The sequence below is a fragment of the Falco peregrinus genome, chromosome 2 (genome assembly GCF_023634155.1).
Source record: "Falco peregrinus isolate bFalPer1 chromosome 2, bFalPer1.pri, whole genome shotgun sequence".
Classification (NCBI taxonomy): Eukaryota; Metazoa; Chordata; class Aves; order Falconiformes; family Falconidae; genus Falco; species Falco peregrinus.
Genome location: NC_073722.1, coordinates 79,752,401 through 79,813,348, shown reverse-complemented (window position 1 = coordinate 79,813,348; position 60,948 = coordinate 79,752,401). Strand labels below are relative to the sequence as shown.

At 38.8% G+C, this 60,948-nt stretch overlaps 1 protein-coding gene across 1 annotated transcript; it reads right to left on the bottom strand.

Annotated features, from left to right (window-relative positions):
- Nucleotides 1-888: 888 nt before the first annotated feature.
- Nucleotides 889-51,497, bottom strand: RXFP1 (relaxin family peptide receptor 1). Its single transcript, XM_055796245.1, has 18 exons — nucleotides 51,345-51,497; nucleotides 32,822-32,977; nucleotides 20,121-20,222; nucleotides 19,090-19,195; nucleotides 17,163-17,234; nucleotides 15,560-15,631; nucleotides 14,457-14,528; nucleotides 13,544-13,615; nucleotides 12,667-12,741; nucleotides 12,302-12,373; nucleotides 11,261-11,332; nucleotides 10,407-10,478; nucleotides 9,130-9,201; nucleotides 6,678-6,749; nucleotides 6,212-6,441; nucleotides 4,595-5,005; nucleotides 3,869-4,087; nucleotides 889-1,782 (listed from the first exon to the last, which is right to left on the bottom strand). The coding sequence occupies exons 1-18, from the start codon at nucleotides 51,391-51,393 to the stop codon at nucleotides 1,481-1,483; spliced, it is 2,298 nt and encodes a 765-aa protein (XP_055652220.1). The 5' UTR covers nucleotides 51,394-51,497; the 3' UTR covers nucleotides 889-1,480.
- Between the last annotated feature and the right edge of the window lie 9,451 nt (nucleotides 51,498-60,948).

Here is a 60,948-nt window from a genome sequence, read left to right as displayed (position 1 = left end):
AGTTCTAATTATCCCAGTTAAAGGCAATCCACATGGCAGGATTTCACTTAGCTGTTTTTAATCCCGCAACCCAAAATGTTGCAAAGGCAACTTGGAAAAGTCATTTTGTTCAGCAGGTAATCTTTTATTTCAATAAAACATAACAGTAGTGGAAACAAGATGCTTAACAATTTTTGATTTCAAGATAATCCAAAGTTCTGTAAACAGTTGAAGCGTGAATCACACTTTTCTTAATTCTACTTCTTATGCTGTTAAGAAGTTAAGTGCAAACATTGGAAGTATCTTTTAACTTCATTTTAAAAAGCTTCAAGTCATCAGTGCAAAAGAAGCATGTCTTTTACCTTTGTGGGCTTCTAGACCGTCAGACTGTGAGCACGGTACTGAAAGAAGAAGCAGGGAAGTTGTGGTAATTCATAATGGAAAAGACTCTCCTCAGTAAGTGTATGTGAAGGAACTGCATCTAGGGGATTGTTTCAGATGGGATAAGTAAAATAATACTCCAACAAGTGCTGAATGGCCATGGTCCTTAAATTATTTTAACTATAATGCATCCAATCAAATGCACAAGGGAACTGAAACGTAGATGTCATGACACCTGTTAAGACTGATAGCCTTCTATTTGGCCATCTGTTGTTATTCCACATACAGAGACAGACAACTTAGACTGAAATGAAGCTGTTGAAGTCTGCAGGCTACTTTTATGGTAGCTCTTTATGAAACAGCAAGAAAAGGAGCAGCATCAAGGTGCTGGGATACTCAGTCCAGCCTTTCCAGGGAGGGATGCACCTTTTTTTTTTTTTTTTTTTTTTTTTTCTCTTCCCCACAATTCAGGTTCTGCCTGAATTGCAATGATCATTACAATTTAAGGATTGTCTTTATGTGAGTGAATTGGTTGGTAAATTCTTACTAGGAATAAAATTTTCACTTGTTTGGCTTTGACAAACTGATCTGATTATGAAATATAAATATTTTTCTTAGGGCTACTAAGAAAGCTTTTAAGAGCTGATGCAGCTTAAATAAAGCTAGTCAGAAACTTTGAGGAGGAAAGAAAAAATCTAATGAGGAAACTAATTAACTCTTAAAAAAAATCAGCTGTTGATATGCGGACTTTAAAAGAAAAAAGTTTAATGAAAATAACCTTGCCCCGCCCCCAAAAGGTAGATGAATTTGGAACATTTCTGTTTTAAATGACGATTCATCTTTTTTCCACACTTGCGGCTTCTGTGAGGAAAAAAGCAAACAACTGACTTCTCATTCTTATCTGGGATGTGTTGTGGAGATGTCAGGTACCATTGTGAGATTGCAAAATTACTGTGTTAGTTCTACCTGCAGACAGACACATTGCTCCCTCTTCTTCCTGCTTTGGTTCACACGAGCCCAGGTGTCACACCTCCCTTATTTTTCCTCATTGTTGTAAAGCAGTAAGCCCACAGATGTGAAGCTAACAGCGCGGGTGTCACCATGAAGATTCAAAATGTATTTATGTATATGAGGTTAGTCTTGTTGACTGTGTGGTCACTGAAGCGTCAGAGGAGTCTGTACAAAGCACAGGCTTCATTACTTTTGGCATGATTTCATGCATTGGCCACAGCTCTACCCAGATGAATGATGGACCGTATGTTTTCTGACTGCCTTTACCTCTTTGGGATCTTCTTTGTCTGTAATTATACCAAACCTGATGAATCATTTCTTTGAATGGTCGTGTAGTCAAAGTGTAGAGAAGAGGATTCAAAGCACTATTTATTGGCAGTATAAAAATCACCACCCAAGAAGTTATGGTACCTTAGGGAGGGAAAAAGAAAGGAAGCTGTAACATGCATTCCAGCATTTGTACCCGTTAGTGCAAGTGCTCGATGCCTATGCAGCACAGCTTCCTGCTGGGAGGGGTGGTCATACTCCTAGGCTGAGCTCACATCACAACAGGTACTTTTTTTTTTCTTCTCACTGTTATACTTGCACTGCACTCTTACCTCCCTCTGGACTCCCTGCAAAACCTGACAGTTTTTACTTTCCTAGTATTTCAATTTATCCCTCCTACTTTTCTGTACCATAGCCCTGGCACACTTGTTCTGGCTGGGCCTTGTTCTCTTGCCCCGAACCTTTTTGTCTCTACTTTGCTCCCTATGTCTTCCTGTGATCTCTGTTCCTCTTCTTCTTCCCTTGACTTGTGACATGCAATCCTAACGATGTCCCCGATGTCCTGTCCTCCTGCAAAGCAGTATCCTTCAGTCCCTGTATACCCTCTGAGGCTGATTTTCTCCACTGCACCAGGACTTCTCCATTCTTCCCCTCTCAAACAGCACTGTATACATCCTCCCTATTTCCTCCTTGCCCTGTTGGTAAGTCTGTGTTCACACTGTCTTCCTCTCTGAGGGTTTCCCGCTTCCCTGCCTGTAGCAGAGCCTGTGTGCATTTTTACAGCTTCCCCTTCTCATCTTTACTGTTTGGGAGGTAAGTTACCTGAGGGGCAGGCAGAGAAAGGGACTGGAATGAAGTGCTGGAAGATGTTAGTGGGTGCCCTCAGTTGCACTGTTTGATTTATAAAACAATTATAGAAGTGTTCCAAGTTGCACAAAAAGCTTAATTCACTCTCCCCCTGCTTCTGCCCCTCCCCGGCTTTACAACTTTGTTGCAGCATCAATACGTTCCTATTGATGCCCATCACATTGGCTACACTTTTGGAAACAAGCAGATGCTTAGTTCAAAAGCTGTCTAGTGTATCCCCAAAGAAAAAGAAATGCTATCAAATGGAGTTTAAAACTTCTGTAAACTTAGAGGACTGTCTCTCATATCTTTAGTTTTATGAAGTGACTAGTTAGTATTTAATCTGGTGTATCTAAGAATATTAATTTGCTGAACTCAAGATCACCCCTGTGGTTCAGCAAGATTTTGTCAAGGTTTCTTGACTCAGAATACATCTGCTTCCACATTTCACAGTATTTTCTTTAAGATTTCTTAGGTGGTTTGATAACTTCATGAAGAAACATTTTAGAAGACTTAAAATAACTGACAATACTTGACATAATCAATGTAACTTCCAGACATCTGAAATGTAAGTAAAAACTTTAAAAAGGTGACTCCCAACACTTCTGGTCAGCACATAAGACAAAATCCACTGAGCTAAAATGTTTTCTTGCCAGCCCAGTACTGTAACATATGTACTGTACGTTGAATCAGAATCTGCTGTTGCTGATGGTCCTGCTCCTGTTCACGCGTTCTTTCTAGCAGGGTTTACAAGCCCTACATAAAGTGGCTATTTTCCTGGCATGTGCTGGTATTGCAAGAAGAAGGAAAAAAAATGAGGTGCATCTTTTAATCTTTTAGGTTACGCTGTTTTTACATGGGAATATATTCATAGCATAACGAAGGTAAGCAGAGCTTTATATAACTTAATGGTTTCAACTATAAATACCAGTTTATAAAAGAAAGTTATTTCAGGTTAGCAATTATATTGTTAAATCAAGACAGGACACACTCTATTGTCCTGAGCCATATTTAGGCAACAGAACCAGCAAAAGCTGTAAGTTGAGAAAGGCCAATGCAATTCAGCCTTGGTTTTTTAATACATTTTGTAAATTGTATAGATATTGTGTGGAGACAGACTTGAACAATTTGAATTTGGGTTTTTTTTGGCTGAATCAAAGGTGACTAACCTTAGATGGTTATAATAATATAGTTCAATTCAATGGTAAAACCATATAGTTAATTATATTGTGTGTACATACATATAGATTATAACATAAAGGTCCTTACAGTAAGAGAGTTCAATAGATTCAATTCTTGTTCTTCTGAAGTAGAAACAACACTCTTCGTACAGACACAGTTGAAACTGTGAAACTGTGAAAGCCTCACAAAAGAAAGGACATACCTGGTATTTCCACTTGAAGTAAAGAAAGGAGTTTCAAAATAAAAATGGGTATCCAACACAGTGCATCAGTAAATACAATGAAGAAAAAACGTTTAGCAAGGATCATCTCTTTTTTGATATGATTCCGAATTTCAGTAGCCGTAATAGCTGTTTGGTGAACACTGTAGAACATACTCCCATAGGAAAACACAATGATGATAAAAGCTGCCAAGTTTACACCTGTTTAAGAAGTTAAAATTAGTTATAACTTAACAGCATAATAGCAATTCCGTATCACCTATTTGCAGGTTGGGTAGTAAAGAAAAATGTTTTGTGTAAACCGCTAGTCCTATAGAATTAAGTGGCTGGAAAATCTGAGTCTGTCTTCACCTTAACATCAAATTTTTGCCTCTGCTCAGGTGTTTATTTCATTCGTCAACACCTAAAAAATGGCTGCCATCTGATCCAAACCCTTAGTTCTCCTCTGGTCTTACCATTGCTCTAATTCTTTGACAAAGTCTATTAATTCAGGAACTTAATGGTCATTAATTTCTTTTTGCTTTTTCAGCCTTTCATGCATTTTAAGATAAGGAAGTATCCATCTGATATAGTAAAATACTCAGGCTGGAAAAAGATTTTTACTGGAGCATCTAAATATCAGGTGTGAACATCACAGCAAAGCTGTCTTATTTGAAAATTAAGTTCATTTGCAGCTCTAATCATATATAAAGAAGAAATGCAACTTACCTAAAAAAATGACAACAGAATAAATCTGACTTCCTAAACTTTCTGATTGTTCTGAGTGAAGAGGAAAACAGACGCCATTGGTGCCATAGTAGTTCCTGAAATATTCCTTATTGCTCAGTGGGATAAAAGCAACAGCAAACCCAATTATCCAGATAAGTACCAAAATGGAAATTGTCCTGCGTTTTCTGGGCTTCAAAAACCTAAAAGGATAAACTATGCAGATGTACTTTTCCAAAGTCAGGTAAGTCAACAGTAAGACTGACACCTCTGTAGACAGAATAGCGAGTGATCCGACCAACTGACAATGCATGCTGTCCATCCACAACTGAGCGTGCTTGTTGTATTCTCCGCGATATTTAAGATCAAAAGCTCCGATCACAAATAAATATATCCCCATCAGACAATCAGCACCTGTGGACATAGTGCTTAACATCATTATTTACACATTTGAATTTCTCTGTGTGTATATATGTCTACAGGAAAACATACTAATATAAAACATACTAATATAAATAGCTAATATAAAGATATGAAATCAACGTTATAGGTGGAATGCTATCACGAGATGATTAAGGCAGTATAATTCAGTTCCATTCCTCCTTTTTTTTATTTTATTTATTTTTATTTAAATTGATGGTCTATTTTTCATACTTGTTTCCAACCTGATTTTTTGAAGCTCAGATAAAATTGGTTTGCAGGTAGAAAAAGATAGAGTTTCATTTACAGAAATATTTTTTGCAACCCTTTTTTATTAGGTCTTATTCCTTTTGATACTAACATTTGGCTTAAGATAATTTGCTTTGAGTAGAGTGTCTCATCTGGGTTCAAAGTTTAGTTTTGGTTTGTCCACCTTACAAAACTAAAGTGCATAGTCTTCTAAGACCTCTAAGGGGAGAGAAACCGTCAACACAGAGCTGAAGGCTTCTCGGGTATTTTGGCTAGAGGTTTTGCATAATGCTCAGATTGTTCCAGTGGAAATGGTTCAAAATCACTGACATGCTGTATTTGGAAACATTACAATCATTTTATTCAATGTTGACAATTACTAGTTGCATTTGTGAAATACTTATAGACTTGTTACTGAGATAGGGTACTCAAGATTGTAGTGGCTATTCTGTCAAATAGTTTGTCCATAAACTTGTCTTGCTTTTAGGACTAAAATAAAACCCCCTAATTCTTAATTTTGGGGAGCTAAGAGGGACTGCATTTGTGTAAGTAACATTTGATTGTGTGAAAAACAGCATAACTATCTTGAACACAGTATTTACACATGCAAATTAGTATTTACTCAAAAATGCATAGTAAAATTTCACTTTGTGGGCCTTTGAAAATTTCAAAATTTTATTTCTTTTTGCTGAAGAAAGTGGGAATTTGACACAAGACTCACAGCATTAAAATCAAATGTGAAACCTTTGGAATTTACCAGCTGCCAAAGGCAGAATTTGATGAGACCTCCTGGTGCGTAAGGTACAGCATTTTGTACTGTCATTCACAACAGCATGAAAGTTCAGTTAATTCCGTGTTGGAAATGTGTCACTATATTACAGTAACAGATATCGTACATGCTATGAGCAGACTAAACCAATATTCTTTTACTTTTACTCATGGAGTACTCACAGCAGAGAGACATTATTGAGATGGCATGGAGCTTGTTCTCTGATCTGATGTAAGGCCTCATGCAGATAACAAAAATATTTCCAAAGCAGGTGATGGCAGATACAACCCAGACAAACACTCTCTGTATGATGCTAGCTAAAAGGTTCTCCAGGGAGGAAATCCCATCAGTATTGGGCTTACAGCTGCGCACATGGGGGGCATATCCACAGTACTGGAATTTCTTAAAATATCTGGTTGTAAGAAAGAAAACAGACAAGAGGTGATTCTAGTTTGGTTACCAGAATATCAAAACTCTCTAGTAACTACTCAGAAAACATATTCTGAAAGAAGAAAAATTAGTTAAAAATTGTCAGAATTTGACAACTGCTCGCATGTTACGTTCTATATTCTTTTGTTTTCAATTATCCAATATTCCATAAATTTAAAAATTCAGACCAAAGGAAGCAAGCTGGAATAATCTACTTACATGTGGGAAAGGTTTCTCAGGGGTCTGAACATTCTTCTCTGGATGTTTGCAATTTCAATGCCCTCCAAGCTACTGTAAACAACACACCCTCAGTAAAAGGCTATAGGAACACAGTAGTAAAAGAACAAACTTCATGAGCATTTAATTGTGCTTCTATGACTATAGGAAACTAGAGATGAACTTTAATTGCATCTAATCTGTCATTCCTTTTAAACTTGAACGGAAAGTCTGCATAAAGGCTGAACTGGAATAATATACGTTGCAGTTTATTAGAATTGCTGTTCTTCCAAAATCATGAAGAAGGCTTTTTGAGTGCTCTTAGCAGTGCAACCTCTGATTATTATGTTGCCCTTCCAAAGTATTTTTCTACTGAAGTTCTTTCATCATCTCTGGGAAAACAATAACTTGTTCCAGTAGTAATATTTTAGATGTCTCTTCTGTCTTTTATCCCAGGGAGTGCTTTGCTAAACAAGCTTCTGCAGGAATTCAGTCTTCATTGTGTCAGGAGCAGCAGGAAGCCGGGACACAGAAGGCGGCATGTAAGGGAAAATGTTGTCTTTCTTGTGATGCATGGATGGGATTTCTTACTTTAATTTTTCCAAAAATATATTGAAAATGGCACTGTTATTTCCCCTGCAGTGCTAGATCAGTACAGTGTAACTGTAAGTTCTTCTAGAACTTCAGTTTCTGTATTCTTCCAATCCACTGGTTAGACGTGCAACTGGCTGGAGATCTTTGGTTCTCCTTGTGGGAAGCCTTATACGAATTCATTGTTCAGTGCTTTGAATGCAATATTCATGGGAGTTCTGAACACATTTAGGCAAAAGTCGAGAAAAGTAACAGTCTTACTGGTTAGTTGCTGTGGGCTGGTGGGTGGTTTCTCTTGGAGATAAGAAAAAAGCCCCCAGTATGGGAGCATGTTAAGTTTTATTTAAGCACTGCAATGAATCTCAGGGTGTGCTTTCCCCAGCTACTTTTACTATTTCAAACTAGAAAAAAAGCAACTGATGTTATAAAAACTGCTGAAATACACGGTTTCTTATAGATCGGTCTCAAGATTTAAGAAGTTTCTTAACTTGGAACCATGGAAGGTGACAGTCACTGAATTGTGAGTTCTTTGGTGTTAAATAACGGATAAGTAGATGCTGTAGCCTGATGATTGGGGAGGTTATTAATTATTCTTTTCTGTCCTCAGCTTCTTATTTTCATGAAATTTGTACATATTTAGTTTTTTCAGGTCATTAGCCATTTACCAAATTTAGTTGAATTTGGCCACTAGATTCTAAATCACTGTGAGGAAGCTGGACTGATCCACAAAAGCATGTGCACTGCTAGCTACAGCTCAGGGTCAAATCATAAACTCCTGGTACGTTCCTATCCAAGGAAACATCTCCTTTTGGATCTCCAGACCATTGCTGTGATAGGACAAGGGTTAGACAAGGGGCAATGGTTTTAAACTAAAAAAGGGTAGATTTAGACTAGCTAAAAGGAAAAATTTTTTTACGATGAAGGTAGTGAAATACAACAACAGGCTGCCCAGAGGGGTGGTAGGTGCCCCATCCCTGGAAACATCCCAGGACAGGTTGGACGGGGCTCTGAGCAACGTGATCCAGTTGAAGATGTCCCTGCTCATTGCAGGGGGGGTTGGACTAGATGGCCTTTAAAGGTCCCTTCTGACCCAAACCATTCTATGGTTCTATGATTGTGAAATGGTGACCAACAAAACTCAGCTCTACCAAGGTTGGTGTTGCAGATGTGCAGTGGCTATGAAGAGGTACTTAAATCCACCACAGGATAATTTCAGATTTGCAAGATTGTCACTGCACTATCCCCCAGTTTTAGAAAGAACTCCCTGGCAGAATTCAAGTTAGAGCTGCTGCGTTAGTGCACCCACAAAGACTCCCCCTAAACTCTTCAAAAAGGTTTGTAGAAGTTCCACCTCCTTCAGATATGGCAGCTGAATCATACTTGGTTTCTACTGTTCTTTCCATGGTGTTACCATTAGGTACTGTAAGAACGGAAACATGTCCCCAAACTTATACATATACCAAATCCTTTTATAATTCCTGTCTTTACATACCCTAATGGTACCTGCCCGTGGTGTTAATAGCCCCAACTGGACCTTGCATAACCCTTAAGCCCTGTGAAGGTCAAATGAGGGTTGTATTAGTCTTGTTCTGTAGTAACAGAAAAGACAATGCCCTTCTCTAAGCTGAATTTATGATCTCTTTTTGGAAAAATTTCAATTATTAAACTGGTATTTTCAGGAAGGAAAATTTGAGTATTGCTAGTAATTATTTTCCAGGCTCAAATTGTTGAGGGTCATCACCATAACTATAAACTATTTCAAGGGCAATTTCTTACAAAACGTATTCTGGATCATGTCCTTCTGAAGGAGATGTGCATAATCACAAAGAAAATGTAGATAAAATATAAAAAAATTGATACTTACAGGGATTTCAGTTTAATTAGGAAATCAAACTGGTCTATTTGTATTTTCTTGATGGGGTTGTAAGAAAGGTTCCTGTAAACACAACATAGACATGAGTCATTTTGTAGATCTGCCTTACAGCTTGTTCTAAGAATAAAGTCAAACTACATAACCCATTTGCTTTTTCAGCCTTCTAAGAAGGACTTGTACAATTGGCAGTTACAACTGCAAACGGTAACATTCCTTTAGTGTTATTCAGCTTGGTAAGCCAGTGGGAAGAGCAGTCAGATGAGGCATGCTATTGCCACGTACACATACGCATCTGCCTCCCCCCACCTGGTGCTTGAAGGTTTTCACTGTAGAAATTTTTAGTTATTAAACTTCCAGGACTTGTCTTTCAAGTAAAAAAACCTAACTGAACTGCATGCATTTGGAAATAAGTTACAATTGATTTTGCTAGTTGCTAAAATCTACTTTTTTGTAATCATTTGTGTGAGTTCAAGAGACAGAGGCAGTGGAATGTAGAAGTAGACGTTAGCATTAAATGCTATCACTGTGTGCAGAACGGTTTCTCAAAATAACCCCCTTTTCTTCTCCCTATAGCTTCATGTTTCATTTTGATATTGTAACTAAAAGGCACACACCCAACCAATGCAGCGGTATACGCTTGGTTAACCCACTGTATTGCAATGGATCCCAAGGATGCTGAAAAAGCACAAAACCAAGTTATTCCGCATACTATCTCCTCTCTTCTACAGAGACATCTCCCATTTTGCCACTAGTGCTTCTTTCAGATTGTGCAAGAAAGACTGGGACTTTTCAGCAGCAGTGTTTGAGAATTTGCCGATATACGTGTCATGGGAAAAGAAAGACTATGTCTGGTTTTATAGTATCCTATGCTTTTTTGGAACTCTTTCGCAGGAAAAAAGCAGTTGCAACCAAGGCATCTGTATGATGTTCTTACATGTTTATGATCTATTTTTAGTGCCACATCCTGATATCACATTAAACATTCCCATCAATTTATAAACTTCTCATGATATAGCTAATTTTGTATATACTAACAAGATCTGGAAAAAGGTAGAATTTGAACTTTGGGGACATGAAAATACACATCTTTTACAAAACTGTTCCAGGCAAAATATTATATAGAATTACTTTTGGAGTAAGTATTTTTTTAGGCAGAGCTCAAGTGATGCAAAAAAAGGTGCTCTTTTCTTTCCCAGCATTCATGACCAAAAGCATCATATCAAATGAGTAATATACAGTTATATATAATAATAATCAAGAATCCTTACAGTTGTGAAAGCTCCTTTAGATCCTTAAATATATAGGGAGGAAGTGATTCAATCTTGTTGCTAGCCAAATCTCTGCAGAAACAGCCACAGGTAGGATACAGTAAGTTCTTACTAGGCTCAGTAACTTTACCAAACAGTTTTGCAATTTCAAGACACACAGTTTTATTCTATTTACCAAATAGGATACTATTTATTATATAGGTTATCAGAAATTTGGACTGTAAAAGAATGCTGTTAAAACAAGGTGGGAAGCTATATCCATTGGATCTTTTTGTCTAGTTAGTTCAGATATCCCATCAGATACTTAATTTAGTATTATTTCAGTCACGTCACAAAGAAAGTAAAACACCCTTAACTTGGGTTGTAGGAGCTTGGAAATAAATTAAACATATTGTTTCATGACAGGAATTCTTTCACGTGGGCTAACCAGCACATCTGTCCCTTAGTTCTCTCTACCTTACTCCTTATTTTCACTAAACATAAACCCTAATAACTTTGGACAGAGGAGTAAAGGTCTGAGGCGTAAAGGTCTCCATCTGACTGAAACTGGCAAACTGGTCTAAAAAAACCTGAAGGCACACATGCACCTAGATTGTGGTGACGTAAGATTAATTAATATTATTCTGTTCACGGAATATAATGATCTTGTGAGAAAACCCCCTGATATTTTGATACAGAATATGTACTTTATCGACTATTCCTTCTCTGTTAACTATATAGAAAGAAACCTGATGATGGGTGCTATCTCCAGAGCCAGAGCATGTTATATGAAACAGAATTTATGATAAAAAACTGTAATATAAATTATAAAAAAATATGACTTGTTGTACAGGAAAGAGAAGTAATCTACTCACAATTCATCTAACATCTGGAGAGAAGAAAAGCTGTTTTCATTTAAAGAGCTGATTTTATTTCGTCTCATCACCCTGAAAGAATAAAACAAACTTAATTTGCTGTTTCTTGACATCTATTTGTTTTTGGAGAAAACCTTTTATAAACTTTAAAAATTCTCTCTTCTCTGCATCTTCAAATATTTGCCCAATTCAGTTAACAAGCTAATTGGATCTAGAAGCCTACCATGTTACTATTTGATAAATAACTTCTGTTGCCTATACACACATGCATTTGTGCGTGTATATATATATATATATATACACACACACACATATACCTCCCCCCCCCCCCCCAGGAGGCTGGTATAGATTGACCGAGGGCAGGAGGAAGGTTAAGTGGGCTGGAAGGTTTGTGACCTAACCACATCTCGGACACAGGCACATGGCTGTGCAACTCTTCCTTCACCCATATTTATTTCACCTGCCACTGACTTTGCCCCTTAAATGAACAACTTGGATTTTAAAAGCCAAAGAGAAAGCCAAGAATATGTGTACCGCACACGAGTTAAAAATTGCAAGTGGCAAGTACGGTGGAGCCTACTAATCTATCAAAAAGTGGAAGGGATTTTCTGAAGATGATTACCTCATCATTAAAGAAACTTCAGGGAAAATTCTAAAATTGATGAGCCAGCCAATCCACAAGCCAAACTCTTTAACATGAAGAAACAAGCTATGTATCCCTTATGTTTGCTGCATTTTTTAAATGAGATTTTAGCCTCCTTTTTCAAGTAAAAAGTTAGAATGAAAATTTCTAAGTTTTAGTATCAGTCCAAATCACTTCAGTGAAGTTTGGTTGCATCTATCAATGCTGAACTTTGCTATAAATGTAAACAGCGGTTATTCTGTATGGCGCTTGTTTAAAACCAAGAATGTTGATTTAACCTCCTTAAGATCTAAATAACCATGATACTCAGAAAGCCTTTAATATTAACTTGATGAATCCCTCGACTGTTCAGCACAAGCGTAGCTCACTCCTGCTAGCTAGCATATCCTATTACTTACAGTACAGTTAAAGTGTTGCAGGAGATGAAAGTGACATTTCTTACATGATGGATATGGTTGCCTTCAAGGTCTCTGGGATATAAAAAGAAAACATCGATCACTGAAAATAAATTCAGGCAGTTATTCTAAGGTAATTAAAAACACTACCAGAACTTCATGACTGCACAGCAGGGAGCGAGAAGCATACATCTAACATTTCTGCAGGTTAACTGATGACTTCAGGTCATCAACCCTGCAGCAACACAGCAGGCACTCTGTAACATCCAGCGCCCCATTAGGAAAAAGCGGCACGGAATACATACATAGACATATGTATGTATATACAAAGACAGTAATACTTTTCTAGTGATGTAAGGTAGACTTACAGCCAGTTTAGTCTTGGCATATATTGGCACAGAGGTTTATCAGGCAAACGAGCAAGAGAATTATTCATCATCTCTCTGAAAAAAAAAAAAAGAAAAGAAATAGTATATAGCTGGCTATATTTGCCAAAAATTACATTACAGAAAAAAAATAATGTCTTTTATGTTTGTACTTTTGGAAAAAAAAAAAAAAAGGCAGTCAAAGCTTGATTCATTTCTCATAGTCTTGAAGGTAGTATTATTTTCTTAAACTTCCACATTTTTTCCCCGTGGTGTTCTGTGGGGCGGTATTTTATCCTTAACTTGTTAATTACCAGGTAAAGGCAAGATGTTCGCTGCACTGCTATTTAAATAAGACATAGCAAGCCAACACAAATATTTTGACGGTTCGGTCATAACATGTGACTTCTGTGGGTGGCGGAGGGAGGGGGATACGGGTGGAGGTTCCCCCCTGGCTGCAGGGGAAGAGGGTCCCGTGTCGCTGAGGCTGGAGAGGGCAGTGGCAGGTTATGGACAGAGTCTTGGGGAGGGGGCTGGGCTGCTGCCGGGGCACAGGAGCTCTGGGGGACCCCCCTGCACCGCCGCCCTGGGGGACAACTGGCACCCACTGCTGCGGCTGCCACGGCTGTGCCCCCTCAGTGACCATGTCTTTTCACCATTTTTCCCACCCATCTCCCTGTGGTTTTCCAGACATCGCATGTCTGCCGCTGCCAGAATCCTCCTTCTCCAGCACATCCAGCCTGGGGGGAAGGAAGAGCTGCAGGTGTACCACCAGCATGCCGTGGCGAGCAAGCACAGCCATTATAAAACGGTTTTTATATATCTGCCCTTCCTGTTTTGTTCTTTTAAATAACACTTCAGGTTCCTATTCCATACTTACAGGAGGATAAGTGATTTGAGTCCGTAAAACGTTAATGGAGAGATCCGATTTATCCTATTGTTTTCAATTATCCTACAAATTACAGCAAAGCATGTATCAGATCAGTCATTGACTGCAGTCTTTAATTGAACAGATGATAAAAAGTAACACACTTCAAAGTGGATTTCTTTAAATGTCCATTCAAACTACTTAAAAAATGAATGCACCGCTCCTTAGCAGGTCAGGGCTTTCATTGAATTAATTTCCTTTCAGAAGAACTCAATTTAAAAAAAACTAAATAGAGTAACTTAGAGAAAATAATGACTTTCAACTTTTCAAAAAGTTTTCCTGCAAGTTTTCAAAATTCTTTGATCAAGACACTTTGAATAGATTCTCTGTGAAAACAAAGCAGCACAACGTAACAGTGTTCCACAGCAATCCAACAGTTCCAAGCACACAGAAAAATGTTAGGCATGTTATTATTTGCTTTTTTAAAAAATAACTTTACTGAGTCCAAATAATATTTTATTTTCATCTGTCTGAAAAGCAGTAATAAACTAATATTTTGGATTGAGAGTCATTTTGTCTGTGACATTTCAAGCACTATTTACAGGGAAAGACCTGCCCCCAAAATGATCTTTCTACTGTTTTATAGTATCTGAGTTATTTCATATGTTAATTTGTAACAAGAAATTACTAATAAACATTATTTAGTGTTGTAAAAGCCATCAGTCATTGGAGCCATTAAGGCCCAAGGACTGATTTCTGCTCTCATCAAAGTAAATCGGGTTTTTACCTTGTACAGTGCAACAGGAGTTCCTTAGTTATTATCTAAGTACTGCTATGCACAGAAAAGAAGGCAATTCAAATATTTCTTTGTCTTGCTTTAGTTATCCCTTGAGAAAATAAAGATACAAATAATAAAAAACCATACAGCCATTCAAGTCTGTGGAGATCTTCAAAGACACCAGGCTTCAAACTGCTTATCTTGTTGTTACTCAGGTATCTAAACCAAGACCAAACAAAGGCAAATGAATGCAGTTATTAATTAGCATCAGACACATGAAAGTGAGTTTTAAGATTCTTTCTCCTTGATAATTTATCAGAATACCACTAATTTTTTTCATAATTATCACTTTTCATTATGGTAATTTTCACGCCCCTCTGAGAGCAAGGCGGGACTCTCTCTAGTGAGGACTTCCAGAGCGATTATGTAGAACATTTTGTCTTAGCTGTAAGAGAACACAGCAAGCCAAGTATTTTCATTGTGTTGTATTTTAGGCCCTTCCCGGTTCCTTCTGTGGAGTGATTCAATCCATGAATGTTCCCAGGATCTCGTTCAGTCTTTGCTAAGAACCTCAGTCACAAATGTAGATACCAGAATCATGGGAAAAGCTGGGAAATCAAGGGTGAGAACTTACAACTGCTCTGGGAAGGCAGTAACAACAGCTGTAATAACAGATAATCAACCACACTCATGGGATGGAAAAAATAAGAGGTACAACATTTTAAAAATTTCCTTTTAAAAACATTGCAGAAACAAAAAACTGAACCGAGCAAAGCAATTTATGTGTCATCTCTTTCACTGAGCATTTCCTTTCAGTTTGAAGCACCTTTCAAAAAGCTGCTGTAAAATAAAAAAAGTGTGCTTTTCATTACTGATACTGGTTACTTTGGGTTGCTTCTGTAAATCAAAAAACAATGTTAGAGAGTTTTCAGCCATCATAAGCTCTCACTTTTGTTTTATCCCTTTTTCATCCTCTCTGACTTTCTGCAGGGTAACTACCATACTGTCTCCCTCCATTCTGAGGATTTGGGGCATAGGAGCTCGCTTGTATTTGCAAAGCATTGCCCTGTCACATAAATTTGCACAGATAGCTCTTAATCTGTCTTTGCTTTCTCAATCCAATCACTGAGTTACAGATTTGGACCATTTTGCAACTTCCCAACACTGGAACAAATAAGAGAGGCGTCCATAGCGACTCTCAGAGCTCTTTCCGCTGTTTTTTCCCTCCGTATTGGAAAAGCAATACTTACAGTTTTGTCAAGTTGTATAAACCTGTGAAAGCACGTTCAGATACAGCTCTGATTTTGTTATTCTGAAGATACCTGAGAAGATACAAACCCAACAACATCTAGTTGGGGGCAAGCATAACCCCCCAATTAAAACATATCAACTAAACAACGCATGTGTGATACTTGAAGCTGTCAGACTTGTCACACCTTAAACTGGCAAGATGGACAATGTGACAGTAACCATTTCACAGATACAGCTGCAAATGTGTCTTAAAAGGAATACCCCCAGCATCCCCAAGAGAATTCTGGAGCTCATTCCAAGGGACGCTTGGTTTGCCTGAGATGGAAAATGAAATGGCTGTTGGTGGGTCCTAACCTTGCAGCTCCCACCTGCCTGACCCGAGCTCCATCCAGAGCCCTGCTACAAACAAAATCTTGCATGGCAAATGTCAAGTTAAAACGTGCTTTTAAATTTTCTGTTTATAGTATCAGAGAATTTTCAAAATGCTGCATTTTTAAGATAGCATAACAAAAATGTAAAGTGAATCCTACTAATCTGTAAACTAAAGAATACTAATTTTTCCTTCTGTTTATCTACTTTGGTGAAATTATGAGTTAAAAAATATTTTCAGCAGCAAACATTAAATCCTTTTCAAAGAATTTTAAAGCACTGTAGTGTTATTCTCTGAGTAATATTTCAACATAAATCCTTTGAATTAAATTATAGTTAATAAAGCATCTGGATGCATTCCTATTAAAAAGCAGCGAGAAACATGAAATTCGCTTTTACAGAATCGCTTTGTGTCAAACACCGCAGCAGAGCTTTCTGAAGAGCGCAGCTGTGGATCGGAAAGGTGTGAGATCAATATTGGAAAGGAACGTTTTGTACAGATAGGTGGGGATGCGTTTCTTTTAACGGAAACATCTTCCAAGGCTTTGAGGTCTTACTGGCACTGAAGCTGTGACACCAGATGGTGCTGCAGCACAGCACAGCTTCCACCAAAGTTAGACTCCCGTGAGTTTCCAGGACTATTCAGTGCCTTGCACTGGTGACATAGGAGCCCTGCTTTAGCCTTTTGCATTTCATCCTTAATTTCACTAATTCTCTATAAATAGAAGTCATTACAGGCTATGATTTTTGAACACATACGTTACATGTCATAAAACATATCAGTATTGATTGTGTTGCCATAACAACTTGGCTAGTTGAGGCATCATCAAGCTGGTCCCAGGCATACCAAGCGCCAGGTGAGTGAGCTTCCCACAGCGATGGCAAGTTTAAGTCTCCAGTTTTTTGTTTTGCAGAATAAATGGATTTAATTTCTTTTGGCATATTACTGTTCATTTTAAATGTAACTTCCCTCAGACATGATGAAAGTTTAGCATTTTTCTGGTATAGTCAATATAAATAAATGTGCAGAGATTATGGTTTTGCAAACAGAGAGATGGCAAATCAAGGTGCTTGAGCCAAACAGGTTACACAATTAGATGAGGCAAAACAGAATTTTAAGTATAAACCAAGGGTTGTCACTTAGATGTTAAGTTCTCTGCATGTGTACGGGAGAGGGAGAAAATGAATATTTAAGGCACTAAATAGATATTTTGAATTTAAGCACTCCCTTACAGATTTTTAAGGTCTTGGTATTTCTTGAAAATGTCAGCAGAAAGTTTCCTTAGCAGATTCCTCTGAAGAGACCTGTAGGAATGAATGCACACAGTAAAACTACTCTCCCAGCTTCCTACAGTGCTGCCACTTCTGTTATTCAAAAAGAGCAGCTTTCACATTGCTAAATATAAAAGCAACATGAAACCATCTGAATACGCTACCTCTGTTTGTCTGAGTATTTGTATCTACTTAAGCAGTAAGCCAAATATCATCCAAAAAAATTCTTCCATGTTCCCAGAGCAACTAACAAAATAATAGTTAAACCTAGGAGTTAAAAAGATTTGAATGTAAACTACAGATTTATTTCAAACCTCAAATGCATATAGAGCTTACGTCCCAGTGCATGTGTGCCTATGTCCCCATCTCCGTTGGGCACCGATTCAGGTGTCCTGTCAGGAACAAAACTGGTCCAGGGCATGGTTGCATTAGAGGAGTTGAGCCCAAAACCCAGCTGAATCTGCTCATAGCTTTTTCTAGAGGTGGGCCCTTGTTTTTGAAGTCTTTGTTGACACTGATTCAACAGCCAGTTTAAATACGTATTTGTCATTCCACATCGATCTGTGTTATGAAGCACTGAGGTGTCTGAACACGGACCCAAGGAGGAGAGCCCCAGCCACAGTGGGCATGGACTGGTACTGGACAGAGACCCGTACCGCTGCTCGGGGGGTCCGTAGGGAGGACAGGTGGTGCTGCCCTCGGCTCACCGCGTGGGAAACAGCCTCTCAAGCTGTGATGTGCAAACTAGGAGCAATATCAACCATTCTCTGATCTCTTCCAAAAGTTTGGCTTACGTGTACTGTCCTGGTTTAACCCCAGCCAGCAGCTCAGCCCCACGCAGCTGCTCGCCCACTCCCCCCACAGTGGGATGGGGGAGGATCAGAGGCATAAAAGTGAGAAAACTCGTGGGTTGAGCCAGACGGTTTAACTGGTAAAGCAAAAGCCACACACCAAAGCAAAGCCAAACAAGGAATTCACACACTGCTTCCCACCAGCAGGCAGGTGCTCGGCCATCCCCAGGGAAGCAGGGCTGTCTCCCATAATGGTTACTGGGGAAGACAAACGCCATGATGTTGAATGTCCCCCTCTTCCTTCTTTCCCCCAGTTCATATATACTCGGCATGACGCCCCATGGTGTGGGATATCCTTTTGGCCAGCTCGGGTCAGCTGTCCCGGCTGTGTCCCTTCCCAGTTTCCCTCCAGCCCTCTTGCTGGTAGGGACTGAGAAACTGAAAAGTCCTTCACGTAATATAAATATCACCCAGCAACAACTGAAAATGTCAGCGTGCTATCAACAGTGTTCACACCAAACCCCAAACACAGCACTGCACCAGAAGAAAATTAACTCTATCCCAGCTGAAACCAGGACACCATGGGTGTCTGTATGATGACCCAGCCCAGATTAAATTCTTTTAAATAACGACATATTCAGAGACATCAAATGAGAAGTAGAAAGATTTGCTCAAGCAAGTAGTTCCACTGAGTTAAAGGTTATTGACTTTGTTGGCAGGAATACAGACTGGGAATACTGGCAGGATCATAGAGTAATAAAAAGGTCCTAAGCACTGTGTCTTAAAAGGAAACGTTTCTGGAAGTGGAAATGGTTGAAGTTTTCTTTAGATTTCCTGAAAGGGTTGCTAGCTCAAGTCACTGTTACAGACATGAAATGATCACTTCACCCAGAGTTGTATAGTTCTTTTTCAATCCTTTTATGCAGGGAAAATCCACACTTAAAACCTTAAAGAACTTGTTAACAGAAAGACACTGTACTTTTGCAAGCACCAGCTGAGCCAACTGGTCATAATCATAAGGCTGCAGTTGTGAAAACGCTGTAGGACTGATAGCCAGGCCTGAGCAGAGCCAGAGCTCACCTGTCTGCTCTACTTACATCAGAGTTATGTTTGAAGAGACTGCTGGCACAGCACGCAGGTTGGCAGCGTTGCAGAAGACCTCCAGCCCCTGGCAGGTACACTCTGCTGGCACAGCAGCTGCCGCTGCATCACAGCAAGAACGTGGGTGAGGCAAAAAGGGGGGTGGGGGGTGTCACGGGGTGTGGAGAAAAGAGACATGGTGAAAAAGAACAGTGAGCACACAGACAGACACACCAAGCTGTGTTAAACAGGTATTAAGGCACACGTTTTTATGTAATTGATTTAGACCTGGGAAGAACCTAACAATAAAGGGAAACAAAAAATTATGTCACGTTCTGACCTTTGTGAAAAAGCTTGCAAAAGCTCCTGAGGTTTAGGCTTGATATAGAGGAATCTGGCATGGATTGATTTTTCTTTTTTTTTTTTTATTTATTATTATTATTATTAAGTCCTCTTATACTTACTAACATGAGCACAGTTCTGTCCAGGTGAAGATGGGATGCAAATGGGTCAGCAAGTCTCTGCTCCCATTCACCCCGTTTCTGTGCTCTGAGTCAGTAAGTCAGTACTGAGAGCAGACAGCAGTATCAGCAAACCTGTACACAGGGATGTGTGCCCGCCGAAGCAGGTTAGTTTGCAAGAATATTTTGATGTACAAAGAAGTGAATTTGGAGGAATGTTGCCCTCATTTCACTCTGGAAGATGTGTATTTCATGGTCTTTCCAGCAGTATGAAAATATTCAGATAAAGATTTTTAGTGTCCTCCTAATTGGCATATGTTTGCCACTTTTCTTACAGAAAATTAATTGCTCTTAGTAGAACTGAAACTAACTTCAGTGCCTTCATTCGTCTGAGACATTAACTGCGGTTTACTATAAATTAAACTATTGTATTTCTCTTTCTGATAAGCATATTTTCTGTGTATTTCTTTCTGTGTATTTCTCCTAGTTTTGCTGTGTATTTCTCTTTCTGATAAGCATATTGGCTGTGTATTTCTTTCTAGGAATCACCAGTAACAATCACACAAATAATATCTGTAATTACTTACAGCACTCAGGTGTCTTCGTCTGAAATGCATACAGAGATTTCAGTTTATAGTATTTGTCCTTTGTATGTTTATCAAATTGCAGAGACCATCCATTGTTGTCTTCTAATAAAAAAACAAACAAACCACAAATAGGAGACACATTAGAATAGAAACAGAAGGTAGAAAAATACACTAAATATAGTTGCATCAAGTTTTATCTAAATAACATGTTTTTTCCAGAACATTTCATAGACCATTAGCTGACCCTTTTTTCATTCAGCTGGCTGTTCACATGTAAGCTGCATGCAGGAACAGTTTAGTATACCTTCAACAACAGCATTTTCTGTGACGGTTGCACAGAAAAAGTATAATCTTTCACTTTAGAACTTTGTGTTTACGTAGGAGTCTATAACTGAGAGGCAACCATATTTTCCTACCTCCGTAAACACGCTGGTTTGTCCCTTTGTCAGGAAAGCCAGCGTGACTGCTGCACTGACTGCCTCACTCACGCTAGTGCAGCCTGTCATTGCTTTCCTGAAAATCTAGATGAAGGCCTAATGAACATTGCTTGTCAAAAGAATAGGTGATGTGTTGTAATGTATTCAAGTCAGTATGTTTAAGTGAAGCTTAATATGCATCTTCTTAAACAAAGCATTGTTCCATATTGCCGGTTTGGTCACTGTGTATAGATGTACTGGAACAGCGCGGTTTATGGCCGCAAAGGCAAAAACTGGAGAGCAGACCTTTCCCACAAATCCCACAAACAGGGATTTCCAGATACAGTGGTGCCGGGCACAACTACGGACCTGTTTCTTGGAAATCTGTGGTATATTTGTAAATTAACTGATCAGGTAACCACTTACAAAACAGGGCAGGAATACACCCCCAACCCTCCCCCCCCAAATTAACTTGCCTTCAAGAGCTTTGATCCAATTTTAGTTTTATTAATTTGGCTGACCTCTTTTCAGCTTTGACAACACCCACAGACTTTTAGTTTAAAGCATCTTATTTAATGAATACGCACCATAGCAGAAATGCTCCTTAGGATGGCACTCACGAGCTGGTGAGGCAAAGCATCAGTGCTAATTGAAAGCATTACTTTGTAAGGAGACCTACAGTCAAACAACATTTACATGAGAACTCTCAGGATGGCTCTGCTTTGCTAGTCATTAAAGTCTTCACTTTTATGATATGCTAGCAACAATCTTTCACCCTGCAATTTCACGTGGTAATTGTTTAGTTAAATACAATTCCTCACGGACATTTCTCTGTAAATCTTTATATTCACGTAAGCATTACTACTCTATCTGTTGGCTTCAAAGTAGGCAGGGAGAAATAAAATATATTTACTTCTTTGCAACTTTTCCCATTCTGAAATGGTGTCTCATTTTTCATGTCACATTACAAGTCAGTTGTTTCCTCAGCTAGGTAGGGAAACCACGTTGAGAGCATCTCCTGAAGTCTGCCTGCAGGGTGTCAGCAGATGGAACTGTTCGCAGAGATGCCTGCCTCTTCACTGCTTTTCAGTTCACAGGGGAAAAATGTACTATACATGCTGATTAATATATATTATGAAATATTAAGTAACTTTAGGCAAACTATCTTTTATCTCGTTATTCGTTTGTTATGCATAAATTGAAAAGATAAAAGATTCAAGGCAATCCAGAATCTCTGTCTTCAGGAATTGCTCCATTAAGAGAAAAGACAGACTTGAAAAGTGCCACCTTCGCTCAAAAACCAATGTGGATTAATTTATGCCTTGCAAGAATGCCAGCTTCCCACTGAGAGAAGATATTTAAACAAATCTTGCAAACTTCCTTAAGAGCACCGGGTATGCCCTGATCCATTAGTAGTTTTGCCAGTTTAGATCGTTAAGCTGACATTCAAAAGCAGCCTAATGCATTTTGGACAAAATGAATGGTGTTGGCAAACTTGCAGAAATATTGCTCCTGCCTCTTTTAAATGCTCAGCAGAAGTTCAGTTTCAGGACGACCTGTGACGTGGAACCTGTAGTTGATGAAGCGGCGAGAACAGATCCTTCGCCAGGCAGCAAGAGCCCCACAACTCACGGCCCTGGAGCTGGGGCTGTAACGAGGTTTCCCCTCTCACTATTGCTGAACATGTAACTGGAACACATCCACTGAATTTCATTTGCAAGACTGGACCCAGCAAGTGGGACCTGAAGAAACCAGTGGAATACAATGTAGGCAGAGGAGTGAGAATTAAGAAGAAAGGAACCTTTCACTGAAGATTTTTAAACAGAAATCTGTAAAGATGTATTAAAAATGAGACTATTCTCGGAATGTAATCATACCAAGTAACTATTCTGCAGTCAGAAATACAGTCTCAAAATATTTGTGGACTTTCTAATTCATAGCTACACTAATAGAAAGTTTTATAGACAGCTAACCATTTATCTGCAGATTCTGAATATATAGGTAAGAGCCATAAATTCTAATCCCCCAGTAAGCCAATGAACATAGATCATTTTTCTGCGTTTCCCTTCTGACACTGAAGAGTGGACGGACAAGATTTTAGTCCACCTTTTAGTATTTTTAAAATGCTCTGACATACGACAAAGCATGCACAAGAGGTGATCATTTACTGTAATTTTCATCTGCAGAGAAAAAGGGTGAGCAGTACCTCCTACCGCAATGGGAGCAAGGGAGCGGTTCACTACAAAGGAGAAGTTCACCAGCATTTGTAAGGAAGTCAAGAGGCAGCTGTGTATTTTTGGGTGGCCATAAAAGAGAAGGGGAAAAAATGCCCAGAGAAGAGAGAAGATGAATTATTTTGTACTAGAAGCATTCCAGTTGTCTGGAGTTTTTGGTCAGTTCATTTGAAATAACGGGCTTTTCTCATGGCATTGATTTTCCTGCCTTCTAGTAGAAATACAAAGGCATATCTGAATATAACAAAACAAGTTATTCAAAGTTTTCTGACTTTACAAAATGTTTGCTCTTGGCCAAGCTTTGCACCCGAGCCTGGGACAGTCTTCATTTTATACAAACTGTTTTGTCAAATCCCAGAAGAATGTGTTGTGCAAATAACTATATTTAGTACAACCATTTGGTGAAGCACTCAATGCCAGAACCGTAAATCACTTGGTGATCGTTTAGAGTTTATATGGTAGGTTGGTGACCTGTTTAACTCTGTTGAGACGAGGTTCTCCAAACACTTTAAGAAATGACTGGTAATAGTACTGGTCTTGAAATCCCAAATCTATCATTTGGGGAGTACAGCTCAGATGAGAAATTGCTTTTTCCCGAGCCAGTCCTAAAATAGATTGTGTTGGCTGCACTTCTGTAAAAAATGAGATCTGAGAAAACAAGGCATCAGCAAATCTTCCCCTACGCGGGATAAGTGAAATAAGTAATTGTAAAGTGGACTTATCTGACTACAGATTAATATAGTGTTCCTCGCTAGAAGTTGTCAATTGCCCTTTCTGGTGGGAAAGGAATGAGAAAGAGTATGTTAAGCCTGACAAACTACAGATTGGAATAATCCTTTCAGTGACAGGTCCAAGAAAATACTAGCTTTGCTCAATTAAAGACACATCTCTTATTTAGTATGAAGCTTATGAACAGGATGTTACCCATACGACTTTCCCCTTCGTGCATTATATTATGCAGAGAAGTGCTATCAGCTAAGTGCATAAGCACTCTAAAGAGACTCTATGTCACCCTTTGGTTTCACCTTTGCTCTTGGTGGTCATAACCCATAGACATATTTCTTTCTGCCATTTCTTCAAATATACTTTCTCTTGCTGTAAGAAATGACTTCAGGCTTTTCACAAAGACATCTTTTAGTACAACAAGGAAAACCTGTATCCTCCAGACAAGAAGCAATTCTTTTTAAAACATTTAAAGACGAAGGAATAGAATTGCCCTTTTCCACAGTGTTGGGGCATACTGATACAGCCTAATAACTTACCCTAAGACCAAAACCACACAGAGATTATACAAAGCAGAGTGTTGCAGTGCCTGGAGCAACTCTGGGAGTGAATTTCACAGCCCCAGTTCAGACACCGAAGTGGAGAAAATGAAGAACCTAGACCCAGACACCTACCAGTCAAAGCAATTTGCCACACAAAACCTGCGTGTCACTGCACTTTGACCGCGTCCTGTACCTGTCGGTTGGCACGTAGCTTGCCTAATTCTACGTGACAATGCAATCACAGAAACCCAGAGAGGAATTAAATCATTTCAAATAAGGTTCATACTTCCCTGGACTAGCTAGATTACACACTTACAAAAGCTTATTCTTGACTTTAAAACAATTTATTAATCCAGTGCAGCTTCTAAGAAAACAGGCAGGTTCAGATTTCCAAAAGATGAATATCTTCTCCATGTTGTATCTGTATTCCTGTGAAACACTTGCAGAGGGGACTTTTCCAGGTTCTATAACAATACTTCTAATCTATATAGATTAATCTGATTTTCTATTCTGTTTTTCTCAAAGTATTTGCAGGTTTTTTTTAAATAAATGTGACAGAACAAATTAGAATAAGATAATGGCATGAATACATCCATAAAACAGAGTGCTTTAAAGTTCCCTCAGTAAAGCACTACAGTGAGACCAGAAGAGACATAATTCTAGTGAAAGTTCCTCTTAGTTATCAACAATATTTAAAGATCTCGGTCACAAAATTGATCAAAAGCCTCCAGAACTTCAGCAGAGCTCTTCCATTTGCTGATATTTGCACAGCAGTGTAAACCTGATTATTTCAGTGCCATATACTGCGGATGAACGACAATGACAGTGAGAATAAAATTTGGCCCTACATGAAAAATCAGCATGTGAAGCTTGAAACTGATCTTTTGCTGAGTGTTTAAACTGATCTTTGGCTGAGTATTTGCTGTATTTTGAGCATGCTGCTGATTTCCAAGTGTTTCCTTTTTGCTTCATAAACAGAATGTACTATCTAAGGCTCAAAACTGAATGGTGTCTCATACATTTAAATCTCACATTTCAAGTATGATGGAAAAAAAATACTAGGCCAGGAAAAGATGAGATTAGCTATAACATTATTCATTATTAGTATTAATTTGAAATATAAAGTCATCAAGATCTTCTGCAATGTGCCGAGGCAAAAATGGGAAGCTCACACTCTCTGAAATTTCTCATCCCTTATGAGCAATCTTGTAATATTAAAACATATGTCTTTCATTGAGATGTTTTGAAACACTCCATAGGAATTTAGATTTCTGCTGTGGAAGACTGGGAGATGATTTAATGCTTCTACATGACTGCAATAATCCCCTGTAAGTTTATAGACCTTCAAAGAAACACATATGAAAACAGCATGACAGCTATATAGGTTGTTATTACTTTCATCCTTGAATTTTATACGCCCTTTCAAAAACCCAAGAGGTAGTACATTATAACTAACTCAGCAAGGCACGTCAGCCGCCCGACGCCTGCCCGGTGCGGGGTGACAGATGAGGCTGGCGCTTTTGGAGGCAAATAGATGCAAGACTTCAAACAGCCACTCCCTGCCCCTGCTGTCTCGGAAACCTCCATGATCTCCGGCCTACGAGCCAGAAGAGCTCAACCAACATCCAGCGTGGTCCTTACAGCTGGGAGCTGGATGTGCCTTTTGTTCGGAGACCTCTTAGGGCTTGGAGTAACACAATGGTAAATACATTTAGCCTGTGAAGAACTCCTCTGGAGAGTCAGAAACATCTTAAATTAAATCTGCATGCCTGTTCTTGCTTCACCGGACTGGAAAAATGTGGTTATGACACTGTGATTAAAAAATAAAATGCAGACACACTACAACCACTGCCTAACTGCCAAAAAACCGTTTCATGGGACTATCAGAAAAATTGTCCAGCAGCCAAATTTCTAAACACTGAGGAAACTTTTGCTCTCAAAGAAGCTCAGGCTACTTTGTTCCATTAACTACTCTGCATAATTAAAGAGCCTGCTTGTGAGAAAAGATAAAATGAAACACAGTGGCCCAGTGTTCCTCCCACTGCCCGTCATCATGCCAGCAAGCAGGGGGGCAGCCAACGCCGCAGCGGGGGCCGCTGGTTTCAGGTGCCTCGCACATGGTGAAACCACCCTGCCTGCAGAGGTGCAAGGGGTTAGGCCCAATGCATGCAATGTCATTTTTGGAATTAGTAAGAATTCTGTGGTTTGTATATTTAACATTTTTATGTTAAAATACTTTTTATTTATTTTTTTGGTTTGGTTTTTAAAATTAATTTTTATTTTTAATATTTTAAAATATATTTTTAAATAATAATATATCTAGAAAATATTAAATAAATATTTATTTGTGACTTCTGCCTGTGTTATTTGCACAGAAAAGTTTCCTCTAGAGATTTACCAGTAGTAAATGATGAACCTATTTCAACAGCCGGTTCTGAGACAACTATTCAGTAGTGTGAAACGACAGTAATCCTAATTTTAAAGAAAGCCTAAACCATATCCACTCAATCCCCAATTAAGTTTAAGAAGAATTAAGGCATTTATTTACAAGAGTTTTGTATCACAGACTGTACGGGAATACACTGTATTTTGTATCTTCTGTTTCTGTGAGAAACTGCAGGAGATCACAACCTAGAGTACTTCATCTCATCTAGAGAGAAAAAAAATAAATAAAAAAAATCACTACCAGCACAACGCTTCCAAACAGTCTTTTCCAGTACTGTTTAGGAAGGCTAGCACATGAGTCATGAACATTGTTTTTCTGGGACATCTGAACTTTTCATTAATTTCCTAATTTAGATAAGTTATGATTCTTTGCTCACTGGAGACAGTGGGAGCACTTCCCACTGATGTTAGTTCTCACCAGGCCTGGCCTGGCTTCGTAAGACACGTTGTGGTCAAAAGTCCAGGTGGTACGACTGGAGATTTTATTTTGGCCTTTTTGTTTGCATTTTTAATTAGAACAGAACATCATAAATCTGACAACTATGTAGATCTTGACTGCATGTTTGGGTACTATCAAACCCTAATGGAAGTTAGGGAAAACTTTTAAATCTGAAAGCAGAATTATTTATAAAAAAATGAGTGCACCTGTACTTACATCCAGGGAATTTTCAGAACCTGTAGCTGCAGGATGCTGATACGTAGTGCTAAATATGATAGAGATAAAGCAGTAGGGCTTAATCTTAGACTTCAAGACATATCATAAAATACATTTTCTAATTGTCCAGGTAGGATGTAAAGTCCAGAGTTTCCCCCTGAAAGGAGAAAAGCTCAGTACCTTTTGAGATCTGATTACGTTTCTATATTTCTCCATTTACAACTTTGTACCAAATTAAATTCAAAAGCTGACGGGTGGTTTTGGAACAAGAAACTTAGGAAAGGTACACTGCAATTTACTGGGAGGCTTCTCCCCAAGAACTGGCATTATATTCATATCACAGCTAATTTACAGTTATGATGAACAAATCATGCTGACTATCCAGCAGAATGGATGGAATATGAAGGTCAATTACAACAAAGATCTTAGAAGGTCACACAGGAAAAACAAATATTCAGTATCTCAGTGGTTTAAAAATTAACTGCATGGAGAATTTTTGCAGTACTTTATAATTAGCATGATATGACTATAGAGTGGTAAACTGACCCAGTGATGTATCTACAAGAGAGAATTGCACAAAAGTTGTTAGACTGATAGCATCGCAATTTCATCACCACACATAATAGTAGGAAAATTTTATTCAGAGAAAGCTGACCCTTATCTAGGCCAAAAGTGTGCTCATCCAGCCCTCTAAGTAGATGGCATATCAGAAAACTTTAAAAAAGAAAATGTAATTTCTATGAGTAAATTTTAAAATTTCAATACTTAATTTGGGAGCACATTAAGAATTTTTGTTTTCCTAAAGCTACTCAGAGAGTTGGTATTTTAAAAAGAATATCCATAGATGCTTGCTGGCAACGTTTGTCTTCTGTCCAAATTTGTGGAGTACATTTATGTTATAATTTAACTTTTCATGTTTTCGCAATTTGTCACATGTCAGAATTTGTTCACCTAAACAAAGATGGACTTTAGGTTAATAAAACACATGTGGACTCAGTGAAAGCTACATCACAAATACTGTTGTTATTTTTATTTTGCATAAATCAACTGTTGTTTTTATCTACTGTTGTTAGCTTTAATTTTGCTTTGTTTATCATTAAGCATCACTGTCAAAGACGAGATTCCAAAATGCTGCTTTTCATGAGTATGTACTTGGCACTTCTGCTATGCCATTGGGCTTCAGAAGGGCTTTGCCTAGTGATTGTTTAGAATATATTAACAGTGATGTTGCAGCAGTCATGTTTTTGATGTAAGAAATACTCTTCACGTGTTTCAGGAACAATTCCCACGCCAACACTGCCATAGCATTAAGTGTGCAGAATTTGTGATTATGCCTAGTATCTATCCTTCCTGCTCACGTTTAGAAAAGCAGCAAACACATGTTCTAACCTCCCATCTATAAACATCAAGTAGCTACAGAATCAAATCTTACAGCTGTAAACAATCAGGAAAAGCTCTTCCCTGGAAAATTAGGCTGAAGCCATTACATTTGAAATCAAATGTAGTCTCAGTAGGACAAAACACTATCAAACTCGCCCTGCTTTGCCAACTTGAGCTTTAATCAAGCTTGGGCACAGAAGGATGCTGGAATTGCTACATACTGGTTTTCCACACATTTTGAGTTTTGCTAACAGATACAGAAATAACTCCAAGTGAAACGTGATGCAGGCTAAACTGTTCCACAGCGCGCTCAGTCTTTTTAAGAACTCGGGGCTTCAGGAAGGATACGCATGGGGCGGAGAAGCAGGGAAAAATTTACTGCCCTATTCAAGACTAAAAAAGGAAAGCCCTCAAACCCATAAACTTTTATGACAAATCATAAAACTTTAAACAAATATTTTTTATTTTAAAATATCATATTCATGACAATTTTGCAGAGATACCCACTTCTACTTGAGGGATTATGCTTTCAAGTTCAAAAGGTAAGATTATATTCTCCATGCACATTTAAGGTGATCTAGTGATAGTTCCAAAAGTGCTTCCCATCACTTTGGGCATGATAAATTGCCAGCCTCCTCCTCTTATTGCAGTTTACTACATTGCCTCAAGCTCTTCTCCATCAGGATATCACACACAGCATTTTATTGGTTTTGGAAACCCAACTAGGTGAGAAAGGCATGTGTTTTCAAAGACTAGCGGCTTCGCCCTACTGTAACATATCGATTGCAATTCACCTTTATCCAGAAGTGGAAGAAATGCTGAGGTTGAGCTGGTCAATGGGATGCCCACACCCCGAGGCCAAGCACTAACACAGCGGGCTGAGACCTAGAGTCTGTTTCCAGCTCTGCCTACGATCCTAATTTCAGGTCATTTCACTTCTCTAGACCTTAGTTTTATGTTTATCATTTGGACGTGAAGAGCACGGTGGAAGTGAGAGAGGAAGACTGTTTGAAGAAGGCACCACAAAGCCGATCTTTGCGTGCCTGGGCTGCGTGTGGACGACCATTGCGGCACATCTGCAAACACATCTCTCAGCAAGGGTCCAGTTCAGTTTGAAATATTTATAATCATATTTTGCTGTTACCAGGCATGCAGGGCATGAAACAGGACTAACATTGCAAATCATCTCAAAGATTACAACAAGAAATATCTGTGTAGGAATGAAGCGGGGAATGAGAAAACTTTAGTCATTAGAAAGAAAGGGACAGAATTGCTACAATAGTTGGAGTAACTAGTTTCAGCGTTTTCAGAGGCTCCTCTGATGTTGTTCTCTTTTGCACTAATGTCTTTTACTGCTTGTTTCAAGGGCATTTAAAGACTTCTACAACAAAACTTGGAAGATCTGTGTATGCTTTTTGTGCTGGTTGCTTCTCTGCTTGTTTCATATACTCATGTTTCTTAAAAGAGTTATTTCAGTAGCTGTTGCTGTTAATATTCAGCACACTTAGTGGCTTGTACTGAATAGCTGGACATCACATTTTATTATGTTTAAACTACCTGGTTTTGTGTCAAAGAGCAGTATTATGGTTTTTAAAACAAGTGGGGTTTATTTCCCTTTTATTCTTCATCAGTATTTCCATCACAGAAAGAACTGTCCATGACAGATTTTTGATCTGTGTTTTCTTATGTTATAATATTAGTTTGTGCATAAGATATATGCCATACATTTTTCTCTATATATACATTTTTTTATGTAGGATTAAGATAGTGCTTTATTGTTACTGAAGAAATCGTTAGTAAAGTAGTTGATTTACCTAGCTTTGTTTGAGATGCATACATTAAAGAAAAAAGAGAAAAAAAGTATGGTTGAATCCCTTTGAGGGTCTACACTGATTTTTTTACCTCCCCACACTTGTTGGGCTGAATGTTGTAGACTGGACACCTCAAAGCTCTTATTCAAACTTAAGCCAGATGAAAGTGTGCAAGAATTTACAAGTTGAGCTACTCAGAGTACCTTGTGAATAAGATTAAAATTTCCAGTGGTACTGCATGAAACTATTACTACACTGGAATAATTAAATTTTGAATTGTTTTTCTGTAACCAGGAGCAATGACTTCAACTGAAAACTAGTTGTAAATACAAAAAATGCATAGAAGGAACCAGATATAACTGCTGGCATAAGGCAGACATACTAAAATCGACCTGGGAAACTGTAGCAAAAAAAAAAAGCCAGGTAGTTTCTTTGTCTTGGGAGCTAATCGGTGAGGCTTCCTCTCTTGGATTTTAAGAAGATGAACGGTCACGAAACAAAGCTATCCCACCAAGAACCCCACACTTACTACAGCTTAGGGGCATCGGAGAAAATCTCACCAGGATATTCCGTATTCCCAGGCAAGGAAGCAACTCTTCCTTTATTCAAACAACAGTTTGACTGCAACACCAATTTTTTGAGAAAACATTACTGCTGAATATGACCTTAATGTATTATATCTGGCATACATTTCTAAATGAGAAGATGGGGTCAAGAGATAAAAAAACCACTAATAGGGTATTTTTCCCAGTAAGTCAATACAATGACTCTTCATCCTCTGTAATTTAGGCTTTCAGAAATTGAGGCTAGCTCATTCTTGAATTACTATACCTAGGAAGAGGATTCAATATCACAGCTGAATTGTCTTGCAAGCGATACTGTCTTGTACACCCCATTATGAAACTGTGTATATCCTAATTGCCATTTCATCAAGCTGTACACTTTCAGCAAGTCCTTGTATGACAAACTTTCTGGTCCTATACAGAAATGAAACATGGATAAACAAACTGTTTAGAGTGCTTGGACTTCTCGAACAAAAGAGGGCACAATCATCAGCGACTTCTGCCACTGTGGGACAAGATAATTAACTACAGCAAAATAGAACAAGAGCCAATTTTGTTCAGGATTTTGATTACCGGCAGTGGAATGTTTATGGTATCAGCAAATGATATCTAACTAGAAAAAGCTACAGGTTCATTAGGATTAGAATTAAAATTGACTTTCACATGGAGTAAGACGCTGAAGTTTCATAGGTATAACAATAAGATACTACACATATGTTGAAAAATCAGCTTCACAGATACACAACGACTATTTTCAAAACCTCATCGACTTTGCTGAGAAAGCTTGTGAGAAATACCTTTACTATATTTAGTTTGAAATTTCTTTCAGAAAATTTCTTTCCATACACATAGCATGCAAGTTTCAACTGATGTTTTAATTCTCCACCTGCCCCCTGCTCTGATGGCAGCTCGCCTGGCTGGGACCACGCATCTGGCCGCCCTCCATGGCTGCAGCAAGCTGCTAAGGAGTAGGAAGCCCAGTTTCCCCATCTGCCATGGATCAGCAGCTTCTGGAGAGTAGCTCTGAAGCATCCAGGCTGTTAGTAAGCTGACAATACCAGTAAACAGAATGTGCTAGGGCAGGTTTTCCATCCCTGCAGTCATATCTCACAACCAAATGGCTAAGCTCTCGTCTCACAGGATATAGGGTGGCTTTTCCTAGACGATCCCAGGTCTGTGCCACCTCTGAGCCCTGTCCAGGCGCTGTGTGGGAGATGCTGCTCAGCACAGACTGAAGCTGTGCCGGGGCCACGCTCACAAATAAGCGACACAGACCGGTAAGTGCCAGCGCAAAGCCTGCACCCTGGTTCTACCCAGTTCACATTAAGGCTACAAACAGAGTCAAGCTCACAGCTACCCTTTGACAGGGCCAGGGGTGACAAGGATCACAACAGCAGGCAGAGGGACCTGACTATGTGTACTCCCTGAGATTCTGACATTTCCAAACCCCAAAGCCTGGTAGCAGTGCAACTTGCACAGCACACTCACACAGGCACTGTTTCTCCTAAATTCGGACATACATGATTTCTGAAAAAGCTTGAAAATTCATCTAAATTATGTTTCCCACAATAAGTCACATTAAGCTTTATGCAAACTCTGTTAGCACATACATCTGCCTCTCCTCAGCAGGGATCTTTGGTAGATCATGCACATCCATTTGCACACATCAAAACAAGACATGCAAACAAGTCCAAAGCAGGCGTGAAATTGGATAACTGACACCATACACAAACAAAACCACAGTCTATCCTTCTTTCCTAGCAAATGGCTTGTTGAGTGGCTTTATTAGCTAAACCAAAGACCTGCTGTATCATCTGCAAAACATTTCACTTTCCTATTCCTAACACCCTGCAGCTCTCTACTCAGTGTGAGCACTGCGTGGGTTTCCGTGACTGCAGGTACTAAACGCAGAGAAAAGTCTCAACCACATACCACAGTTGTCTTCGTCAGCCTGATTCCCGCAGTCATCCTCACCGTTACAGTGAAGTTGTTGGGGCAAACACTTTGTGATATTGCCACATGGAAAGTAGCCCAGGGGGCATCTGACCCCAGCTCCAGAAACAGGATCTTCCAAAGAGTCACGGATGACTAAACAAAAACAGAAAGAACGTGCTTGCTTTAAGATGTGCTCTTAATGTTTAAAGATCTTTGAGATTATGCTTTTATAAATACTCATTTGCATTTGAATGTGAATATCAAGTAATAAATACGTATTAGGTCATTGGACATGCAATTACAATAATATATTAAGTACTGTTAACTTGGTAAAAAAAAAAAAGCCTATCGTCAGCTAATTAAAATTTGCTTTGATATAAAGCAACTGGGTAATTCCTCCCCATGCAACCCAGTAATAAGATGAAAATGCTAATCATACAAGACAAATGACCTAAGGCCACTATTTAAAAGGATTGTTTTGCTTTGCACTAGAAATTAATTTATTATAGCAAGATACCAGATAAGCTATGCAGATATGGATTATATTAATTTGTGCTGAAATTTTAGACCCAGATAGATAAGTCCTTTTATAAAAAGTCAGAATTATATATTTTAAAATGTATTCTAATTTTAAAGCAATTAATAGATATAAACTGGTCAAGGATCAAAGAACAAGGTAAGCAAGGTCAAATCCGTGATGTAGTTTGCTGAAGAGTAAGATGACATAAAGGTGCCATTATGAATCCTTCAGAAGCATTGTCAGTCTGGTCCAAAAAATTTGGAGATATTGTTCAGAATTTATCAGTTTGAAATTTAGATCTGCAGATGCTCTTCTTCTAAGCCCAGGCTTTATAGGAAGTGATTTCACAGAATACAGGGACTTCATTCAAGCAGTGCTGAGGGGAAGGACAGAAGGATGCTGGTGAGGGACAGCCAGGGCAGCTGGAGGACTCTGCCTGTCCTCTGTTCCTCAGTTCTCTCTACTACGGCAGCTCCAAGTACCCACATTTGCAGACGCACGACACCTTACCTGTCCCTCCAGTGCACCCAAGGGACAAATTCTGCCACCACCACTTTTTTCAAGGTAAGTGCAAATGATCTACTGCTTTTGTAATGGGTTGCAGGGTGTCAAATCAGATTTCTTGTACAAAATCAGCTCCTTTCCAGGAGCATACTGTGGAGAGAGTTTTAAACTACTCTAGAATGAAATCTGTTCAGGCTCCAATATATTGAAAATAGAGAACAGCAGCAGCGGCACAGAACATTACCTAGTGTTCTTCATGCTCCCAAAGCTTTGGTAAGTCTGCTTAGCCAAGTACCATTCTGCAAGGGCCTGTTAATTTAATTTTTGAAGTACTTTCAAGAAAATGAGTATCAATTCCTCATTATAGTTAGCAGTTGACTTAGTGGATGCTGTCACCAAAAAAAAAAGATAAAGATTCCAATACAAATTATGTGTTAAGTTTCATTGCTTTTTTAAAGCACTTGAAATTCTCTATATAAACTTCATTAACTGTGATGTGATGCTTGTTCATTGCCACTTCTGAAACATGCAACTATTTTTCTAGATTATTTTCATAAAATAAAGTATAAATCTTTCATACAACTTTCTCAGGTTAACAAGGAATATGTTATTACAGAACATATGATTTTTGTTCTCACTTTTCTCCTGGACTAAGGGAATCACTTGAGACTGAATCAAGTACTTCAGGTTCAAAAGACCTCTCTTCTGGAAGACCTTTCATGTGGTAAAACCTTGATAATGTTTACAACTGTGGAAAATTTAAATATTGGAGCAGTATCTGAAGGAAATTGAGACAACTACTCTGTTATTCCCATATGCAGAGAATTATCTTTGCTGTTAGAAGTGTCCTGTATAGAAATTCATGTATTCCAGCTAACGCCATATGATTTTGAAAATCTGATTTGCTTTTATATGCAACTGTATAAGCTATGCAACTGCTCGAAGAGACTTTTGCCTTAGTGTCTTATCTCTCTTATATACAGGTACCAAAAATAAGGCTATATTCTAATCCCAGGGTGAATTCATACTTTCATATTGTTCATAAACCTCTCTACCGCTCTGTATTTGTATTAAAAACATTATGTTCCAACCAAAAACAAGTAGCAAAAAAAATAATCTTATGCAGGCATGGTGTTGAGCAAAGAGTACATGTGTAGTACTTAGTGTCCGAAGTCTCTTGCTGTAAAAAGATAGAAGTCACAGACAAGTAAGGCTCCCTTTGGTGCAGTTTTCTGTCACAACCCGAGTAACTACCAAAACGCTTGGTAAAAGACAACAATACAGAAAAATTAAACATAAATGAAAAAAAAAAAAGCCCACCACGAAACAACACTTCGTATTTCGTCAAGCCTTTTACTTTACACACTGGAGACATATTCAGACTGAGCTGAACTTTGTGCTTAATGGGGCTGATCTCCGTGCAGTTTAAATTTCTGATGACAGCATTTATTTTCTCACAGTAACATTCAATGGATTTTCACAGCATCTTCCAAAAATTATTTATACCACAAGGAGTTTAAATTTTTTGGTGCTTTAATTATTTCAGACAATGGCATTTATCTGCTTACAGTACCATTCAATGGATATTCACAGCATTTTTCAGAAATTATTATTTAGTCAAATAGTATTAATCCCTGAACTAATTAATGAATTTACTGTCAGAGTTTAGAAATCATTCTTTGTGAAAGAGTACATAATCCCTCACTGTGTTTAATGTTTTGATTTCTCTGTGAATTTATAACCTTAATCATATCTATCCTGAATCTCTGCATTACTCATTTTGTGCTATTTCAGATTACCCTGGCATGCAAATACCTGCCTGGGAAAGGAGATAACAAGGCATCAACGTTTAACAGCTTCACCCCAGTCAAATCATTGAAAGCACTGGTCTTTGTCCACTGACTTGTTAATGGCACTTTGTTTATGCAAAAAAAGACAGAAGTCTGGACCCTGCAGATCACAGGAGATTTATGAATGGAAGCCCTGTTCCCCCCTGGCCAACCATCTGAGGAAATATTTGGCAAAGCTGACAAAGGTAGACCAGAGAAAATACAGCAAAATCCACTGTAACATGCTAGATAATATTAAAACAATTCTCTTTTGGATTGAGGAAATTAAAAGTGTCTTTTATGTGAGGAAAATGGGTAAAGATAGTACTGCAACAACAGCAACAAAGAACTGTACTTCTTATTTTGCAAATACAAACTCTACTGACACTGGAGTTTATCATGCCAAGATAATGATCTGCCATGCTATCTTTGTGATGCAGTATTAAAGGTGTTGACTTTTCTACCTGTTATTGATTTTCTACTAGGAAAATATTGAACCATTCTCCCGGCATCATTTCATTGTCCATTTCTTTTTAGCAGCTAAACCTCCTGATAGAATAGCTCTAAAAAATATTGATTAATGGTTTTCACATCATGTCACTGGCTGTTTCATGTTGGTATTCAATTAAGAAAAATGTTCTTTTGTACTCCTTTTATTAATCCATAGGTTATGTCTTTGTTCCACGTGTGTAGCAAGCTGCAAAGGTACCTCTGTTGTGTTATAGGTGCTCATTCACAGCTCATCCAGAACAGAACAGCTCAGCTTTGCTTCTAACTGCCAAAGTAGCATTGTAAAACCACAAGACCTCCTATAACACAAAAGAAGTGCCATCAGCAAAACCATATAAACAATCAACTTGAGCCCAAATATGGATTGGTTAATATAAATTATTTGTATTTTATAATGAGTAAGTTTGGGCCAACATTGTTATCTTACACAGTCGACAGAAAAACCCCCAATATCCTTCAGAGACAGGGCAAATGCAGATTGGTAGATATAGGAAGATTAAAAATTTTCAAACTAACGAATTTACCTACAAAGGCAGGAGCTAGAGAAAAGGTGGAATTCAGGACAGATTTATTTAGGTCCCAATTATGAAGATGAAAAGTTTAAATCTGTGACAGACAGTTATGTCAGAAAGTTTGCTTTTACAGATACTCCAAGTTAAAAAAACCCTCTTCTTTGTATACCTCATACAAAAAACTATGTCCTGCTTTCTGGTGACGTAAGAGATAATTTCAGACATTTCAGCTGTACTTTACCAGGAAAACTTATTTTTTCCATAATGATCAGAGTAACCATTAAAATATTTGCAATGTTTCTAGAACAAATAAAGAAATAGATGAACTGATATCAGTACAAATGGCAAAAACACAAGCAAGCATCTTTCTGACGTTTGCCATCTCAGTACAGAACAATGTACTTGGGGCCCTTCGCCCCTGAATTCTCAAACTTTCAAAAAGGAAAGAAGAATTCATGTCATACATCTTTTAAGCTTGTCCAGACCTGCTGCTTTGAGGCACTTATTGCTAAGGCAAGACATCTGTGATCTTTCCTCTAACTTGAAGAAAATGTGTCACTTTTCCTGCTAGTCTTTAAAACATAGGACTAATTTACCAGTGCTTTCCTTTTTCAAAGGAATAAGCAAGAGTTAGGTTGTCATCTAATATAAGATGGTAAGGCTCTTCCCTCTGTTGATTGGATGTAGAATCACGAGGGAAAAAACCATGACAGCCCCTCTTTAAGGTCTTGTAAAATGAAATCAAAAGAGGAGACATGTTTGGGAACATGAACATGATATTCCCAGGAGAACAAAGCTTTCCTTCCAACTAAATTGATGCAGGAAGCTCATCATTTTTGTGCATTCTTTGAAAAATGGCACAATATTTTGAAAACAAAGATTGGGTCACAATTGCTTTTTGAGAAACCAAATACGGGACACGTGCACTAGAAGAACATGAACTTAACACAACTACTTGTAGATTCCATAAAAAAAAGTGAACATGACTGTAATGGGAACGATACTGAGATGATTAGGCTGGGTCGTAAGTAATTAAACTAACCAAAGCAGCTTTACGCATTGCTTGATACTTGCTAGTCACACCAGTCTCAACTGTATTGCCTATAGGTTCAAACAAGGGCATACCATAACATCAGGAACATATTTTTGTATTTTCAAATATTTGAATCGCATGAAGACCTGTTGTCAGGAGTCCAAAAAGGATCTCAAAATCCATCAGCCAAATAAGCTAACATTACAACAAATAAGCATAACATAGTTTTTCTTCCCTTTGAGTAAGTTACCAGTTAAAAGTACTGGGGCTGAGGAAATCCAGCTGGTTTTGAAACAGAGTCCTTAGATGAGAAGGACCAAGGAAGGGGCTGAGGAAATCCAGCTGGTTTTGAAACAGAGTCCTTAGATGAGAAGGACCAAGGAATGATCATGGTACTGAAGAATTCACCCTGTACTTACTATAACAGACTGTTATTTTACCTCCAAACCCCCAACTTTTTCAAAGAGACCAATGAAAATTTATCAAATGGTGGGACTTTTCCCACCATCCAAAACTTATTTTAGTTGCTGTACTTCTAGACACAGTGGGAAATGGGCTCGAGCAAGAGAAGACTGAATATACTCATTTGAAATAGAATGTTTTCTTCAACTGAAAGAGTAAACAAAGAAAACATTTAGGCTCAAATCGATTTTTCCTGTCATTTATGTGCTAGCCTGAACACTTCAAGATGACAGTTGATTAAAAAATAGTCCTATTCTGCTGAAAGGTATTTGAAGGGCATGTGAACTGGCTTTGAAAAGTCTTGAGCATAATATAGAGTAGGAGACCTCACAGGCCTGCAATCTTTATTTTCAAAGATAAATCATTAGAACAAGGCTATAAAACACATTTACAATGAAGAATTCCTTTAACTTAAAAGATGGTTCATTAATTATTGACAAAGAATATTTGTGACAAGTGGTTGACTGACTCTGACCAGGACCATTTGAATTGCCAAGTGGCAGAAAAAAGAAAAAAGAAACTATGACATCTTAAAAAGATACTATTTTTTAAAAAAATAATTTCTTGTCTGAATTTGTCCATTACGATAATATCTAGATGCAAATGTGGTTTTTAGTTCAGTCTTATGAATTTTGCTGGTTTTGTTCTGAATTCAGCTTCTCCCCACTAAACAAGGGAATTTTGGATAAATTTATGGTAGAGACTAGGATGAAGTTAGTCCAGTGTATTTCAGGATAGAAATACAAAGTGAACTTTTGCATGCTTTTATTTAACTTACTACAGCTTTATCAGTGGGAATGCATTTCTTTTTTCAGTGTGCAATTTTATAAAGTCTCTCCTGAGCCAGATACTTAGGAAAAGCTTTCTAGTGATTTCTGTGAATATGTAATGGGAATCCTATAGTATTAGAATTATTTTTATTAACATTTAAAAACTGTCCATACATGACATGTTGAAATTAGATTCAAGTGTCATACAAGAATAAAAAAAATGGTTTATATACTGAATTTTAATACTGTCAATGTACACATTTGGAATAACCCCATGGGCAAAACCTGTAGACAAAAATAGACCTTGCTCTAGTGGCAATAGATATTTTAGCATCAACCATTGAGGCAAAGCATCAGTGGCTTAAGAGATTTAAACATGTGTACAGGAGCCCTACAGGTGTAAGATTAAACTGTTATTACTACACTGTCATTTCTGTAATTTGCTCTTCTCCTTTGCTAATTGTCCAGCCCTGATGTCTATAGCTTTTTCTAAATATCTGTATATCATATGCATCCTGTTTGTAATTTTAGTTTTCATTGAGTGCAAGTGACACAGCGGCACTTATTCAGAATGCCAAACAGTTGCAATAGCTTCATTTCTAGAACACTAGCGTTTTTTTATATTTTGGCTGTCTCTCCTGCAACGAGAATTACTTTTTCAGTTTTGTTGTATTAAACTTACCCTTAGTAGACCATATCAGATGTCATTCCAGGAATATGTAGTACCTGAATTACACACATAAGTTTATGACTAACTATATAAAATGTTTGCTTTCATTAAACACAATATAGTGCAAAGGACGTTAGCACAAAGATACCTATATTATGACTGTCTATATTGCATGCCAATCTGGTTATGCTCTTGGATTTTAATTTCATATAGTACCTTTATGTCTCCCTGTGAGTTTCACAATGTTTTTATTTCAGAAGAGTTTTCCAAAGCAGAAGATTTGTACTACCTTTTTGAAAATATAGACTCCAATCTCGTAACATTACTGAAGTTAGTTATCAGTTATGCTACAGATAATTCAGTCTAATTAATCCAGCTATAGTGCTGGAAGATCCTCTTTGTATAACCACCAGATAAATCCACTCCAGGGCCAGGAACTGCCAGCAGAGCAATTCAGGCTGGTCATTGTGGCACCTTGCCAGAGGGTTTGGCCCTTAGGCCTTTCAGTAATTTGCCTTTCTGTTCTGTTTAAACAGGACTTAAGAGCAAAAACATTCTGATGCATGGAGAGAGTTGAAAGAGATCATATTATCTGAAAAAGCCCCAATATGTAGTATAATGAATTCTATCCAGAAACTCGTATTTTGCAGGGCATTCCCAGAGTATGAGGGTTAATCACAATGTCTAACAAAGACACAAATTAATGAGCAGAGCCAAACTTCTCTGTCCCTCCCCTTCCTCTTTTCTTCCTTTCCCCAAATACCCAAAAATTAAATGGTATCTGACTGTTATTTCTGTTTAGAAATAAGTTCTATCTCCGTATTCTGACATGATTTCCAACAGAAAACATGTCACGGTAGGCTTTCCTTTGCCCTAGTGTTGTTTTGCACTGGTATAACTCCTTCAGTTTCAATAACTTCTTTTTCACAGTGGTGCAACGTCAAATCTAAAGCTGGACACATGAAACACTAGGGTTTTGTCTGGGTGGCGTTAGATATAGAACAAAAATGAAGGCACCGATGTAAACATGTTAAATACACTGTGCTGGTCAGCACCATTCCACCTGAAAGGCCCAGAAAGGCAATGGTTAGCCACCAAAATCAAGGAAAACTCTGAAAGAACCAGAAAGGCAATGGTTAGCCACCAAAAATCAAGGAAAACTCCCCTCCTGGGAGCTGATTCTTCCTCACAACCACCGAGGGTTGTGCTTGGGCTGGGCTGGCTCTTTGAGCCCCAAACAGAAAAGAAATTAGTTTCAAATAATTACACCACCCACCCACCCCACCTTAAAACACCACAGTTGTAAGACTTACTAATTTAAGTATGAAATAAATAAATAAATAAATACCCAACCAAAAATCTCTGAAGCTTCATACCAGAAATGACTTTTTTTATGTTTTGTAATTCCAAGCAAAAAAGTTTCTTATATTGCAGTATTTGTCCTGTATCTTACATTTATTTTTTTATCTCATAACATGCTTAGTAGTAAGCTAAAGAAGGTGTTTTTTTAAAAATCTGAGTAATCAAGTAATTTGAAATGTACTTCAGCCAAGAGGAAAAATGACAGCTGTTATCAGTAAGTTAGCATCCCTCAAGCAGCAATCATCCACCTCATCCGGACAGCCAGCATTCTGAATTGAAATACATCGTGGCAGCGATTAGAGATCACAGATCACTGGACAGAAGTTCACTTCAAGCTTGTAGCTTTGCCCAAGTTAACCCAGTCAGCCACACGTAAAGTAAGCAAAAATGAAACACTGATTAATGAAAGCTAAATTATTTAAATTAACAAACGATAGACATTTGTAATATGTCTCTCAAGTTTCCATAAAGGAAAGGCAGATTTAAGTGACTTTCATGACACACTATCACATTACAGGAGTTGGCGCACATGTGCGTTCGTGCACGGAAGTAAAAAGAAATTCAGGAGACAGAAAGTACTTGTAGCAAAGCCCTAAGAGAAAGCTGCAATGAAAAAGGGAATAAAATTAGGCAATGAACAAGGAAATTACTTGCCGATATTCCAATTGTATGATGTTCTGAGAAAGCGTTATTAGTAAATGAGCAGAATATAAAGAATTAAGTGACTATCATTAACTTCTCTACATAACAGAAAACAATCTAAAAGATCATAACACTTTGCCTAACTTTTCTTAGGTCAAAAAGGTCAAAAGTGTCTTCCTTCTTTTTTGCTCTCCCCCCCCCCCCCCCCCCCCCCCAATTGTACGATTTAGCTGTAACTTCTTTTGGTATGCTCTTGCGATGGGGGGAAAAACCCAACCCAAAAACCTGATAGAACGAATATCTTGCAAAATCAATGATAGAAAAATAGATTTGAGAGCAGCCAGCCTGACCATAGGATGAGGAAAAGAACCTGAAGGGGGGCAGCAGGAGATATTTTTCACTTTTTTTTTTCCCACTTTCTACATCTTTTGCTCTTTAGTCTCCTATTTTGCTACAGAGGTACTTGAACTAAGCAAGCTGGGCATCAGCCACAACACATTTCCCCTTCTTCCAAGTAACACAATCTTAAATCAACCTTTATAAAATACTACCAGGTAAGCTTTTTCTATCTAAGACTCCAGAGAGAGGAATGGAAAGAAACTATTTTGGGAGCCCAATACAAAGTATTTGTAATATGAAACAGCATCTTGTGTTTTTCATTCATTGTGCCTTCAATAAAGGCTAAAAGGATTTTAATGATAGTTCTTACAATGGAACTAAGCCAGCATGACTTAAAATGAAACTCTGAAGCACACTTAAGATAAATTTTTTAACAATAAAATATATTATTTCTTGATGAGCCTGAGACAGGATTATCTGAAACATTTTATTTATTCACATACTTTTATTACTATGAACCATTTATAACTATTAAGAATTTAAATTTAATATAGAACTATGAGCTCAGATTTGGGAGGTTGCTGTGCCCTATAAATCTCTGAGATTCCATGCTCCTGAAGTATTAAAAAATGGAATCTTTTGTTGTTCTACTTTGAAGTAAAATAATTTGAAAATATTTTAGGGAATTTGTTCTCTAAAAGCTCATGGGGTATTTTGTGAAAAATCAGTTTGCAGACACTGTGCTTAAATAAATGTGTTATTATTGGATTCTGACTCATGAATATTTGGTTTAATTTAAAAACCACATTTTTCCAGTCTCTACTATGTTTTACTATAAGTAAACGTAACCTACTGCTATAAATTGCGACACTGCAGTTAGTGCCACAAACCAGAAGGTATCTCAAGCTAATAGGATTTCTGACTTTCTCGAGGCGAATGTTAGCTGGTTAAACCATGATCGGAGCAATCTGCCTTATTTCTTCTTTGGCAAGTTCTATGAAAACATGCATGCGGATGAAGATTGATAGATTTCAAGATTATAACTTTTAGATTTTATACAATAATTCATGTCCATAAAGAAATGTTGCATTATCAGCACATAGGTGTCAAGTTATCTGGACAAGAATTTTTCCCAACCAAGTTAGAAAAGATAATGACAAACTACATTCAGAAATTTGTCTTCATTTTAGATGCAGTTTGGCTAAACACTACACTTGCACGGATTACTGATGGATTTCACCTCCCCATAGCCTACAGCTCTCCCTTCTCTTCCTTTTGACCTCACTCCAGCTAAATCAACACATGATGATGCCTTCCTGACACTGTTTTCTCCTTACCAGCACAGGTGAAAGCATGCTCTGTGAAACAGCTTGACGTGGTGCCACCGCCACCCACCACTGGCAAGGCGTGGGGCGGGATGCGGGGCTGGGAGGAGGCGAGGTTTGCTCCAGCAGGGATCTGCTGCGCCACCTTGATCCTATGGCACCTTTCCATCCCTTCACCCCACACCCAGCTTGCTGGCTCAGACAGCAGGCTTGCTGGGGCAAAGCATGTAGAAGATGGCCTAGAAAAACACAGCCCCCGTCTGAGTGGGGATGGTAGGAGGCTGCTGCGATAGCTGTACCACGACAGCGGGATGGGGACTGAGGAGAGAGGGTGTCAGAACACAGCTTTTGCCAAGGCTTTAAGAGTTACAGAGCTAAATGCTTTGACAGAAGTCTCGAATCACACTCAACAGGATGCGAAAGGACATTTATGATCTAAAGTCAATATGTCTGTGTACTTCTGTTGTGTGTCATATTAAAGACAGTACCTTTTTTTTTTTTAACTGTAAGACCCTTATTTTATTTGACCTATACAATTACCTATAGTCTTCCCAGCAAAGATGTATTAAATATTCTTAACTCCTAATGCTGCCCTACATAAAATGTATAGGATGTTGCTGGACATGTCCAGGGAGTAAATCTTAAAACGTCACATCTAAAATAGAGAATTTTTGTTATGATCCCTTATTTCAATGAAGAGTTAATTCCTAAGAAAAGTTTTTTGTGTTACCAGACATCACAAACCATCTGCATTTCTTTTTTAAATAGATCGAATAAGGCAATTATATCAGAACAACATTTTTGTAACTTACAAGATCATATCCCAGAACTTAAAACAGTTGTTGTCATAACTGATTATTTAAAAATATCTGTTGTACTTATGGATGTGCAGCTTTGCAGAATCTAAGGACTGTTTCTCCAGGTAAGAAACCAATCTGGTTAAAAGACTATGTGAAAGCAATGAATATGTAAATTAAAGATTTTTTTTTTTTTTAAACTAAAATAAAATCAAATAGTGATAAAAGGCATGCTAGGGAAATAATCAATACTTATTTAAAAATAACTGTTTTTTCTAAAACGTAGTAAAAAAAAGAAAAACCTCATGTGACACGTAAGTCATAGGAGTGTAGAAAAGCCCAACTACTTGATACCCTTTTCTGATACATATTTGGAAAGCAGAAAGTGGTTGTATTCTTTCTGCATGATGCTGAAAATCTGTAGCAAAGACAAAGCAGCATTTCTAAATGAAAAATATTTTCAAATCACCCATAGGAGGAGTTTGAAAGGAATTAGGTGATAGACACTTTGAAACTAATGTTATTATCCAACAAGTTTTGAAATATGAAGAAAATACCAAGAGTCTTGGAGTGTTATTTGAATACTAGAGAAGAATGAAAGTTTCCGAGAACCAGTGTCTGTAGTTCCTAGGTAAGACAACATAACAGTTAAATCACATGTTTTAACATGGAATCGAACACCAGAAAATGACATCAGAGAATGTCTTTTCATGGTAGATGAGCCTTCTTGAATAAACCTCTAAAACCACAGATCATCTTTGTCAACTATTACTATCAACTTCTCCAGACTAATAAAGGAATTTGACCTACAATCACACGGCTCTTAAATTCATTACTGTAGTCCCTCTTTTTTTTTTTTTTTTTTCTCCTCCCGACAGTGCAAACTTTGGCTTGAACTATGTTGTGGCCAGAACTTAAGTTTCATGAAAAGATGCTGTTCTTAGTTGCTGATTCCAAGGTCTAATGCTATCTCACATAATTTTAGAACTCTTTTTGAAATTGTAACTAAGAAACAAAAGTAAAACAGAAAAAAAAATATTTTGAAGTAAAAAGAAATAGCACCACCCCCTTTCCAAGTAGTGTGCCTTTCCCCCATATTCAGCACAGCACTGAAACAGGTCTGTGATGGGGAAAAGACTCTTCTTCCAAGTCTAAGTTGATGCTTTTGTTTTCTCTGCAGAGCAGAGGAGAAAGACGCAATGTTTGCCTGCTCTGACAGATCTATGCACATCTTTGAGTCTCAGTCACCGCATAACCTCTGCTGTTCTTAGTGCCATAGTGGCACTTGCTCTCTGGAGGAAACAATTACTTGACTGATAATACACATTTTGACCAAATAAAGCCTCAGGATTGCTACCGAGTATGTGGGTGGGACATGACCACCTGCGGCATACAAGGCTGAGCGGTTTAACATCCTCTCTGGACACACTCTGCATAGTGATCTCAGGCGCGCAGGCCCCGCAGGGTCAGCGTAGCTGCTGCCGTGCTCTCCGTCCCCACTGCCCAGCCACCCACCTCTCCTGACACCAGGTCTCCAGGGACAACCTACCCTCCCAGGGCTGGCTTTCCCCAACAGGCCCCACCTGATGGCTCCAGAGACTCATTCAAGCCCATGTTTTCCCATCAGTCGTTCTTCTGGGCCCTGTCACACAAGTCAGCTGTACACTGGATTCCACCCGAGCATGGAGGGCAGCACAGCAGGTAGCGAGCACGGTACTGTGTGTTACTTCTTTGCATGCACAAAGTTGCTTCTTTACACACAACATCAGTTATTAGCATCATACATCCAAATTCTGTCACAGGCCTTTAAATTTCTTACATTTCTGCAAACACACCTCCATATAATACTACAGGCATTTTCCCTGCACTTTCATCAGTCTTCTAATGGATTACTGACATCCTGCTGCTTCGTCTACAGTATAACCACTTACAAGTAACAATATTAAACTCCTCAGTAGTTCAGTCACACAGCTACAATAATTAGTCTTCCCATTTTTAAGTCCTCACAGATTGCTTAGATTACAGTTTAGGATACGGTATTACTGCTCGGATGGGGAGCTGAGACATTAACATATGTATGGCAAGTCTTTCTGCTAATTCTAGGTTCCTACTTTCAGAATCAGCTTCACAGATTGCTTAAAGGACAGCTTTTACAGATTTCAGTGGCAGCTGCGAGATGAACACTGCTACATCAAGATGATCAAGCCAAAAAAACCTAGAAAACCTGCCATATAATTATTCTCCATTTATGAGGCATTTAAACCATTACTGTCTGGGAGAAGAAACAGGAAGAGAAATCAGTTTTCCACAGCAGAGTTCAGTTACCTTCATCACGTGGCCATCATTTTGTAATCCCCAGCCTCAGACACATTTTACCTTTCTCTTCTACAGCAAATGAATAAGGGCTCACGCAGGCAGCATAATTCACTGTACATTTCTGATGCATTCTTTGAATGCAGTACACAAAGCACTGGTTTTTGTGCAGCTATAGCATCAATAAAACAGTGTGTGTGCACACAGGACAAATTAAGATTGCATCCTTCGTCTCCTGAGAACAGAGTTTAAAAAAATTAATAATGTTCTTTGATATAGGTAACATCCTGGACTATCAAAAGAGGAAATCACTTTTCCTCTGACATCTCATAACATGACAGCATGCTGCATCACTACTTCAGATACTTTAGCTCTCCAGGCCTTCAGCATTTGAGAGGGTGGAGTGATCAGACAGCATTAATTACTAGCCTCTGGACAGAGGTGTTACACAGGAGGAGACATTTTCCTAGGAGCCAGTAAGCACCAGAACAATCCTGAGCTTCCTTCCAGGTGTGTAGCACAGTGCTCACTCCATCCAGCACAGCTCCTTTTTCTGCTCAGTCTTGCCCTTTCCTCGCCCTGGCTGCTTACCTCGCTTCCATCCTTCCTTGCCTAATCACTACCTGCTTCCCATCCTTTCATCCCCTTTGGTCCACAAAGGGTCTGGGTGCTGCTCTCACCACCCTCTGACATCATTCTTCAGATGCTCCCTCTCTCAGAGCTCTTCGTCCTTCTCCTTTAACTAATGCACTGTTCCCTGCCGGCTCCCTCTCACACATCCCTTTCCACACTCTCTGCCCTCTCAAACTAACAGACTTTCTGATTTCCATTTTCCCTAAGCTTTAACCTTTTCCCTTAACCTCTCTGCTCCCTTGGCTCAGCCTCCTCTCCCTTTAGTCCCTGCTTTCAGTCTCTCCGTTCAGATCCTCCCAATACATTTTCACCTTCTCTTTCAGACACAACCAACATGACTGCCTGATCCCCCAGCTTCCTACACCTCCCTGCCCTGAACCAGACATTTCAAAGTTGGATTTGGTGGCCTCAAGGTATAAGATACACGGCACCACCAGGAAGCCTCGCCAAGAGCACTGGTGACAGTTCTGATGAGTTTCACGCTGGTCTCGAGCATCCAGAAACATCCGTTAGAGAAGGTTAATTTTTACACTACTGCAGCTAGTCTTCAACAGGATCATTAGCTATATGGGATGGCCTGTCAGAGAACCATCTCTCAGACATAGTGATTTTGTAGAGGAATCCTGAAGAAGTCCTTATTTAATTCAGAAAAGGCATTGCTTAATATAAGATTCCCAGAATCGTTCAACATAGGCTAAGTACCAGTTCCTCACTTTCTGAAAAAATGAAATGATTTTGGTAAAGTTTTGCTTGTCTTCTTGCTCAAGGTGAAAAAAAGTCCACATTGCACATAAAATTTCAGAGCAAATGGTTCAAGGCTGGTAGAGTTGGTATAAACAGTCAAGACAGCTTTGCAGGTTGGGTAGCCCCTGGTGCTGTTAACGGGGAGGTGAGAGCATCCCTGCCCACGCAGCGCCTGCAGGCACACCAGCCCGGGTATGGGGGCAATGATCTAACTTCCAGAGCTTCAATTTATCATTGTGTAGACTTCTCATTACCCTTTAACTGACATTAGAGAAAATTTTCTTCAAGAAATCTAGTCATCATCCCTGATTTTCCATAAAGATACTGATTTTTGTTGTACACATAGATGTAAACAGGATGCACATTTGTCTTCTAACCACAGGGAAGCCAGTCAGATTAGCACCCAAGTTAAATGAAACAAAAGAAGTAACAAGCAATTATTATTATACAATGATTATTTGAGCCTGTGCAAAGGCTGAATTAATTTCACTTTCCTATCTCTAGATCTGGAAGGGATCTTAAAATTTGTAAAAAACTACAAAAGTGCTTTCCTGAACAACCACAGGCTTGCACTCCACATGATTCAGGATGCTCTTTCCCACATTTGACAGAAAGCATTTGGTATAAGACATCTTGGCCTTGAACACAGCTGTCACGTGCATGCAGCACTAGAAGGGCTAATAAGTTTCAGATGGTTTTAAGAAAGTTTTTCTCAGCATTTTGAAGTGAGGGTAAGGGGAGGGGAAAAAATATACAAGGGGAAGAACAGAAAGAGCAGGGAAGGGGAACTGTAGGTACAGGCAGAAATAGGGTTGGAAAACTTCAGGTAGGGGCACAGAGCATCCAGGGTTAAAACAGTAACGGCTGCAATTGTTTTTCAGAAGCCTGCCAAATCCCTTTTGGAATTCACTTTGAATAGTTTTAGATACTAATGTTCTTTTGTTTTTCTTAATGATTGATAAATGAATTGTTTGAGTCTGTCACTTAGCCAACATCCAGGAGGACAAAATAGTTTTTGTCCCAGAAAGCTAATCAAAGTGACTCTAAAGACAAAAATGTGCTTTATGCTTGTTGCAGCAATTACAGATGATGATACTGGGAAGATGTGGCAGCAGCCAGTGCAATGCCAGCCACAAGCCTAAGTGACCTGGTGACTTCCCAAGGCAGGTGAGCCACCCAGGCGGACGTTTATCCTGGCTGCCCGCTCAGTGCTGCCGGTTCCACAACCGCAGTCGGTGAAGTTTACTTTGCTCCATGTTACAACTGATGATGTTGTGCTGGTGAAAGCCATGGTATAGATGCTGCTTTGTTTTCAAAGAAATCCTCTGCCTGGAATAGTATGTACCACATGGGAAAGTAGTCAGGCAGTTGCCAGGAGTTGCTGGTGCACAAAAAGCTCGATTATTTGTATTAGTTTTATTATTTGGATTTTGTAAGGAAAGGTTTTCTTATTCAAGAATTTAATGAAGAATCTGAAGGAAGAGTGAAATAAAAGAGCTATTGGAGTTACTTGTGTGCAACTTTTGCTGTTGAATAGGAAAGTAAACATGTGGATTGAATGGATGGATCAGGCAAGAGTAATTTTTGTACAATAGGTATTTCTCTTTTTACTTTGTAAAGAATTAGGAGCACCTGTGAATTGTAGACATTAAAAAACCAAGCAAACAAATCCACAACAAAACTCTATAGCTGAACTTCTAGTAGTCCATAAACAACAACTCCAATATCTAAGCACAGCTATACCTACTTCAGGAATGTTCTAGTGTCAGTTAAAGACTTGAGCAAAGCTTAAGTCTATTGAACAGAGGACATTACCCAGCGCATAGATGTGGTTACAGTTCAGACTGCTGGCTAAAACTCTGCAAGGCAGTGAGGCTATGAACCGTGTGCCTTGAGTGAGGTTAGAAGTGGCGCTGAACAGAAACTAATTTTGGTGCAAACCGGGGCTCTGGCAGGCGGCAGGGATGCCAGGCACATGTGTTCTTTAGGCTAGGAGTGCGCTGCTGCTCTCTGACAAATTGAGATGAGCCATGTGGTTTTCTTCCAAGTGTTATAATACGCTATATATGATGAGCAATAAACACCTAAAAAGGTAACGGCCATCACAACTATAATACTAGAAGGCCTGTAGTCATTCACAGTCCTTCTGTGCATTCCTGGTTGGCAGTATGCTTTAGTGCATTGCAATAGGTGTTAGAAATTCTACAGCTGAGATCAATTGAACCCAGCAGAAATTATACCAACAATGATTTGCACATCTTGTATGAATGTTTCAACATTTTACTGTTTTGGTATAGAAAACAGTAATGTGAAAGACTTAATTTATTGAAATCCTTTAGCTTTTATTTTGCATACCTTGGAGTACTACCTTTAAATACTGGATTATTGCTCATGGATATGTGGGTGCATATGAAGCCAAACTTTGCTCCCAGGCTTGATAAGATCTCATTATCATAGCCTTCTTAATTCCAAATACATTAATAGCACTGTTTTTTTCATGCCTGCAGCTCACGTCTTACGTATTCCTTCAAAATAATAGAACTGCCTAGAGTTTTTCCACAGATTTAACTAAGCTTTGCAACTGTAAAAATAACCGTAAGTGGAGCTCTGTTTCCCAAACTCCTAAAAGACATTATGCTTTATAAATGCTATGTTAAGCAGCATGGTATACACATGTAAACCCCAAAAGGTTTAATTTAAAAACAGGAGAGAGAGCAAGCTATTGTTCAATACAGACCAAAGTGGCAGAATTCAACTTTATGCTCCTATTAGTTTAATAAAAGAGTTGATGCTGCAAAGGGTAGCTATTTCATCTACAAAATTAGTAAAACACTATTTTATTATTGACATTGTGCAACTAAAAGCAGTTTTTAATATAAAAATTACAACTAAAGAAAATTATAATAATTAGGAAAATTCAACATATAGATCAGTATCAGCAGCTTCACAGGGACAGCTTTACCCAAGTTGAAAGCAGCACTCACAGACAGGGTGCTTGAATGAAATGAAGAGAATATTACTAAAGTGAGCAGAAAGTCGTGTGGGACTCCCTCCACGCTGAAGTGATTTGCATCTGAAGAAAAACTTAAATTTAATTTAGCCTCCATCTTGCATGCTGTACTGCTTAACGTGCTGAATGTGCTACCTGAACACAATCTACTTTAGAAAAGCTACCAATTCTAGTAGCACTTGCACAGCACCACTACAAACTACAGAACTGAGTCCAAAATGTGCATTTCACAGCATCTGAAAAGAGTCTGTTCTATATGTACCTTCATTAAATACGTACAGAAAGTATTTAGGCAACGTTTAAACTGCTTATGTTTTAATTTCAGCTCGTAACTATTAATAGTACTCTCAAAGCATTAAGTACAAAAATATCTGATCCTTACACTTAGCTAATAACCCTGAGAGGCTGCATTACACTTCAATTCTATAAAAGTATAATTGCCATGAAGTAAAATAACACTGAGATATAGTTTTAGATCCACCAAGTTTATCAGCTATCTGCTTTGCAATGTTCAAAACAAGAAAAAAAAAGCCAGGTATACTTACCCTTGGTACCAATAAGCAAGAATATATAAAAGCAGCAGTCGGATGTCATATCTGTTCTTCAGCGATGCAGTGAATAAAGTCACCGAGTGTTGCCCCTCGGATCGCACGCCAGCCAGCACTGCTCCTACGGTCTGCTTCTGGCAGCCTGCAGCAGTGCACGATGCCAGCTCCCTGCTCCCCTGCCTTCCTCCCTTACTCTCCTTTTCACTAGGTCTCCCTCCCCCTGGCACACCCCCCCCAAGTTCCCAGGACCACTCCGGCCCTGCAGGCTCTCCTTGCAGGATGGGGTCTGCTCCGCAGCAGGCAGAGGCTGGCTGGGCTGTGTGCATGGGCAGGGGCTGCCCCAGGGAAAGCTGCTGCTGCACAGAACACAGCCAGCTCCAGGGAATTGTCAATAGTCTATTCCCCCCCCCCCTTGAAGTCACAGTACTGCAAGAGGCCTGAAAAGTACAGTTTTATTTAGGCAAAAGTATTTGAAACCAAATATTTGCTATAGTTTAGATAAAAAAAGCTGGTTTCTCAAGTAAGGGGAAGTGAAATGTATAAACACAGTCCCTTTGTAGCAATCTGGTCACCCACTGAAATAAATTAAATTGTGCATTTTTCTGTATTTCCAATAACAGCCTGTCATTATTTTTACACATTAACCACTCTTCATGACTAATGCTGAAGAAACCAATCTGAAAGCGCAAAGAGGGATGTTTGGAAACATATGCTGTATGGGAATAAGATTTTTCACAGGTTGTCTCCTTATTTAAATACTTTGAGACATTCCTATCTGGTCCTTGACTTTACTGTCACCAGTAGATCATGGCATAATCCATCACATATACAGTCACATTGTTAAAAAATCTTTTTCATAAAGTGAAGGCTAACAGTCATCAGCACGGCAAGATATATTTTAAAGTGAGTTGGTCAGTTAAGATGAACTCGAGACAAGGAGCTAAATTTTATCTGCCCTCAAAGAGTTTCAGATTTTTTAGTGTCTTCTTTTTAAAAAAAGCTTGATAGAGTCAACTTTTGCCAGGATGACAAGGGTCAGAGACCACTGGTACCATGGCAGCAGCTAGGTCAGGCACCCAAGGAAGAAAGCTTCTCAGACGAAGGAAATATGTGCATGTATGGACACATACATGACATGGCAAATTTAGAGAGTGGGCAAAATCTACATCACAGTCAAAAGCTATGCTATATTATTGCTATGGCAAAGTTGTCTATAAAATAGATAATTATGAACTGCCAAGTCTCTTGATTTCTAATATAAAAGAATAGAAACATAGAAGGGGTTAAAACAAAAGGTTCTTGTCTGTGGACGCCCCAAGAAGTATGTTAGCATCTGCTGTACCAACACCAATACTAGGCTGTGTACAGGCAGAAATGGATTAGGGACCCAGAAATGTTTTCTTTTGTAAGGTACAGACTAGTTTTGGAGCATACCAAGTAAAGCCACACTTGCTTCAACCAACCATTTGAGACAAACTATCACCTAGATACCATAGGGCTGATGCCCGAAATGAACGAAGGGCTTCCAATGTGGGAAAATAAGAGGAAGAAACTGAAGCAAGAATGCAAAGAAAAAGTGAAATATTCTTTCAAGGAAAATTAAAATAAAAGCTCTCTACCTTTTTACTGTAGGATGGGAAAGAACTGGTGTTCCAGGGAAAGTGCTTTTTTTTTTTTTTTCTAGCATAGTTTCCTATGTGGCTTTCTGCTTCTGATTTAGTCACCTCTATTTGAAATGTGTAGGAACTGTATACTTTTTTTTAATAGACCTTTTACCTTACCTTGGTTTATTTTACAATAAACCAAGCAAGCTGTTTTCCCATGAAGCAGTCTGACCCACTACAGAAGCTCAATATTCTCTACATCAGGGTAAACCAAAAGCCCCAAAATACGGTACATACCACCCACATATTTTTTCTGAAGCTCTGCCCCAACAGGAGTTGTTACTTTCCAGTCTTCCTCTTTTTCAAGGTCATTTAGCAAAGATACTTCTTACAGCTAATTTTGCTGCAAACACTTGCTCTATGGAAAATCCACTGAGATCTTCTCCCTTCTAAATTTCTTATATGTTTGTAGTAATACATAAAGAAGCAGCAGCACTTACCAGCACATTCTCTCAGTGTAATTATATTTAAACCAAGAAGCTAGAGTTACAAGCATGTACATTTCTGAACTCTGGAATGCAGAGCAGAGAAAGGAGAAGAGACAAGCTCATTAGTAAAGCAAAACATTACATAGGACAATATTAGATTTGAAAAATAGTTTTGGCTTACCTTACTTGAAAGCGTTTTTACTTCTTCTTTGAAAAAACCCTTCTGTGCATTAGAAAGGCAATAAGTACTTCCCTCCTACCTAAAATGTAAAAATCTACATCAATTTTGTGTTTTAGAACTCCTTTTTCAAGAAAACAATATACTTTATCTGCTAATTCCTTACAGAGCAAAGAAATAGCACATCAGAGTTAGATCTTTGTTTCAACTTTGAGAAGATGTTTGACTTCATTAGCATGGTCGGTATTTGCTTGTATTTCTACTTACAGCAATTCTACAACTGAAATTCCAAAAACATCACAGAAAACTGTAGCATGTGTTACGATACAGCTGTTTAATTTACCTCTGAGTTCCAAGAAACGAGCAAGTGAAATTAAATTAACTGGAATAAAAAAGGTGCCATTCAACTCCTCTACTTGTTACGGACAGATGTTTGCAATTTGACTTCCTGCCCTCACAGCTGTCTGGCACAGGTCTAAGGAGTATCTAAAATTGCAGAGTATTAAAAGTGTTGGAATCTGCTTGTCAGATCTGCGAGAGATGCCCCCTCTGCCCCCAAACATTCAATTAACGTCGTGCCACACACACCCCCCACCCCTCCAAAGTAACAGGAGACATTAATGAACTGTTTCAGTAAATCCAAATAATTATAGATATTATGTTTTCAAGAAGAGCCACGTCGTGTTTCTATTACAGTGTTAGAAACTGAGCATACAGGGGTTAGAATGAAATAATGGTCATTACGAGGCACTTTCAGATAAGTGCTGCTAGTGAAGCGCTACCACCTTGCAGTCTTTTTTTTCTATAGTTTAGGTGCTACGTAGAAGGACCTTCATAGAAGTAAACAAATCATGGTTGTATGCCTCACCATTTCAAGCATCACCAATAAAAATACACTAAGCTGTAAATCATTACTACTGTAGAAGTAAGTTAGAATTCCTTTACAGCTTGAAGAAAAAGGATTACTTACCCACAGGCTGCAGCTACTGCCTTGGAGGGCAACAAACATGTTACCTCCAACTCTGACTCTAGCATGCTGGTGGTTACAGCTGATAAACTTCAGGCAGATTCAGCACAGGTGGGAGCAAAGAAATCTCCAAGTTTTAGTCTACATGGGCCAGGTTGGTTCATACAAACTCTGACTACCACCATGCTGCTCCCAGTACTGGGTACTATGGGTCTCAGGGATATTTCTGCTCTTACCTAATGTAGGAATTTTCCTTGGTTTCATTAAGAATAGTTTCAAGGAAGCTTTATGTTACGTATCAAATCAAAAACCCTCAAGACAATGGGGATGTCAGTGGTGATTTTGTAATTAAGAGCTGTTCATGAACCGAAGTAAATTTCCAGCTGAAAATACCGACTAGATTGTCAACTGTTTTGATGCCTCAGTGAAACACAAGGCTTGCAGAATGAAACTCTGACAGTAAAACTGGGCCCATGTTGCCATCCACAATCACGGAGACTGTATAGTTTAGTTTTAGAAATAATACCCCCAGAAGCGAACCTCTTGCTTTCCGAGCCATTTGGTGGCCAGACTTCAGCAATGTGAATAATTGACGCACAGATAAGGCTTCAGAACATAGCATTTAAAACAAATCCTCCATTATGCATATCAGCCTTACAACTCCAAAGATTTAACTGTGCAAATTAACATAATTGGCTTAATTATATTTAACTTCGATCACTTCCAAAGCTCCGTCAGTATGCTTTGCAGACAGTGCAAGTGGAAGCAAGACATTTATATTTTACAGGGTGACTGTAAAGCCTTTGAAGGATACGTTCCTTATTTAACACCTACATCCAGGTTCCCCGAGTTCAAAGCAAAGCAAATTAAAGGACCTCTTAGGAAAAGTATGAGAATATCTAAGCAGCCTAAGCACAGAAAGATAAGAGAAGACCTCATCTACAACAGCTCTTTCCAAAGAGTAAGCTGCACTGCGCTACCTTTGTCTCTCACACACTCATGACTCAACCAGTATTGTGAGAACGTGTCACCTTCTCACGAAGGCTACTCTTCCCCATCGTGTCATTGCAGAGATTCATTGGCATCTGCCTCCCCAAACCTGGTGGCTCTGGGACACCTGGCCTGAAGGCCAGGCTAACCACACAGGCACCTTTACTGTAGGGCTTCCTGACTCCTCTCTCCAGACCCTTTTTATCAGCACAGCTGCAGCTGAGCTGGGATTACTGGTGTTTGCACCTGGAGAAAGGGGAGAGACTTTCCTCTGCTGGAAAAACTACCCCAGCTAGGGGTTCTCCCCTGAAGGGCTTTATTACAGGGACAGCACAGATTTTTTTTTCAGCACATATGTACATCCACCATGTGTTTCAAAACAAAACCCAGTCCTGCCAACCTTATTTTAATTTCCAGCTCCCAGCTGCAGTGCGACTGTAACTCCCTCGCTAGGTCCGTGGCTGATAGCTACGGAGGGGAACACAGACAATGAGCTTCACTGTTCCACAGGAAATCAGCAGAGAGATGAGGAGGAAGGGTTCAGGGATGACTATTTGTCCCTCACACATTTTTATTCTTTGTAAATGGGGTTGCCTGCAGGCAGTGGTGCTCAGGCAGCAGCACCTAGCTAGCTCTGTGCCCGGTTGAGGTGCTTTCCTTTCTTTTGCAGATGGTGCTGTGTGCTTCTGGGCGGTTTGGTGGTCCTGTCCAGCTGTCCTGCTGTAGCTGGTGTGGAGAAAGGTGCTCAGTCAGAGCAAACTTACTCACGGCCTCTGTCATTTTCCAGTTTTCTCCAAATGTCTGTTCCAGCTAGGGCTTTTCACTAAGCCAAATACAAGCTCACCCATGTGCCTTACTCAAAGCTGCTGCTGGAACGTAGAAAGTTCTTTCAAAATAACCAAAGATATACACTTTGCAAATTATATCTTTTCCTAATCGGCCATTTTCAGTCTTTTGACTGATTAAAGATGGTAACAGTAATTCTATGAGTATGTATTATTATAGGCATGATGTTAATGCCTTCCGTAGGTTACTGTGCCATTTGTGAGCGTCACAGGAATTGGATGTGACACCCTGCTTTTTCAGTGTGACTCTTTTCCCATGTTATCATTGTCATACTTGGGGGATTGTAATTTTCGTTTTACAGCATCTAAGCTTCTAGAAGAAAAGGCAAACTTTCCAAACATGAATATACAATATCGGAAAATGTGAAGTTCATAAAATGTTCACTAGCAATATATTTACATATTTTAACATGAGATGGTGCCAACATATGATCATTGACAACTAAGTCATGCTTTGATAGAACAAACTCTAAAAAGATGCCGTTTATAAAGTTTTGAGGATGCAAGGCATTCTGATAACTCAGCTATGAGATCCTTTATGTTAGAGAATGATCAAAGCCAACTTTAAAGTCAGAAAGAAATAGATGCATGGTACCAGAATGGTCATTCGGTTGGGCTGTCTATCACCTGGATTAAGAAATTATCCTCGGTGCACTCCGAGAGCCTCCTGGATGGCGTACAGCTTGCTTGCTCATCCATGCCTTTATGTGTGAACCTGCAATGTTCCCTGCAAGGTATACACTAAATTGAGGAAATATTTAACTGAGATTCAAGAAAAGCAACAGCCAATTAGACATGTAGAAAAAACACATGCTAAAGTGAATGAATAAAAAAAATGTAAAAACAATCCCTCACAAAAATCATGAGAAATGAGAAGAGGAGGAGAGTTATATTACGAGGAAGCAGTGCTTATTAAAGGGCAAATATATAATCTAATAGAAGTAGGAACCACTGAGATGAAGAATGCATTTGAGAGATTATTTGTAGGACTATCCATACCCACAGTCTGCCACTGCGCTGCTTGTGAAGAAAATAAACTGTAAAATGAACCTGCCTTTTGTGAAGCAGGTATGATTTCCAGCCCAGTGGCTTTTATGCAATACCTTAATTTACAATTCTAATGTTGTATTTCTGCAACAGCCTACAGAAAAAAGAACTGAAAAAGCAGAAGGGAGCTGCGAAATTCAGAAATCCCAAGGTCATCGCTATATAATTACAAGTGACCGGTAAAACAAAATTCTCCTAACGTTAGTAAGTATCCAAGACCTAAATTTGCTGGGGCTTTGAGTTCACTGTTTGGGGTGCTGTTTAGATTTGTTTTTTTACACAGATATACATTTGACACAATCAGCAAAGAAAGTATAGCATTTATCTGTATCTAATACTGCAGCTTTTGAGAAGTGTAAAATGAAAATTGCTTGGAAGAGCTAGGAAAGTGGTTGGGTTTGGGAACAGCTGATAGCCTGTGGTGAAGGAGCTTATATTAGCAGAGACTTTTTTTATTTGGGTAAGCTTTTCTTCCTTTCCTCCAACTAAATTGTGCATGAAAAAAAATCAATATTTCTATGAGCAGCTTGAGCCAAAATAAGGAATTGATTTCAATATTAATCATGCAGTTCTAAAGCACGGGGAATGCTACAAGTGGAGAACACATTTTCAAAGTAACCGTGCAGAATGTATGGTTAAGCCATATGAAGTTAGGACCCCCAGCTTTTTTCTTTGTTTTCTGATTTTATTTGAAATACAGCTGAAACTGCTAGGTTTGCAAAACTGAGTGATAGTTTCACCAAATAAACATTTCAAGTAAAAACATTTGTTATTTTCCCCAAGTGCTTCGCTAACTAACACTACAAAAATATTTTTTTCCCCTTGATGATACTTTTTTTTCTAATTATCTTGAATGTTCTAATACCATTAAGAATATAAAGTATAATCTTAACGGACAGTGAGATATCTTTAAACAATACATTTAGCTTGGTTTTTTATTTTATCCCAGGATGATTTCCATGTTAATTCTAGGAAATATCCTTGTGATAGGGACAATAAGACAAAAATCCCAGACAAGTGCTTGAATCACTAGCATTATGCCGGCATGCTGTATCTTGTGCTCTCTTTCTGGATCAGTTTGGGATTATTTTTTGTTCAGGAGTGTAACTTCAGTAAAAGAAAGAGTCCATTCTCTTCCCCTTGATCCCTTGTGTATTATTCCAAGATATGTGAGAACTGAATGAAATCTTCCACATCCTGCTCAGAAGCTTTAAGCACTGGGCTATGGCATGAGAGGAGGCGATGTCATCAGGACTGGCTGGTGCTGACAGGCTGATGTTGAAGGAAACAGCAAGGGCCATCATGCTTTGTATGGAGGTTGACTATTTTGGTGTATAGGTGTGCTCAGAAATTAAGACTTTGGGGGGCTCAGGCAGATGAATACCTGGTTTCTGGATCCTGCTGAAGTAAATTGAAATACAACTTGCAGGTGCTTTAACCTGAAGATAGTAAACTGTGTCTCCAGTGGCTTGGAAGCAGCAATTTAGCAATGAATTTTACTCGTATAGACGCTATGTATTTTCAGCAATCTGATGCCCTTTTTAGCTTCAGCTCATATTGATTGCTTGTTTAAAAGACATGGGACATTTCTAGAGGTTTTGATCTCGCACAATTTTAGGTACGTTTTTTGATTACCTGCATTTCTACTCGTCGGCTTTTATCTTCAGGCCTCTAGGGAAATAATATTAACAGTTATTCCTTTTTTGACTTTGTAATTGCCCAAAGTGTTAAAACAGATACATAATAGCTGATGGATAGAATTTGAAGAAGCAACAATTATTGTATTTCTGATCTATGCATGCTTTATCCAGGCACCATTTAAATGCCTTTGTAGTAGTGTTGACTTCCTCCAGATCCGTATTTCTCTATCAATATACAAACACTTAATTTTCTTATTATAAAAGATGAATCAATAACTGGGTGCTGAAATAGTCTTAGCATAAATAAAGGAATTCCAGCAACAGAGACTACAGATTCAAAAACCCTAAGCAGAAGGCATTCGGTGGAAGGACTGTCCACGTCCAGTGCAGCTAGAGGTACCCGGGTGCCGTTCCAGAACAAAGTGGGAAATTTGCACCTTTTAAAATAAAGTATTTGTAACATGTCAATCTAAAATGTGGTGGGAATCCATACAAACTTCTACCTGCTTTTAAAATCAGATAGCTAGATTTTAATAATGCTGCAATCTACAACAGTTACACTTTGTAGGTAGAACTAGTCAAGCTTTTGGGATGCGCTCCCAAGGCCACGGTACACCACCACGTGCTGGGGCTAATGCCAACCTGTCTCGAATGAATCTGTGCAGCTTAAAGCAGCACCTGTGGCTGTCACGCAGGGGCTGTCAGCATTTTATCAGTGCCATTAACCCGCTGTCACAGCTGGTGCTACGTTCCTGCAATTGCTGAAGAAGTACTGACCCCAAATTTTTGCTGCTGCAATCTTTTGGACTTCACAGCTGTGTGAAGCACGTGGGGAGATGAAGGCAGGTAAAAAAGGCAGCCCCTGAGGCAGGGACCCTCCTGATGTGGCCATTAGGGAATGCTGTGGAGAATGAAGCACCTCACGGAACATCCTGCCCTGGGACTGGAACGAGCAGCATTTGCTACCCTGAATCGCTCTTGAAATAGTTTTTACTCTACTTGGAAGTATGTGCTTCCTCACGAAACACCACTGGACGAGAAGCACACATGTTTTCATGCCTGCCTTTAACCACTCCTCCATAAGGCATAATGGAGTACAAGCCACATCCCACTGTCTCACACGTCCTGAAGCACCAGAGGTGTTGAGCCCAGCTCTCTGCATGAGGGAGAAGGTGGGACTTCTTCAGTCAGGAGGTGGCTGGGAAGGTGCCATCAGGCCTGGGACCAGCCCTGCTGTGGGGGTGCCAGGACCCCCCGCCTTCCCCTCCAGTGAAATCCAGCCAGCCCTCGGGGGGCTATCTGTGGCCTTGAACAGCTTCTTACAGTGTAATCTTTATTTCTTTTTTGTAACTGCCTATCCAGGTGAACATTTTTCTTTAAATATGGTTATTACGGTGTGTTTAGGAAGCATGAGCACAGCTCCTGAATATCAACAGTTTCTTCTTCCATGCCTAAGAAGGCTGCAGGACACGCTTCATACTGTCCTCTAATTACAAACACACCTCCCCCAAGGACAGGCGTAATTCAGAACAACACAGAAAAACCAATGATGAGAGAATAACACTTTTTCACTTGTCAAAAGGCAGATTTTGGAGGGAAGGGTTTTAAGTAGTCCTTCTTGTGTGATGATTAATTTATTCCTACCTGACCTTTACTATAAAATCCTTCCATTATTCTACTTCTTTTTAGAACAGAAGGGGTTAGAAAACAAGTAAGAAATCATTAAACAGTGAAATTAATTTTCAGAGTAACAGGAAATGTATAATATTTTTTCAAGTTCTGAACAAAAATTCATTATTTTTTCTCTATACTTTAGCCTGCATTTAGTTTAATTCTTTGGTC

Coding starts and splice junctions, on each gene's coding strand:
- RXFP1 (XM_055796245.1), bottom strand. CDS start 51,393: ATGACATCCGACTGCTGCTTTTATATATTCTTGCTTATTGGTACCAAG. Junction 32,978..51,344: donor CTTGCTTATTGGTACCAAGG/GTAAGTATACCT, acceptor GTTTTTGTTTAG/TCATCCGTGACTCTTTGGAA. Junction 15,632..17,162: donor TACCAAGACCTTAAAAATCT/GTAAGGGAGTGC, acceptor GTATCTTCTCAG/GTATCTTCAGAATAACAAAA.